Raw genomic sequence first — 72089 nt, 5'->3', positions numbered from 1 at the left:
ATTGGGATGCTTGGCCAATACCCAGTTACATTGTGATTGTGTGTTTTCAAGCTATGTCAGCAAACTGGATAACCCATACAGAACAAAAGGGAGAACGTAGAAAACTCCGCAAAGTGCCAGTCGGATAATTAACCAAGGCCCTTCTTGATGTTGTTCCAGACATACAGTACACGGGCGTTTACAAACTAAAGTGTCTCTGTGGTAGTAGCTACATTTGAGAAACCAAACGACAAATCTCGGACCTCATCCGCGAACATAAAGCAGACTTGAAACACGGTAGAACGAACTCCTCTGCCGTGGTAGATCACTGTTATAATTCAGTGGGCTCACATGACATTGACTTCTCCAAGACGGAGGTTCTTTGCAAACCAACCGGCTACCATGAGAGATTCGTTCATGAGGCCATTCACATATACAAGCACAGAGCCAATTTCAACCGAGAAGATGGATTCTGGCTTAGTAACCATTGGAAAGATGTTTTAAACCATTTCGGTTCTTAATTAATTGTATTTTACGATGAGCTTCAGACCACAGCTCTTTCGCTGGCATTGACTCTTAATACCTCTCACACCACGGTTAATGGTATGGTTTACATCATGGAGTATAACAGCGCGTCGCAGCTGTCTCTCTCCCCCTCCTCCGTTCCGACCAGGGATGAACTCGTCCGTCTGAACGGGGCTCGCAGCTATCCGTGGTGCTAAAGTTGAGGGTAAGAATCCACCCATTTTTTCGCCATATAGCATTGTGACATATAACGACTTATTGTTGGTAGCTTAGCTGATTGGAGAGTATATAGAGTTTATTGATAACATTGAGGTAGTTTATATTTTGGTTTTCATTGGTTTTACTATATGGTATTCATTATATAGTGTAGTGTATACCCAGTTGCTTTGTGATTAATAGCTCAGCTTATTGAAGAATATATCAAGTACAATTATTATACTGATGTAACATAGACTTAGTTTTTTCTCACATTGGTTTACTGTATGATAGTTGGGTAGTTGGAGGCCCTTTAGCGTCCATATACTAAATGCCTCTGTTGATATGTAAACTTTGACTTTAACACAGCTATTTTTTGTCACAAGCTAATCCCTAGCTATTTCAATGCTAAATTCTCCTGCTTTCTAGGTCATTCACACCTATCACCCAGCTTAAAAGACGCCACGAATCTCAGCAGCACTCATTGAAGCACTGTCGTCCCGACAGTTCTGTTCTTTCACCTGAAGAAGGCCGCTTGTGTTGCGGCCGAAACGTCGTGAGAATTTTATTGTCTAATTTTTATTTTATTATTTTATTCTCATTCTACGTGACTTTACCGAAAGAACCAAAGAAGATAAACAGACACTTTAAACACCTTCATTTGGAAGTGCACGCTGAAGTTTACTATTTGCAAAACATAAACCAGGATCAATCCACTGCTGGATGAAGCCCTCTCCATGCTGCGATTCCTTGCGTCCCTGTGATGTGGCAATCCATTCAGCTCCTGTAAGCGACCTATTTTTATTTGACCAGGTAAGGCCCACTGAGATATATAGCTCTTTTCCAGAAGCAGCCTGGCCACATATGATTGCTCAACGAAGTGGCTTATGTGAATATTTATAGCAGTAATTATCTTAACGCATGTTTTTAGATGTGGAGAAAGAAACCGGAGGACCTGGAGAAAAGGATACGTGACCATGGGGAGAACATGCAAACTCCAAATACGGGAGACCCTTGAATATCACGAGTTCATAGTTCGTGGCTTAGACCTATCGCCGGCAAGCTCTATGTATATCAATTTACCTATCATGGGGATTAGTTTTGGTCTTTAGCGGGTATACTGTACAAGGAAGTACTGTATCATTGTGTGATATCGTTGTGGGGAACGGGCGAGGGGATTATTTGTTTACTAGCCTTTTGCCCGTCCAAGGATGGGTGTATTACAGTAAATCTATTGCAGAAAATCAGACCGCGAAGTGATATTCATTGCATCCATTTGTGTTCAAATTGTAAGGCCGCGGTGACAGACCTATTTCGTGAACACAAAGCAGACCTTAAAGCAGATCATTGTTATAATTCAGTAGGCTCACATGACATTGACTTTTCCAAGACAGAGGTTCTTTGTAAGCCATCTGGCTACCATGAGAGATTCGTTCATGAGGCTATCCACATATACAAGCACAGAGACAATTTCAACCGAGAAGATGGATTCTGGCTTAGCAATCATTGGAAAGATTTGATAAACCATTTCAGGTCTTAATTGATTGTTCACGCTTACAGTGGCTTTCAGACAGCATACATTACATTTTTCGTCTCCCCCCTCCTCTTTTCAGAACATAGATGGACTCGTCCTTCTAAATAAACTGCCAAATCGCTGTGCGTGGCGCTAACGTTTTAAATAAATAAATACACCCTTTAAAAATAAATACATTTATGCAAACCGACACACCTGATGATGACCGTTTGTGTTATGGTCGAAACGTGGGAATTTTTATTGTTTTATATATTTTATTATTTTATTGTTTCCCTTCAACGTGACTTTACCGAAAGAACTAAGAATAAGACCTATTTCATTCAAAGGTTATAATCCCTTGTTCATCATGACTTCCTTTTTATTTCGATGTCTCAATAGCGTTAGGGAGATCGCGTGACGTGAGGGTTCTGCCTTTGTAGTGAGTTTCTAAGTTGACGCTGAGGAGGGGGGAGGAGGCACCTCGCCCCCCCATGTGGAGTGACGTCACCCGAAAGTTGCTGAGACAAGGTCTTATATAGGCCTGAGATGAGTGCATCAAGGTAGGTGGGTGGAGCTAGAGATGGTCCAACCACAGAGGCTGGGGCAGTGGCCTTTGTATTGTGAGATTAGCATGTCAATGGCTGTGGCAGTGGCCTTTGTATTGTGAGAGATTAGTCTATTCATGAGTATTAATGAGGGGGCCTGCTCGACGTGGAGTGACGTCACACGCGGGACACAGACATTCTTGGCTCATTATAGTAGTAAATTTGGCATTCAGTACAGCACATTTCTATTGTGATGTGTCTATTTTTGGTTGCCGTGTATGTAAGCTCATTATTTAGGTCAAGCTTAAGTATTGAATATCACGCTTTTGGCTTTTGCTACACTTTCCAAAAATGTAACCACCTCGATATCCAAGGTACTCCTTATAAAGGCATCAGGGTCGGGATCAAACCCTCGGCCTCCTCCATACCAGGTGAGGTAGTTAACATCTCCTAGCCACCGAGCTGATTCTGTCTCTGTGGCAATGATTGTCCATGCTTTGCACAAGCAAATACTGTAGAAGCATAACTCGCTTTTTGTGTCTCCACATAAATCAGAATACGATGTTTAAATACATCGGCCTAAGGGCTTTTTCCACCAACATTCCCCAGCAGCATTTGTTTTAAGCAATATAATTATACCGGCTTCAATTTGGGTTTCATCAGTTAGGCTTGTCAAACTAATGGTGGTTGTTATTCAAAAAAGAGCCGGCCATTTGCGTCAGTGCCACAGTCCAAATTTTCCAGACTTTAAATAATACTTTCCAATTATCCAATTGGTTAAAACCAGAGAGCAGCATTGCCCTTAATGTGAAACCATGGCACACTCTACCCGTCTGTAAAACATCACCTTCGTGAGAGCCTTGCATTGTAGGAATGGTGCAAATACATCTGGTAATGATTTCATCTAATTAGATCTGAGGAAGAGTCATTACTATAAATCTTGACTTAAAGCTTTCGTGACTGCAGGAATTCATATTATTTGGGTCTTTCGGTAAAGTCACGTAGATAGGTTCAAATTAATAAAAATAAAATAAACAAAAAACTCTGACGTTTTAATCACAACACAAGTGATCGTCATCAGGAAGAAGAAAGAGGGGGAAAGCTGCTGAGGCAGACTGTTTTAAAGGTTGAAAATGGGTGTAGCCCAAGGGTCATAAACGACGTGGCTAGTGATGTTAATGTGAGAAATTAGCACAATGTAAGATCGGAGAGCGGCCTCCATGACGAGGGCGCGGAGGTGGCTATGTTAATGTGAGAGATTGGCATGTTAATGTAAGATCGCAGAGCTGCCGCCACGTCTAGGTCAGCACGCGGAAGGGGCTATGTTGGTGTGAAATTTGTTTCACCTGTTAATGTACGATCGGAGAGCCGAACCTACGGGGAAAATAAAAACTAACATCGGAAGGTGGCAGGATGAGAACAACACCAGTTATGACTTAAACTGGTTGATGACGTTCTTCCAATGATTGCTGAGTTTGTACCCATCCTCGGTTGAAATTGTGACTGTGTCTGTATATGTGGATGGCTTCATGAACGAATTTTTTTGATAGCCAGTGGGCTTACAAAGTACCTTCGTCTTAGAGAAATCAATTGGCGTGTGAGCCAACCGCATTAAAACAATGATCAGCCAAGGCTACCATGTTGGTCCTACCGTGTTTCATATCTTCCTTATGCTCATGAATACAGTCCGAGACATGTCGGTTAGTTTCCCCAATGTAACTACTGCCACAGACGTGGCTTAGTTTGTAGACGCCAGGGTATTGTATATCAGGGACCCAGCGCGTCCGCAGGTGGTGGATAGTGGAACGACCTTCTGTGAACGTTAGCTGCAAAATAAGCAGCGGCAACCCTGGCGGATAAGCAGTTGTGGACCAAGCAGTGACAGCACCACCAGGGTGTGGTTAGGACTGAAAATGCCAATGGTTTTCCTCTTGAAAAGCGACATATACCCTTTAACGATGCTGCCACATGGCGAGTTATAGGCCGCCATTATAATAAGCATGTCTGCCACCAGCCATGGGTTAACAAGTCCTCAACGGCAGAGCAGGAGGAAGAAGATGTTAACATCTCAACAGCTGATTTAAAGCTTTCGTGACTGTAGTAATTCATATTCTTAGTTCTTTCGGTAAAGTCACGTTGAAGGGAAACAACAAAATAATGTTAAATATATTTTATTATTTTGTTGTTTCCCTTCAACGTGACTTTACCGAAAGAACTAAGATTATCTCAACAGCTGTGAAGGCGAACCAAGACTGCAGCAGAACGATATCTCCAATCGTATTGGTCTCCTTGCCATTGGATTCATGGTCCCATTCTCTCAAGAACTGTGTGGAAGCTACTGTACAACAGCTTTTTGGCGTCATCTGGTCCAACACCATGTGAGACTAGGCTCTAAGGAACGCTGTCTCGGGTGTGGACCAATCAATTTCAAGAACAGTGCATACATTATCAGAGTTCTCTTTTTTGTTTGCATTCCGACCGCAGGTATTGTGGTCAATGCAAACGTGACTCCTTGTAAAAAAAAAGGTGTCAGATTTGTTGCCAGATAGCAGGGTAAAAAAACAATTATTAGCTTCTCCACAATAAAATAAATCATGCACAGGCATGTTTCATTAAAGGAACAACATCTTCTGGCCCATTCAATACAGTGTTTTTGGTGACCAGCTAGTGACGACGGGAGCATGATTGTGAAGTCTGGAAGCTTCTAGTGGCAGCTACAAGAAGGTCGTCTAACACTCAGCAGAAACAAGAGTGTGTTTCTGCAGCTGTACCTGCGACTAAGAAGTCCTTTCAAATGATCCACTCTGCTCACCCCACGTGGGGATGGAGCTAGGAAAGTGGCCCTAAACATAGTCTGTCTCACTCCTTCCCGACTGGATAACCACGTTCAGAAGGATCCCCATTACTGTGGTGGAAACAAAACTAAAAGTCAGATAATTACCTTTGGGAACTGGAATGTCAGGACCCTTATGGACAACACTAAAAGTGAACGCCCAGAATGCTGCACCTTAATCGTGGTCCAGAAACTCAGACGACACAACACTGACGTAGCTGCCCTCAATGATACTCGACGAGAAGAGGAGGGGCAGCTCAAGTAACAAGGAGCTGGCTGTACCCTCTTCTGGAAAGGCAGACAGGAAGAACAGCGGCGGCTGCACAGAGTTGGTTTCTCCATCAAGAATAAACTTGATGAGTGAGCGCCTCATGACTCTATGTCTCAAACTGGTGGGGAGCCAATATTCTACTGTCATTAGCGTATATGCCCTGATTCTTCACTCCGATTATGAATGTTACATCAACCTTGATCAGGTCCTTTCTACTGTTCCTGTGGGAGACAAACTTATTCTGCTCGGTGATATGCATGCCAGAGTTGGAAGAAACATAAACCTCTGTAATGGAACCATCGGGAAAGAAGGAATGGGTAAAGTCAATTCCAACGGCATCCTTCCCTTTACTAAATGCACGGAAAATGGAGTCATCATCATCAACACCCTGTTACGCCAGAAAAACAAATACAAAACATCATAGTATTATCTGTGATCTAAGCACCGCCACTTGATCGATTACGTCATTGTCCATGCCCAGGATCCCAAAGATGTCTGCATCATCCAGGCTGTTCTAGTAGCTGCTGGTGGCTGGACTGATCATCGACTCATCTGCTCAACCATGCTCATAAAACTGGCGCCCAAGTGACGGCTTCATCGGAAGAGATGTCTACAGAAGATTCACATTGAAGCTTTATAGGACTCCATTAAGCAAGACCTCTTCCGCCAATGCCTCAATGAAAAACTGTCAAACTTGATTAACCAAAAGTGGGAGAATGTAGTTCGTCAGAGAAAGTGCTTCAAGGATGTCCTCAAGTCCAACATGAATAAGTGCTCCATCGACACTAACTCAAGGGAGTATCTTTCCCAGGATCACCTCAGATGGAGACAGAGTCTATTTCAAGAAGCCAAACATTTTTAAACTTAACAGCAGAAACAGAAAAAGTGGGAATGGCGGAAACAACAGCCTACAGCCCGACTTACTAATGCAGTTCCACCCACCACTATTTCTGGACACATGTGCCAGAGTTGCGGCAGAATCTGTCGATCCCAGATTGGTCTCTTCAACCATCTTTGGACCCACAGAAAATCCAAATTTTCTCTGGAAGACAATCCTCGATTGTGAGGGAAAGCCTATGATGACACTTGGGTTCATATTTTCACTACCACCGCACCGTTCCGGGCCCTATCCACTGCTATTTGTGACTCAGTCTATGGGCCTCTGAGTCTATGAGTTTGTATGTACAACGTTAGTTCATGGGCTTCTCTGGACAGGCAAGATATTGGTAATACGAAGCCGTAATTTTCACAGCCCCGATGTGTTATATGTAATTTTTGTTGTGACTGAAATGATGTACATTATTTAAGCGATATAGTTTGAAGAGTTGCGATGATTAGAAGGCTCGTGTAGGGGCTAATGTTGATCAAACTGTCGAATGTTTCCCTGCACTCAAGTATACAAACGGGAGAATGTGGAGCGCCATCTGCAGTTGGAAATGATGCGTCGATAGCTCAAGGAGCTGAAGAAAGCCACGGCCACGGTCTCCACCAACACCACCACTGCCTTCAACGCCATCCTGGCAGCCACATGCAGTTCCGCCGCCACCACCAGGGATGCTGTTGGGAGATGCATCGACACCCCCACCCCGACTGCTTCTGGCATATTATTCACCCCCACCGCCATGGCGCTTGATGTTGGCAGATTCAGCGCTGCCACCCCGGCTGCTGCTGGCATCTCCAACACCGCGACCACCACCCCAGCTGCTGCCGGGAGATCCAACGCTGTCATCCCAACCCAGCTCATGCTAGCAGATGCACCACTGCCTCCCCAGCTTTTGCTGGGAGATCCACCACCATCACCGCCTGTGCCAAAGTCACCAGGTTCGGCAAATTGCGTAAATTTATTCGAGAACTTCACTGGTCGGCTATTGCTGGAATATCCACCGCCGCTACCCCTACATCTGCAGGCCGATCCACCACCGACACTCCTCGGTCTGTAGGCCGATCCACCACCGACGACCCCTGCGTCTGCAGGCCAATCCACCACTGCCACCTGTGGGTCTGCAGGCTGATGCACCTTCACCACTCCTGGGACTTCATATTCAATACTCGTTGAGAAATACAACTGAGATTCTTGCATTACGTGTAGTCATTACACTTTCGGTGTTTTGCTTTCACTGGTGTTTGTCACGCCAAAACAAAGGTCACATGTTGCTTTCGGGAGGTTATAGCTGGGAGGGAGAGGACAAGTTTGGCAGAAAAGAACCAGAGCTTTGTATGAAGTGATAGGCCATGTAACTTTTATACAGCGCTATGCAGCTGAAAAAAGGATATGCCACTGAACTAATTCAGAGTAAGACCTCCGCTCTGAAATCGGAGCTGGTCATAAACAACTGCCCAGATATGGGAATACCTCCACTCTTTCCACAACTACCTATCATGCGGAGTTGAGGGGGTGGAGTCCTTGAAGACATACAAAATATCAAGGCAGGTACTGCTTTGATTTATTTGGTAGGGCGAATGGTAAGGCCCTACCTCTTATTGGCACGATCCAGGTTCACCATCAGACTCTCCCACTCCTCGAAGTGAACAGCCATTACGAGATCATCACCAACATCATCAGCACACAGATCATCCGTTGTTCTCTCCTTCCAGATTAGGAAAAACCGTGGGGCATGTTACACGTTAACATTATTGATACATTACGATTCGTAGATCAAAGTAGATTTTAATACAATCAGTCCTCGCTTAGAATGCCCCCGTAGAACACTGATTCGTTACAGTGATAGGTGTGGGGCCAAATGTTCTGGACTGACTTCTACCACCAAGCCAGCTTCACAACATCTGCGCGTTTCTCCGGTTTCCTCCTACGTGCCGAACCCTGATGCTTGAAATTGTCCAAACATCTTAATGCAGCACGGAGCTAATAATGAGTCTCGAGACTCAATGTGGCTCTCCTGGGTACATAAATGATTTTCTAGATTTGATTATATTTATTCATATGATTCAGCCGAGCAGCTGCACTGCGATGTGCCAGCCTTGCCACTGTGTCATGGTGGTAGTGGTGGTAAAACCGATTCGGAATAATATGTTCAGTACGCGTCGTGATTTTTTATTTTAAAAGTGTTAATCAAACGAGTTGCAGTGACGTCATGGCCGAGTAAGCAGCAATGACCGCTCCAACCCCTATATTAGAACATTACCTTTTTCGACCCAACATAACCACTCGCTTTCTTGTTTGATAGTTTTCTTATTTTTCTACCTGGCCTCAGGCACTTTATAGGGGGCCTTGGAAAGCTGGTTTTCTACTTTGGAGCTTCCTAGGGCGATCCACAGCCTCCTTAGGTGTAGGGTCCTCAGTAAGCAACTTTAGCCTGACCTCATGGCTAGGCCAAGGGGACCTTCCGCCTGTATCTTTGTGCTCCATGGAAGACAGATCCCCTGGGAAAAAAGCCATAGCTTTGTCTCCCCCCCCCCGTTCAAGTTGACACCAGAGATCCCGGTGGGAGGAACGAGAGCTCTTACAAGCCCTTTTGTAAAAAAAAAACAAAGAGAATACTGCCCTTCTTAGGGTCCTCAACGAGATGTCGAGTAAGGTTTGCAGGAGGGTGAAGATTCAGGAGGCAGCCACATATGACCCTTCAGACTATGCTAGACGAGCAGAGCGGTGCAATGAAGACCTACGAAGCCAGGCTGCTGGAACCTGAGGAGGCTTACATCAGACTGGACTCTAAGGGACGGGAGTGCCAAGTAAACCATACGGCCTCCCGGAGGGGGTCGAGGGCAACGCTCCTCAAGATGCTCTATCCTACATTCGGCTACATCTGCTCGAAGCTCTGGCATTCCTCTCTACAACTGGGCCATCACCACCTACACGAGTCAGCGCTGCGCTGTGACCACGGCGTGCCTCCACGCGTGCCTGTCGACGGTCGTCCTCAAGACTGCCCGCATCGAACGCGAGCTCATCTCATTCGTATGGCAATGCTTGCTTTCCGCAGAGCAGACTCTTGTCCACAACCTCTCTCGCATAGATGTAGCGTAATAAATGCACATCCTATACCATCGGTATACTTACCTGCAGTTGCGGGCACAAGCCCATAGGGGGTACCACCCTAAGCTGGGGAAGGACAGAGAGCCAGGCCCCAGGTGAGGGGTTGGGGGGTTCTTCCAGAGCCCCCTGGAAGGTTCTAGAGAGGGGGCGGTACGGGGGGCGGAGAGCCCCCGAGAGGTGTATTAAAGGGGCACCTCTGGGACAGCTCGGGGCAGTGCTCCGAAGACGAAGAACAGAAGACCAGCCTAGCTAGGACCCTGGGACCCGACATCCTTTAAGGGTCGGGGCCGAGCTCGGACCAGTGGTCAGGACCCGTACCTTGGCTGGGTCGGGTCAGTTAGCCTCCCCTAGGGCACAGATATCCAGAGGGCTGAGAGCCAGGTTTGATCAGTGTGAGGGCACGCTAGCCCGGAGGCTGTACCTCCCTAGATAGTGGGAGTTAAGGGGAGTTCTGTTCATAGTTACAAATAAACCGTGTTGCCTCTAAAGACGTCTCCAGTCTCCGTGGAACCCACTATATATGTATTTTTATATTTTGACCAGTGTGATAAACACGTTGCCTGCGTGCGGCGACGCTGGATGCTTTTCCCTCTTCCTTTTCCTCATACCTTCACCACAGAATGAACACGGTAACGCAGTCATGCACCTCGGGGGGGGGGGTCAGACATTTGTGACGATGTGTGACGAGGGGGAGGGGGGGTTTGAGAAATGTGACGTCACATCAAAATGCGCAACTTTTTAAAGTATAGAATTGTTATAACACTAACTGTTATAACACGCCTACATCAGTGCAGCGCCACGCACTACAATGACAATAGTTGAAGCATGTTTTATTTTCAAAATGGAAATATGGTTGGGGGGGGGGGTGGCAGAGCTTTGTGACGTCATATTTGAGGGGGGGGGGTCTGACTTTTTGTGACGCCAAGTGACGAGAGGTCAAAAATTGCGTGACGTCATTTATGGACGGCCCCTCAAGTGAATGGCAAAATTGGTTTCGATTTACGTTGTTTCACTTACCGTCGTGTTTTTCAATGTACTAAATCGAGAACTTCAGTGCTTGGGGGATTTTGGAGCTGGCTCACCGCCTGGGCTGCTGCTGCCTTCCCACTCGGCTGTGGTTGCTCGAACCTCCGAGTCGTTCATAGCTCGTGGCTTCTAATATCGGAAGGAAGCGGTGATCGTCTTTGTTCGATGGCCAAGAGCTGCTGCTGCGAGGATGACCGGAGTTTGCGTGATGATCGTTTATGCTCCTGGACACGAGATCAGCAAGGTGTGATGTTTCATTTGTGGGAGTTGCACCGCCTGTACGCGATCAACCGTCGACGCGCCCACCCGGGCCCCACGTTTGCCGTGAGGCACCATGAGGGCCTCCCCGACGGCCAGGGCCTCCGCACGGTCAGAGTGGGCAGAGGCCGGCGTTCGACTGGTGGTTTGAAAAGAACACGGACAAACATTCGAGCTCACGCTTTTGCTTTGGCAACAATTTTCGTTAATTGGGCTCCGATCGGCTCAACAAGCCTGGAAGCCGGCGCATTTAATCACCTCCGAGATCGAAATGCGGCAAATCGCATGCTAATTAGGAGCAAGTTGGCCCAGGGATTGAGAATCAAATTTGCATGTGAAACGGCGGTGCAGGACTCGATTCGAAGGCGAGTGAATACTGCGCGGTGGTGCATTGCAAGTGGACATTATTATCCTCCAACAGTGACCAGCATGGTGAAGTATGGTCAAACTAAACCTGACATCCAACATCACGTGGCGAGATGTTCATCCAGCAGTGGAAAACGTAACTTAAAGTAACCAAAATAACAAGATGCATGGAAAATAAATCGGTTTAATTTTGTATATAAACGCGTATAACTCATGTGTACATGCTTGTAAATATACGATTCAGCTAAAAAATGTTAAACACATTTACACAAAGTCGCAAAGACATCAACTCGCTTAAATCTTTACCACTACTCCAGGAGCTCAGAATTATTGCCCAAGGACTGTATATACGTGAGCAAAGTTACGACCATTTACGAAAAAATTTGAAAACGTGTCAATATTGTCAGAAATTATCTTTGCACGTCTAAAGGACAAGAGAAGCTGTAACGAAATGCGCATTTGTAAACGATTAAACCTTAAAATTTTCTGACACCGACATTTTTTCCAAAAACATTCCTTGTGTGATTGCACAGAGTCCGATGAGGGGTGGGGCAGCTGTGTAAAAAAACCTGAGGTGAAATTCTCCGTTAAACCGACGATTTAAACAGCAACAGCTCGGGGAATTTTATACTCTGTTCTATGCAGCTGACCGCTGCCCCTTCATACAGTAAATGGCATCCTCACAAGAATAAGTAACCTAACATCCCTTGCAGGGAATCCTCTCGCGATAAAAAATCTTCCATTTGCCATCCATAACGAGACCCCTGCGGGTGTCACCGTGCACAATCATACTTCGAAGCTCTTGCTCGGATTCCCCAGAGCTTTGCCCTCCGAGTGGCCACCCTAATGGCCCACTCCGACAGGCCAAACCTGGCACAATTGTAGGTTTTCAACTATAATACACGTTTTATGGGTTAGATCGTTTAAATATATAAATGTGTTGTTAAACCCACCACCACCCGACAGCCAATTAGTAAGGTTTGTCACGTAAACAGAACATGTCAATTCGTTACTAGTACAGTCCACCAGTGTGTTGGAGAGCAAAGCCACACCATTTACAATCTAAGTACAACATTTCGCCAGCACTAACTAGCTTCATCAGGCGACAGCCATCACTTGTGAGCACTTCTTTCGCGAATTGGGAGGGGAATCAATGAATGCATATGACTATGGGTATCCATTGCCGATTGGGTTATTTATATGTTAATCAACACACATTATGCATGCGCATTAAGGAACGAGGATTCTCCACGAATCTGGCTGTCGCCTGATGAAGCTGGTTGTAATTACTGGTGAAACATTGTACTCAGATTGTAAATGTTGTGGCTTTTGTCTCCAAGACACCGGTGTGATGTTACTAGTAACGAATTGGCACGTTCTGTTAATGTGACAAACCTTTCGAATTGGCTGTGTCGGGTGGTGGCGGGTTTACCGACACATTTAAATATTTATTACGCGATCTAACCCAAAAAACCTGTGTTATGGATATTGGATACTGGTTTTCAACTGTTAGATCAGTGGTAGCCGATATGTGAATCGCGATCCATGGGTGATCGCAAAAGATTTTGATTGTGGATCTCGGGACAAATAGGAATAAACACCTCTAATATAAAGCAATTCTTGTTATAGCAGATGGCAAAACAAAATCCCCGACTAAGAATTAATGGATTAATAATATATATTTTAAACCAATAGATTGCACTAGCACTTGGCATGTCTACAGTGTTCTATTAGTCGGTTAATTCCATCCGGGTAACTGTTGGTCATATATTGCTGGTAGATCACGGAACATGTTGAGATATACCAGAATGGATCACAGTGCTTTGTGGGTTGGACGCTGCTGCGTTAGTCAATAAACACCACCGATTCAGTAACCAATATTTTTGTGAAATCACCTTCATCACAAGGGGGTCAGTGTCTTGGCTGGCAAAGAAGTGGGGCATAAGATATCCTAAACCTTTCATACATCTTGATGCGTATACACCTTAATTGGCTGATTGTACTGGTTGGCAAGGTAAAAATTCTAAATTAAAAAAAAAATTGCGCTACCATTTGAACCACTGCGACAGCAGAACGAAGAACCGGTGACCTCTGGATTGCAAGTTCAGAGTGCAAACCGTCTGTTACTTCAGGGTAGCATTTCTCATAACCGCCACTGCTTTTTTTTCAATTGTTCACCTCTGCTTGCGAGCACAATGTACACTTAATTAACTCTGCAGATGTAAAACCCAGAGTGTGTGCCCACTCATGCACCTCCTCTGACATCTTGTTGACACCGCATCCACGATACACTAGTGCTGTCTGGGTTTCTTAGGCCGGGGAGAAGGCGAGCCCCATGGGGTGGACTCCGCAGGGTTGTAGCCTGGAATCTGTGACGGCGGACACACAAATGGCACAAACGTACAACGAAGATAGTCACCCAAATAAGCCTTTAACAGACTGTGCTGCTGTCAGGCGGCCTGGCCCACAAGGGGGTAAGTGGCCAACACCTCTCCCCAGTGCTGATGTTTACACACTCCACCTGGTACTCATTTAAGTAAGAGTTGACCTTGGGTAGGCCAAACAGCAGTTCAGATAATCCTCACTGGTGTTGGCGGTGAGTGGGAATTGGGTTGCCGGGTTCATAGCGCAGCGTGCTAACCACTACACCAATGCTCTCACACACACACATGCGAGTATTTGCAACACAAGTGATACGTTATTATTACACTTATTAACACTGAAAAACTTCGCCAAGTCTGAAGACTTTTGAGGAACAGGGGGAGAGAAGTTGACAACTCCACACAGTAACATTCTAGTTGGGAATCAAACCCAGTTTTCTTGCTGCAAGACGCAAGCGTTTACCAATGTGCCACCCTGCCGCCCATGGCGATACGTAAACTACCTTAATACCAGTTTCCACGCATGCTTATTTTTAGATATGGGAGGAAACCAGAGAACCCGGAGAAAACCCATGCAGAACAGACTCATGGAGTTTTGTTAAGACATCTGATATCTACCAAGGCTCCCACACCCTGACTTAGCTTGGTATCTTGAGAACTCGCATTCATCAACAACAGCCCCAAACGATCATTTAAATAGGTCACGTTTCAGATAATGGCCCTTCTTGTGCAATGAACTAGGGCCATAATAAAAATCTATTTTATACAGCACCTTGCATATCGAAATATCTCAAAAAAGCACTGGACATTAAAAAATTACTCAAGTATAGATACAAGCCAATAGAAATAAAGTAAAAGCCGATAATAACAATAATGACAGTGATACTGACACTTTACACAGCATGCAAAATGCAATAAAAGCTAATCATAATGATTCCCCTCACAGTAATAACCAATCAGAATCCAGGAAAAGCCAATTAATAACGACGTTTTCAAGCTGGATTTAAACACACGGACAGTCACAACTGATATAGGTAGGGATAGTGTCCCATAGTCTTTGGATATACAGTCTGTTCTATAATACGGTAGTTGCGTACCTCAAGAACACCGCGTTTTGGAAAAATCGTGTTATAATAAATAATATATATTATATGGGGTAAAGCGCAGTCCGCAATAACGCATGAGATGCGTAACACAGGCTGAACAAAGACTAAGGAACGTGGGTAGCATCTAGAAGCATCCAGCAGCATCCCGCCTTGTGTGATGCTACGCCGAGGCAGCCGTTACGACCGCTTATTCCTACTCGCGCGACGTAGTTCCATTCATTCAACCGAGTTATATCCAGTTTGGATCCGCGTTAAACAAAAAATGCGTTCCTTCATACATTCATCATCGCATTATATCCAATTTGCCAGTTACAGGAGGTATAGGACAACAGACTGCAGCTCAAAATGCTAGCTATACATATATTTTTTCCATCCAAGACCGGAGTTTATATTTTATTCCTATGTTATAAGGGTATTATGTTCAGGGGCTAAATGCCAATGGATGGGTCTGATAGCCACGGGAGAGCCTCAGGAGAGAGTTTGTGTCATCTTGCCACCCCCTCCATTGAAGGAGCGGTGGTGTAAAATGTGGTCCAAAGTTTGGGTTGCATGGCCACAATCGTACAGGAGCTTGTTTTTAATGCACTGCTATGTATCTGTATGAGTCTCTATGAATCTCTAGGAATCATAATGGGTCTCTCTGTATCTCCTATGTATCTCTGTGTCTCTATGGGTTTACTGTACAGTCCTACAGTTTGGGTTGCATGGCAACAAGCGCTATGCTGTGGCTTGTGTCATTAATTTTCGGCCCGCTGACGTTCCGATGCGGCGAGCGTTTGTTTTTTGTGCACTACTGCTGGCGCAGCAAGCAGCAACAGCAGCATGGTCACAATACAAATCGGTGGTATTCCGAGGTTTCGCGCCGCACGGTGAGTACCTCCGGGCGGACGAGGTGCATGCGGATCCGCTGGTGCTGCAGGTTGGACGAATCCAGCGACACGCGCACGCACACGCGGTCGAACATGTTCAGCGCGATGCCCTCCACGCACAGCGTGGGGCCCTACACAAAACACAAAGACATATCTCCAATGTAGCCTTAACAGACTGTTGGGGCAAGTGCTGTTGGCGAGGAGCACAGATGAAGGCCGACACGGCACACAAGGGGGTGGGTCGCCAGCGCCATGCCCGGCCGCCTTTGTCTCCCCAGTGGCGATGTTTACACACCGCACCAGGCATTCAATTGAGTTCTGAGTCAACCTAGGGGAGGCCCAGGACCGGTTCAGATAATCATCACTGGTGTTGACCGTGCGAAGGAATCGAACCCAAGTCGCCGGGATCGTAGCGCAGAGCGCTAACCGCTACACTACCGCTGACTGCTCTCTGCCAAGTGCCCTGCACACAAGCAGGGATTGACGTAAACCCAACGTTATTATTCATACTATTACATGGGTCACTCAGAAAAGCCTCACTGATTCTCAAAACGTTTGCATTCAAGGTCACTGCTACGTCTTTGTAAAAGGAGGCGAACGATTGATATGTGCTGCCCAAATAAGTAATTTGCATGTAATTTGCCAACCTTGGACCATGATGCTGGCACACGAATAACGTTACAGGATCTTTTAACGTCCACTGTTAAAGCGGATAGCCTGTAAATATTTTACACTTAATACACACCACAGTATTAACCGGAGTGGCCACCGAGTTTGAAACGCAAACCTCCACAACACACAGCGAATGCAATACCGCTTGGGCCACCTCACCGCGAGCTGAAAACCAGGCATGAGAAGCCGATAGCTGCAATGACCAAACCAACCGAGGGATCGTGATGTGCGGGCCAGCCAAGGAATTTTAAAGCCTTATTTGGCCATCATTAAGGAGTAGATGCAACCCCCCTTAGGTTATATGGAGTGTACAATTGCTGTTAAGAACATACCTAAAATAGCTTCTGGTCCAAATTAGGCTGTGTGCATTATCCACGCAGAGTGACAATGTAATGCGGCATGCAAGGCATGCTGGAAAGGACCGGATCCACTGGTCACAAATGTGCTTTTTGCCATCTAGAGATCACTTTTTGCATCAACTACTGTTTCCCTCATTTGTTTTTATTCTACAAGTACTTTTCTGCCCTTCGAGTTTCTCATTGTTTACAGAAAGCATTAGATTTTCTCTATAATTCTTCCGGATCTGAGGGATTTTACTGTATTTTTAATGTGATGTCCTCTCCGTGACAATACGGGCTCCATCATGGCAGTTATTTCCAAAGCATATTTAATTGTGACCGTTTTATATTTGAAACGCATTTACATAATTTAATTCAGTTTCAGTTTATTTTGGTATAGCCCTGTGAGCCATCCGGCTCTAATGTATCCACCGGTGTAACTTCCTCTGTAATAGTCCAGACTGCCAAATGGCAAAAAAAACGGAGCTTCGTATCTCACTGCATTCTTCCACCTTAAACCAAGTGTCTGTGTGTCTGATAGAAACCTAATCGTAGAGAGATGGTCAGGGGGCTTGGGTCTCAGTGCATTAAGCCAGTCCTGGGTTTAAATGCAGAATTCAGCCGTTCGGCAAATGCCAATGCCTCCCGGTCAAGTGAACACATGCCCTACCTCCTCGTCGAAGGTAACGTTGAGCTTGAGATCTTTGGAGTCAAAGAAAACCGTCCCCTCCAAGCCATACTTGGGAATGAGCACCACCACGGCGTTCTTGCGCACAAACAGCACGAAGCCCTCTTCGCTCACCACTCCCTTGCTCTTGAAGAACAACTGAGAGCACAACAACAACAGCCGTTAATCACCGCTACGTGGCCAAGAGCAGACACACGCGCATCACTTACCATGCCCATAATTATTTAACAAGATTTAAGGTAATTTTCCACATCCCCCCGCTAATTTATTCCAGTTGTGCTATTGGCATCATGTCATGGGGATTATTTTGAGTTCAATTGTGAAGGTACAATGTCAATTGTATTGACTATAATCCTCCATCACCTGACAGAGCCAATCAAATAAAGTTGTCACATCATGGGCAAATGTGCCAAGTGACTAGGTTTTTCAGCAAACACAGAAGAATGCTGAAAAGCAATGTCAAGTGTAGCCAACCAGTACAGCCACGGCACCACCACACGTAAGCGTGTGAATACAAAACAATTGATTCTTACTACACGCACAATACGATGCCTGCTTTCGTGACCTTAAAAATGGTTTTCAAGAGACGAATGGACGCATTATCAGGTGCCTAAGCACACGCCGTGCAACCTCCACGTGGCCCACACTTCCGCCTCCCACCTGCGTGTGGAAAGCTACAGACGAGCGTTGGGCGTACTGCGCCATCTTGTGGCGGTAGTTGAGGTTGTTGCAGAGCTGCTGCTGCTTCTGCTTGTCGGTGAGCGCCGGGTACGTGGGGTCGGCGCCCACGCACACGGCCAGCAGCCGGTGCACAATCACATCCGAGTATCTGTGACGGTACAGGGAGACAACAACAACAATATTCACATTTGTTGTAGCCTCTATTTAATATGAAGATTAAATTTACAGTAGATACAGGCTGCGGTATGGCCCCGAGATGCCAACGGAGCAGCGATATTAATCCACCAAGCACCTCGATTCATTCTGGTGGATCTCAGCGGGTTTCACGATCCACCAGAAAGCTACGCAAACAATGACTCAGATAGATTTAACGCTGTGATAGAATACTGTACTCTGGACATACCACGTTCTAGCACCATCTGCTGGTGGAAATTATCTTTGTTAATGTATGAATTTAATTCTTTGTTGAGGATTTTTTATTTGTCATCAGATGTAATGCAAATTGCTGCCTGCTCATATCTGTGTTCTTATTTAAGATCCACAACAAAATCGTTAGCGATCCATGGCAGAATTGCAATTCACTTTTGGCCGCCGCTGCACCACGGCAATGGATTCTTGATTCGGCACGTGGAACACTGTCACCCTCCTTGTAGGCGTTGGTGTTCTCCGGATCCTCTAGTTTTTCTCCAACACAAGCCAAACAACCATTTAAGGAATTGGCCAAACTTCCCGTTTATAGGACCTTTTAGAAAAATAAGTCAAATTCTGAATCTTTATCCTGGAGAAATCCGATCCGCGATAAAAGCTCTTTTTGACAGACGTCCAGTAGGTAGATGATAGGAGTGCTAAGAATAGGAAAGGTAAACAAATCACTAATAGTAAATAATAGAAAAAAGATATACAAGTTGTATGTTGAACTTCATTCGCACCGTACGTAGCCAATCGTGCTAATCGGAGGTGTGCCATAATGACAAGTTAACATTGCATAAGTACATCAATTAATAAATAAATTCCTAAACTTGGGAAAGGCAGCACAATCCCAGACCACACCAAGACAACAACAGTCTCCTCAATAATCGCGAAGGTCGATTTCACGCGTGTGCCTGACGCCAGAGCACGTCACCGTCGAATGGGCGACGTGAAGTGGGTGTAGATGGCGGTGGCGAGCCCGTAGTGGTGGGTGTCGGGCTCCATGCCGGAGCAGAAGTAGATGGCCTGCATCATGCAGCGCGTGGCCAGGATGCGCAGCAGAGTGTTGAGGTATGGTGGCGCTCCCGGCACCGCCGCCCGGTCCAGGGACTCGGCCAACGCCTTAGCCGAGTCCACCTGGATCTCGATGTTCTGCGCAAAAAAATCGGGCACACCGGCGTTTGTGAGGTGACTATCCCGCACGTGGCTTGTAGTTCAGTGCTGGGGAAGCAGCAAGGGTTGTGGTGTATTGGAAAGAAAACGTTATTCAGCACACTTCCTGTGGGCATTCAGGTTTCCATAACCTGGCTTGCCAGGAGAAGGCAGTACAGCAAGTGGATTAATCTACATCTGGCACAGTGCCTGGCTGCCTTCCAGCGTTGTCTGTGGTTCGTCACACCTTTTGAGTTGTTCTGCCTCTAAGGGCGAGTGGAAACTATATGGCTACATCTCAAGATAAAGGTAAAAGGTGCAGCCCTGCAATTGCTCACTCAGGCCAATACTGACATCGTTTCAAGACACCTCTGCTTCACAGTAGGGGGTAGCACATTCCCACCCATTTTGAGCATAATGTTCATTACAATAAGTCGACCTGATATTTCAACATTTCAGTGCTGGAATTTATCTACATTTATCGTGATGTTTTTTTGTTGCTTATTTCTGTGGAGTAGCTGGGAAACAAGCCGAGTCCTTCAACTCCCTACACTTGATAACACAGTATGTTCAATGCGGCTGCTGGATTTTGAAGCCAGGGTCCCAGCTGTAATCTCTGGGTCATAGGGTGACCCAGGTGACCCTTGCAAATGAGACTATTATGGTATCTTGAGTTCTCACCCGGTTAAACCAAAAGACCTCAAACAAAAATTTGAGCCACCCGGCGACCTCTGAATTCCTTGCGAGGAGGATGATATTGAAGGAAGGTTAACAGCAATCTAGAGACAGTAGAACCCCTCTTAAAGACGGTAATTGGTTCCACGAACACGAGCATTAAAGGATTTGGTCATTAAGCGAGTATAGGAAATACGTGTTAAAAGCTTAATTCGGTCCGATAGCATCGAAAGTTTTCCTTGTTCACCCAAAAAACGTATTTTATAATATTTAAACAATGGATATTAATACATAAAGATACTAACATTATAAACACATCATATTAAAATAAACACTGTTAATAAATGCATTAATTCATTTTGATTTAAAGCTTTCGTGACTGCAGGGATTCATATTCTTGGTTCTTTCGGTAAATTCACGTAGAAGGGAAACAATAAAATAATAAAAATATAATAATAAAAATATAATACAATTCTCACGACGTTTCGACTGCAACACAAGCAATCATCATCAGGTGTGAAAACCACAACAAGAAAATGTGAAAAAAGTGGCGGTTATTTTAACGTTAGCACCACGGAGAGAGATTTGATAAACCATTTCGGGTCTTAATTGATTGATCACGCTTAAGGTGGCTTTCAGAACGCATCCATTATTTTTTGTCTCCCCCCTCCTCTTTTCCGAACATAGATGGACTCGTCCATCTGAACAAACAGTCAAATCTCTCTCCGTGGTGCTAACGTTAAAAATAACTGCCACTTTTTTCAAATTTTCTTGTTGTGGTTTTCACACCTGATGATGATTGCTTTGTGTTGCAGTCGAGAATTGTATTGTTTTATATTTTTATTATTTTATTGTTTCCCTTCTATGTGGCATTAATTCATATTTACTGTACCTACAACAGCCCGTCGTTAACAGAGAAATGGTCGGTTAAGCCTACACATTGGAGGCCCGTTGTTAAGCGATTAGTTAACAAGGGTAGTCGTTAAAAGGGGTTCTAACTCTACCTTTGATTTCGCCGCCTTCACCAAGATGTCGTAGTTGGAAGGCGGAGGCGCCGGGTGGCGTCGGAGCAGCGCACACTCGGGGAATTCGTTTACGATGCGCTCCGCCACGGAGATGTTGGCGAGCAACATGAACTCCTCCACCATCGAGTTGGTCTCCCTGTGTACACGCACCAGTTTCCGCCACCACAACACATCAATCACAAGGGTCAAGAATCTTTATCTTAGATTATTTTGCTGATAATACATTTCCCATGTGATAAGCCACTTTGTTCAGCTATCATTTGTGGTCAGGGTTTTACTTGGTAAGATAAAAATAGTTTAGTTTTATTTGTATATTTGTTTAAGTTATTTGTTTACCTTTCCAATACTTTGCAATCCTAACGTGTGCTTGTATTGTTTGTTGTTGTAACGTTGTGACCTGCCCCAACTGGACATCTGTGAAAAAAGAGCTTTATAGCTCATCGGATTCTTCCAGTAGAAATATATATTTTGATTCTGATAGAGAGATCTGCACAACAGTCGGATTGCAGTCATGGGAGGTGTCTTGTTGACGAGACTCACTTGAGTTCCTTGGTCTGCAGGTCGATCGGGTCGTGGGTTTCGCTGTCCATGTGGAATCGGACCTCAGGGGATGCCAGAGTCAATGCCCTACGGGTGGAGAAGGGACATGAGCGATTATCATGTCCAGCCAAAACAACACAGAATCTTAATATAAGACACTTCACAAACTCAGATATTTGAGTTGAACATGCACAGCTCGTTAAGTCAATCCACTGCTGGATGAGGGCCGCCCCATGTCATGCGGGTCGTGGGGTGGTTTTACCGTACTTAACCGTGGTGGTCAGTACGCGTTGGCAAAGGTGGGGGAGCACAGACATGGGAGCATTAAGTAGAATAAATCAATTTATGTCACTGCATTGTCCTCTATTGCCCACAATGTAGCCCCGCAGCAGCCTGTAACACTCCAATCTAGAAGGATGTTATTAACCAGGTAAAACCTTAACTTCTTTATTGTTGCCTTCATTTCCGCATCTCCAGCTTCTTCAGCCTCCCAGCCCCGCTCACTTCCCCCCCCCGGCATTTTGCCGTGCTCGCCCCTTTAATCCCTCTAGCAACACCCCACTTCCCCAACCCCACACCCCCCCTCTCTATCTCTCCCCCCTTGCTCCCCCCCACTCTCTTACCTGTATAGCCGCTTGTTACAACAGCCCTTTTTTGCCCACTTCAGCAATGGTTTCTGGCTGTGGTTGTCCCACCTGAAGAAGGACGCTTGTGTTGCGCCCAAAACGTCGTGATTTAATTTAGTTGTTATTTTATTTTATAGTTTTACCTACGTGACTTTACTGTAAAAAAACAAAGAGTATGAATCCTGTAACACTTGTTTGTGCATGGTATTCACCCAAGCCTCATGCATCATGGGGTCAAAAAAAGCTACAGGTGCAGCCTTGCAATTGCTTGCTCAAGCCACTGCTGGAAGAAGGGGGCTCCCATAAGAGGGGGCCCCTCTAGAGATACACCCTTTTACAGTCCCTCTCAATGTATTTTAGCCTACTCTTCCACGCTGGCCGGATGTCTTAGAAGACACGGGAGTAACCACACTTTACCGCGCCACAGGCGACCTGCCGATCGACTAAATGTGGTGCACCCATTAATACTGCTCAGCGCTCCAGAGGCGGTGGAGGGGATGAGGATCTTGACAATGAGTTACCCGTTTTGAATGCGCCTCTGCTTGAGGATCTTGGCCAGGGAGTTGAGGCCACGCAAGCTGCTGGTGACCGGGTCCTTCCGCCCGGCGTCGTCCATCATTAGCTGAGCCTCTGCGTATGTCAGAGACGCCTGCGGGGATACGATGAACACACCACGGGTGAACCATGGGGTCCTCGCAATTACACAATGCCCACGCCTGATCCAAGCCCAAGCCAGAACTCAACAGATGTCTACGTGGCTCCCGATGACCACTGAGGGTTACGCTCACCCAAAGACAGCAAAATTGATATTTTTTTAATTCTCAAAGCTGGACTTTAACCAAATTTAGTGCAATGTAATTTGGTGGTCTGTTGTGCAGTGAGTTTAACACGTAGGCTTTCGTGACCAATATCATCCATAATACAGGTTTTTTGGGTTAGATTGTGTAAATACATGAATGTGTCGTTAAACCCGCCACCACCCGACAGCGGACTAGTAAGGGTTGTCACATAAACAGAACGTGGCCAATTCGTCACTGGTACAACACACCCGTGTGCTGTACTCGTGACGAATTGGCATGTTCTGTTTACGTGACAACCCTTATTAGTTGGCTGTGTCGGGTGTGGGTGGGTTTAATGACACATTTACATATTCACACGATCTAACCTAAAAAAAACCTGTGTTTTATTCAGTGATTGTTGACTGGACAGAGACCATCAACTCACTACTTTCATGTCCTACCTCGCACCTCCGATTAGCAGTTGGCTACATACGGTGGAAAAGAAGTTCAACATACATACTACCACTTGTGAACCCGGTTCATCTCGCTACACTTGTGAACCCAGAGGTGCAAGCTCAACGCTCTGACCTCTCAGCCATCCGGAAACCTCAACTGCACTAACATAGCAAGGCACCGATACAATACACGTGAAAGCAAACGAGAGTTTTACAAAAACTGAACGTCTGTGGGAGAGGGGGGGGGGAAATCACCTTGGAATTGATGATGCTCTTGGTAAAACGTGTGCTCACGATCTCAGCCTTTGGAGTCATCTCCCATATGCACGAGAACGCCAGCCTGCACGCGCACAGCACATGCACCGTCGCCATTCACCGTCGAGTGGCGGAGTCGTCGACATTGGAGTGGTGCAGGGTGTTCACTCAGGAAAGCCTCGCAAAGTCTCGAGACTCTTTTTCAGGAGGGTCTTGCCAAGTTTTTGGTAGTCGAGTCATTCTTTCAGCAGCGGGATGTTTGGCCAAATACCGGTTTGGGTTGTTACAAATTACTCAACTGGAATATATATGTAGCAACCATTGTTCGACTGCAAAAGCTTTGCAGTACCCTCCCGAAGTTATGAGATTCAGTGAGGCTTTCCTTGGTTAAGGATCATAGTAGTAGTAACATGTTTATGTTAGCGATGAGAGTAAACCTGATAACCTGGAGTCAACCCATGCTAAATAGGGGGAGAACATACAAAATCTACATGGAAAGGCAACCAAGTCGGGCATCAATCCTATGCCATTCTTGCTGTGAGACACGTGTTACCATTGTACCATCCTGGTTTGGCTGCTTATGTATGTACACATGCTTCTGTGGATCTGTACAATGACACTTTAACAGTGCCACGCATCATGGGATTACATGCGCACCTGGCAACAACGCACGTTAGCTGCTGAGTATAGGTTGCAATGTGCGCACTCGCGAGGTCACAGTTGTTGGTGCATCTCACCGGTCGACGTTGGATCTCAAGGAACACAGGTTTGAGCTCAATAACTCTGGCACCATATCAATCCTCTGCAGGCGCACAAACACATAAACGCAACCACTTCTCTGTCAATAAACACAATCTGGCAAATACATATGCACCAACTCAACGAGTGTTTTGCAAGCAAACCCACACATGATTAAGTCACCTGCAGGTAACTGTTCAGCAAGGGGATGTTTTCGTGATCGCCAGTTAAGATTGTATGGGTTTCATTTAGAGGAAATCTGATGAATCCAGAGGAAACCCATTCACTAACAGGGGGGAGAACAAACAAAACTGCAAGCAAAAAGGCACAAGAGTTGAGTAATCAAACCCAGCGTCTCCTTGCTGCAAGGCACGAGTGTTACCACTGCGCCGATAGCCTGCCGCTCATGATGTCACGGTACATCATATGATAAGAAATCCACAAAAATCACCTTGTTTAAAACATCATGAGAGATATTTAGCATTGTTGTTGCACATTTTTTTATTCTAATTCATTTTTAAGTTATCGTTATTCATACGGGAAGTACTGAAAAGCACGCAAAAAAATGTGGTGAAAATGTCAAATACAATTACAAAGTTGTGGGGAAACTGGTACCGCGATGATCGTTACATCATAATATTTTACATCATGTCGTAAAGTTAAGAATGAAAGGATGAAATCGGCGGGTCGTAAAACACTTGATATTGTGGCAAGAAGAAATCCACATCTCACCTTCTCACACAGGTAAACTGTGGTACCACGCAGAGATGCCTCCTCATCCAAGGCATTCCCCGGCCGGATAAAGTAGCTCACATCGGCGATGTGTACCCCAACCTAGAACACACATTAATACACCGTCACCACCCTCACATGCATGGATGTGTAATGACAGGGTGATACCTGCCGGCCTGTAAGGGTAATTAAGGTTATAGCTGCATTACATAATGCCTTATTATGAAGGGGCGTATCTGGGGTAAAGGTCAACGGCAAAGTCAGTCGAGAAGCTCTGGGAACCATCCCGAAGGGCCTAGAAGGTTCTAGAAAGGGGGCGTGGCCAGAGGTGGAGCTTGGCCACTCCAGGCAGATATAAAGAGCACCGAATCAGAACTTCGGGGCTGTTAGCGTGGGGTCTGGGTCCTGGTTGCGTCGCTACCGTCGTCATCTCTTCGTCTTCGACCACGTGGCTGGTTCTTCTGCAAGAGCAGCTCTGTCTCCGCCGCTACGCTCGTCAACCAGCCAGCGTAGCTACGCAGGACGCAGATTGGCTGCGTGTTTGTACAGCCTAGGTGTAGCCGCGTTACGAAGTGTATCGCCCTGTGTGCTTTTAATAAATAAGACGCCTTCTACTAGACGTCTGTCGGAAGTCGCTCACTCCACATGCATGCATAACCTCCACCATAGCCACTCCAACCAAAGCACAATAATGTGAAATGAAATGCACACCCATTACTACCTGGTGCATTCATTGTGAACCAGGCATTCGGCCAGTGACGTGGACACTTAGGCCAGTGGGGTCTTAGCCATGGCTTGGCTCAGGCTTGGCTCTCGCGCAACATGCATTGAGATTATTTCTATTATTTTGGCTGCTATAAATGTCCAAATGATGGGCCACTTTGTTGAGCTATTCAGTTGTGGTCAGGTCACTAATCAAAAATAAATCAATACCTCAGTGGGCTTTGCCTGGTAAGATGGGGATGGTTTAGTTGTATTTGTTTGCGTTTGGGTTATTTGTTTATCTTTCTTGTACTTTGCACTACTATTATGTTTTTGTACTGTTTGTTGTTGTAACGTTCTTACCCGCCTCTACTGGACATGTGAAAACTAGCTTTATAGCTCATCGGATTCCTCCAGTATAAATATTCTGATTCTAATTCTCAATAAGCCACATCAAAGCAACGCTTAAAACCCGAGCTGCCTCTAAGCATGGTTCCAGCCCTGAGCCTCTGTGTCCCTTGTGCCTCCTCGTATATCTCTGAATGCTCCCATCCACGCTCAGAATTTCCGTGAGCTGAGCCTGAGCCAAGGCACAGCTAAGCCACTCATACATCTTTGGAGGCAACGGAGCAGATCAAGCCAGAACCGAGCCATGTTGAAGTCAGTCCTGAGCCGAGCAGAGACCAAGAATACGGGCACTAAGGCAACAATGTTTGGAAACTTAATAACAGGAATATTGTCCACCCCTTTGTCAATCCACTGCAGGATGAGGGCTTCTCCATGCCGTAATGGGTCGTGATTGTCATTTGACCTTGCTTTATTACGATGGTCAATGCAGGTGGTGAAGGGGAGAACTTGGGCAGTTTTTTTAGATATCACTCTGTACCGGTGTTAGCCATGACTGGGAATCTAAGCCAGCTTGACAGGATGACTGTGCAGTGCACTTATCATTGTGCCACTAAACTCCCCTTGTCACCTCCGCTAGCATTGACAAAACCATGAAAGGAATAGGCACGAATTACCGCGACCGTGACCACGATTACCACCACCTAATGAATACCTCGGTGTTCCCATTGTCGAGCGGTTTGCAGTGTAGGGCATCGTCGATGTCTGTGCAGCCTGGAGGATCCACACTGCAGATGGACAACGCACGGAGGTCCTCCCTGCCAGCCTGGTCCTTGTACGGGACACACACAGCACCAGGTTCAACAAAACGCTGCCTTACAACAAACAAAACACAGGGTGAGCCATACATGGGTAAACCAACTTTATTCTAATGGCGTTCTATCTTCTCAATAGGCGACTGAATATTTTGAAAGTACATTCCGTTCTCCTATAACTCCGCGTGTTTTCATATCGTGAATTAGATATAATGCGATGAATGCATTAGGGAACACATTTTTTTCATAACATGGATGTGAAATGGATAAAAGGCGATCGAGTGAACAGAACTGTGTTGTGCGAGGCAGAATAAGCGGTTGTACGGTTGCCTCGGTGCAGCATCACACAAGGCGGGATGCTGCTGGATGCTCCTAGATGCTACTCACATACCCGAAGTCTTTGTTAAGCCTGCGTACGCATCTCACGTGTCCTTGCGGACTGTGCTTTACCCTATATTATAAATTACGCGATTTTTCCACAATTCGGTGTTCTTCAGGAACGCAAGTACAGCGTTATAAGAGAAAAGTCTGTAGTCCCCTTGCTCCATTCATTTCTGTACTGGACCATCTCCACGGCCACTGCAGAGTCCTCCACATCCTGGCTCACCACTTTGATCCGCATCTCTCGAGGCCTGCCTCTTGGGTCTCCGCCCTGGTGCTTCCATAAGTCCGTCGCCTTCCTTCCTCCGATGTGAATTTCCTCTCTTCTTACGATGATGTGTCCGAGCCATCGACTTTCTTTCAGGTCGACGGCTTTTCTACATACGGTCTGCGGTAAAGGTGTAGAGCCCCATGGCTTCTCGTTCATGCCAGTGCAGTGGAAGGACCTCGACTGGAAGGAGAGCTCCAGAGAGGCCCTCTAGAAGGTATTCTACGCAGGCCAAACATCTTGAAACTATTGAGGTTTGACAGCACGATGATGGGGGGTGTTTTCACATTTGTCTATTGTCGGGGGCCTATACGTCGGGGGCCACACGTCATGGGCCACATCAAAGGCAACCAGGGGCCACCAGTGGCCCGTGGGCCTTGTAATAAAGAAGTAAAGGATTCTCACATGCACGACCAAACACACCACCACACTGCAGGCGTAAGAATTGAACTCAATCGATGAATTGACATATCGTCACACGTCTCATGCGTACCTCTGCTGTGATGCTGAACGTGGGAGGGGGCAGGCATGCAAGTACGGCCTGGCTGAAGGGCTGGTGTGGCACGTCATGCTCCAGCAGCAGCACCTCTGTCTCTGTCTCCTTATCCCCACATTCGCCCAGAGAGCGCACAAAATGGCCCTGCACAAGCACACCGACGATAAGCACGGTTGTCTACGTTCAACATGCATATGCACATACGTGGCCAATCGTCACTGGTATCCCTTTTCCAATGGTACATTGGAACCCAGACAGCGCAAATCTCTCGAGGTGTCTGTGGTCACCCACTGGCTTTTTGCCGTGTCGAACCGGAACCAAACCGTAGTATGCAGGCCCCACAAGGCATCCAAATCTATCCGGGGGCCGAGCAGGGCCAGGGGCGGGGCTAGCGACATGTTGTGTGACGGCAGTCGGTACACCACGGGGACGTGGCACCACAGCGTCATCTGCACGTGCCTAGACTTGTTCAAAGCATTGACCGTCCATGGCATGGATCTGCTTTTTCAGTGGATAAACAACCTGCAGCCTACTAAACCGTGCCAGCCATGGTGCCGCTCGGTTGTGCAGTGGCAAATAGGTATGAAAAGCACAACCACAATGCCAACCTTGTACCTAACGTTCATGATGTAGAATATTAACCGGCATCTGTTTAAACAAAGATACAACCCAAATAATACATCTTAACAATATATTTAGCTATTCACCAATTTTTTTTCTCATTGTGTTAATGGTATCACACAAGACAAGCAATCTATACCACCCTTCGTGGTCAAGGACGACCCACAGGAGCAGACATAACAGAGCTACTTCTAAGATCCAATGAAGTGAAATGCGGTCCAAATTGTAGGGGGGCAGTGCATTTCCAACCACTCTGCCAATCAAAGTAATGTTCATCACATGGCAGTCAAAAGCAGTAGTTTTCTCAGAGATGGAAATTAAACAATCGAAGTGCACGACCAAATTTAATATCGTTTTTGGTGCAGTTATTGGTGACTGGGCTGAGACTATCAACTTACAACACCTTAATAACCTAGGTTGAATCACAGGTGAGTTTGCCATGCTTTCAAACAAAAAAATCAAAGTTGCCAGCTCATCCACCCTGACTTCCAATTCACCGTGTCACCGTTCGTGTTTTGGGTTCGACAGCTGTATTGCATACAGAGCCGCGTGGCCGTGCATCAAGTGACAGAAGGATGAGCCCGATGATGCCGACCACGGGACGGACGGGTGAGGTGTCACGGCGTGCGGGGCGTCACGGTGCAGTCGTACGTTCGGGTAGCGGGAGTGTCGCAGCCAGCCATCGATGGCCACCACGATGCGGTGGGCCTGCAGGGACGCTGCTTGTCTTGTCTCCACCCGCACTCGTGGCATGCGGCGGTCCGCGGGCGTGAACAGGTGGCGGGTGGCCTGCAACACGCACAAAGAGCCCCCAGTAAGGCATTCAACAAACTGTTTGGGCGAGTGCCGTCAGCACACACCTATTCAAGCTGGTACGGCAAACGACGGGGTGGGTACGGCCAGCACCATGCCCGACCGCCTTTGTCTCCACAGCGCTGATGTTTACATGCCACATCAGAGACTCATTTATGGCCGAGTCGACCTAGGGAAGGGCCCAAGACAGGTTCAGACATTTGCCGCTGTTTATTGGTTATAAGCGATAAATATAATCCAACTCCGGTCCCAGGATTCGTAGCGCAGCGCGCTAACCGCTACATCACCGCTCCCCACACGTACACACACACATGCAGATCAGCCCACCTCCTTGATTGGGCTGGGCATGAGCATGCCGCACAGCGGCCTCGAGTTCCGCTTGATGATGCCGACCACTTTGCCAGTGGGCCGACGCATCTTCCCACTTTCGGCTTTCAGCTGGAGACCAAAACAAAGGACAAACATCATGTTGCGTAATCTAAGCAAGAGCGACGACAGCAGCAGCAGCAGCTGGGATAGCACCGGGAGATGACAACGCAAACTCAAATGAGCACTCACCACAGTAGCGTCTCTCTCACACACTGAAATAATTAAATAACTATTTTTTTACCAACTCACTGCGTAACACAATACAATTTGGCTTGAAGGGGAAGGAGCAATCCAAAACAATAGCGCTTAACCTGCGGATGTGGTTTCATGCTGTGTCTCATCAATGTCAATAATGAGACTGACGCTTTGTTAAAATGACAAAAGATCACAGTGAGGAGTCCTCCGTAAATATTGATAAGTTAAAACAGTTCTGGCGATTGACAGAATCAACCGGAACACGCCCATCAGATACCACACGTTTAAAAAAACGCGTAGGCTTTTGCGACCAATATTATCTACAACAAAGGTTACCCTCCCATCTAATTCACAATTTGATGCTTAATCTCTCGATTCTTTATGATTTCTCTGATTGACATTTTCTCTTACCTGCTTAGCACATCAGTCACCCTAAAAGGTGTTAAATGTTTACGCAACGTTTTTATAAGTATAACCGCGCAATGATCAGTCTATAAATAATCTGACCAAGCCAACTTGCACTACATGCGATTTAATATCTAACACTTGTTTATGTTTGTGCAATATTGTCGACTTTTCATAAACCACGGTTGTTTTCGTGCCAATTTCAATTAACTTCATTGCTGTACTTTATTATGTTTTGCATTTTGTCACTGTGGTATGTATGTATGTAGAACTTATTTCGCACCGTACACAGCCAACCATGCTAATCGGAGGTGCGCGGAAAGGACAACAATCCAAATACAAAAGCAGTTCTAAAGAAATTAGTTTTCAATATAGAGGCCACCCTGTGACCCAGCTCAGACCGTGGAAGCGACGCCGTGTTGAGCCTGGATATGCATAACAGGTGGTATAGGCTCTGCGCCAAAATGGCTGGCAGCAGAGCGCAGTACAGCAAAATGAACTGTTGTCCTGTCCTTCTATGCTCCTGATCTATGCCCCCCCCCCCCCTTCACCAACCCGCACCGAAGTATGGTCAAATAACCCCTACGTACACACAAAAATAGTACGAAATGATTAGCACTCCTGACTTGATTTTGAAGTAATGTAATGTAAAGTCATTTAATAAACGCAAAATCAAGCTAACAGCATCTCTAATGTGGATTGTTGTCTGGTCACACAGTGTTCATTATGTTTAAGGTCTATCTTGAAGTGGATGAGTCTTTGTTGTTATTCTTTGTTTAAACTATATTAAAACTATTTAAAAACTATAAACTAAATAACTTTACCAGGTAAGGACCCTGAGAGCTATATAGCTCTTTTTAAGTGACCTGGCCACAAATGATCGTTCAATGAAGTATCTTATCACATTTGAAATTGATAGCAGCCAAATACTCTAAGTGCATGTCAGATTGTAACTGTGGAGGGAAAAGCCGGAGGACCTGGAGAAAAATCCATGCGACCACGGGGAGAGAGACACGCACACTGCAGGTGTCTGGGTTTGATTTTGGTTCGGCAGTGTTGACGCTCCACTCACCACATCCTCCTCATTCTCTTCTGCAACGTCCCCTGCGACGCCCTCATCGTGCAGGACCAGCGAGGAGGGGGCAACCCAGCGCTCCTCGGGGAACATCTCCACGCACACGATGTCGTCGTGCATCGCGCGGTTTAAATGCTGCAGCCCCTGGATCAACACCTGCACGCAGACAAAAAAGATCCCCCGTATAGTCTTAACAGACCGCTGGGCTAAGTGCTGTTAGAGAGCAGCATATACAGTAAAACCTTGGATTGCGAGTAACTTGGTCTGCGAGTGTTTTACAAGACGAGCAACATTTTTAATAAATATTAATTTTATAAACGAGCGAGGGTCTTGCAATACGAGCAGCTTTGTACTGCCGAGCGTCACGTGATCACAACTGATATACGAGTGCTTTGATATACGTGTGCTTTGAATTACAAACACGTTTCCGGAACGAATTATGCTCGCAATCCAAGGTTTTACTGTACAAGAGTTTTAATACTACGAATAAACAATTTAAAATGTAGGACTATTAGCCCATGAATCTTCTGAAACCGATGTTTTTCAGCAACATATGTTCAAGCAGGGCAATTTCTGGACTGGGTTTTTTTTCCAACAAAGGGCCAATGTACCTAATTGTTATTTAACGTTACATTTTGGAGGTGGAAATAGACCATTCATTTTGTTAACAAAGTAGTCACAACCATCATTAGACCTCCTTTGCCAGTACCAAAATATAATAGGATTTTTCCCCTTTTTTCTGGGAACCAAAACTGAAACCTTTACAAGGAATCATGTGTGCATTAACCACAATACTTGTGGTCAAAATGCAAAGAAAAACACACTGATAATATTTGCAATATATGCGTACGCCTTTTGGCGTCCTCTGGTCTCGCACCAATTGGGTCGAGGCTCAAAAGAAAGCCGTCCCTGGTGTGGACCAATCAGTCTCAAGGACAATGCATATATTATCATAGTGTGTTTTTGTTTGAATTTTGACCACAAATATTGTGGTTAATGCACACATGATTCCTTGTAAAAGGTTTCAGTTTTGTTGCCAGAAAAAAAGGGAAAAACCCTATTATTAAAGTAGTCACAATTAACGTATATACTGTGGTTGTGGTGGCGTAGCTATCGAGTGTGCAGGCAGTGCAACTGCACCAGGACCCACAGGGCGGGGGGGCAGGAGCCAGGCTACAACACCTACGTAGGGTGCAAAAGACGTTCTAAATACAAATATTTTAGCCCAGTAGCTCTTAACCTTTACTGCAGCCTTGCAGTAAAGGTTAAGAGCTACTGCTTATGCCAAGAATGCTATGCCACTGCTTCATTATAAATTTGTTTTTAAAACTCACACAGATACGATCGAACAGCATTGTTCCTTCCGGACGCAGGCTTGTGAAACGTGTACCTCTTTATCACTGTCACCATCCCCTCGCACCCTCAGAGTCCCCTCCAGGTAATTCTCACGACTCGCAAGGAAGGTTCCCTGGACAAACCGGCCGGAGCGCACACCTTGCTGCAGCTGGGACAGCGGGAGATGTTCGGGGAAGATTACCCGGGACTCCACCACATCCTGCACACGTACACAGCACACGCACGGCACATGCACGCGTCAACAACAATTTTGCAACCGCCATCACGTAACGAGACGAAGGATCCAGTCTGATTTATCTCAGAGCAGTACAGCCATCCGTGTTAGAGAACGTTCCACAAAAGCGGATATCATAGAGCTAACTCTAGAGTTTCACCCTTCCGTCTCTGCTTTTTGCTAAATATGCCACGTTATAAATCTAGGATTTATTTGATTGATTGACCATTGCTGGTGAGAATGAGACGTTCTAAAAGGGAGCTGTTTAACACGTATTCTTTTGCGACCAATATTATCCATAAAAAAGGTTTTTGGGTAAGAGCGCGTAAATGTGTGTAGTTAACCCGGTACAGCCAATTAGTAAGGTTTGTTACGTAAAACAAAACGTGTCAATTAGTTACTACTGCAGCACGCCAGTGTATTGGAGAGTAAACCCACAACACTTACAAATCGAGTATATTGTTTCCCTGGCGATTACAACCAGCGGAACGTCGTACTCAGCGCAAGGCAAGTGTCCCTTTCTTCAGTGAGGCAGCTGGATTGAAGGCGGAAGTGAGGGGTCGGACAAGGGTACAGGCCCGCACCATAAATATGAGGGGGGGGCAGAGCTGATGCACGCATACGGAGTCTCACCTGCTCCGAGGCCAGTGCCAGACGGTCAATCAACTCAGGGTTGTCCAGCAAGCTGCGCACGTATTCCTCCACTGGGGGTACACAGACACGCGCAGATAAACGCAGAAATTATAATTGGCGACACGATTTACCGGACGATTTAGAGTGCCACCCAAAATGTTAATTTGTTACTTTTCAAGTCATGCCTGCAGGATTTATTGATTTTCCTGTTTAACTGAAGCACTTCTACATTTGAAGCTTTTGTGACAACAAGGATCCATACTCTTTGGTCCTATTCGGTAAAGTCACATAGGTAAAAAATAAAACAACAAAAATCACGATGTTTCGGCCACAACACAAGTGGCCTTCTTCAGGTGAAGGAACAGAACTGTCGGGACGACAGCACTTCAATGACCGAAGCACTGTTTAACAAGAGGCACTACATTTACCACTGTGAAAGAGAGGGATCCTTAAATGGCATCACGGCCCCGAGCCCTTGTATTCATTTAATCGTGAAGCTGGGGGGCAAATCGTTCTTTCCGAGGCTCCCATCTACTCGGATATTATCATCGTATTGTTGTCATGCCATTGGAGTATTATAAAGCAGCCTTTGGTAAAGTAGACCGCAGCAGATTGTTATAGGCTGTGGTGGGCAGCATATGGCGGTGAAGCAATGTCCATTGTTTTGTTCCGCGCTATCGTCGTCACCAACCCGCACTGACCAAAGTTGTGAGATACAGCAAGTCCTCGCTTAACACGGGGGTTGCGTTCCTGACAATTGCTAAGTGAAACTGATCCGCGTTCAACGGGAGTAATTTTCCCGTAACAAATAACGATAAAGGTGGGGGTGCCGTTCCAGCCCGTAATTTAATTGTTTTTGATAGCACAGTACACTGTTTTACATGTTTATTTTAAAATGTGTTGTGTTTATATAGTATCTCTATCAATATGCTAAGTATGACACTCCCTTATTTAAATCTCAAGTGAGAGATATGGTGAGTGAAAAATATAAAGGAGCGAGATGACGCTCCGCGCACAAAGATCCTGCTGGAACAAAGACCGAGGAAGAGGAAGGTACGCTGGGTATCACAGCATACATCAGTACTACAGCTTCTAGCATCATCCAACAACACTGCTAACACCGACGCCGCTCAGAAAAGTAGTCCGTGACCACGCGCTATACTTGCAATGTAGCGAGCGCGGTTGAGCGTTAAAATCTAAAAACTATCCATAAAAAGGTAAAACCATATTAAAGCCAAAACGCGTAGTGTGAACGCGCATTCAACGGGGATCTACCATACGGTCAAACAACCTTGCACAACCTCGCACAGAACGAGGCCCACACCCAGCAGTGGATTGAAAAAGAGGGCTGTTACATGTGCAAAGCAGTGTGACAAGATTTGAAGCTTTCGTGACTGCAAGGATTCATACTCTTTGATTTTATTCGGTAAAGTCACATAGATAAAATAAAACAAAATAAAATAAAACAATTAAATCACGATGTTTCGGAGGCAACACAAGCTTCCGTCTTCAGGTGGAATAGTCAACGCAGAATATCTGTGTCAGATATTCTGCGTTGACTATCTGTGTCAGACTATCTGTGTCAGATATTCTGCGTTGACTATTCCACCTGAAGACGGAAGCTTGTGTTGCCTCCGAAACGTCGTGATTAAATTGTTTTCTTTTATTTTGTTTTATTTTATCTACGTGACTTTACCGAATAAAACCAATGAGTAGTGTGACAAGAGTTAACATTGGTGGCCAGTAAGATATGAATGGTGATACTGTAGTTTGGGTCTCTTCTAGGTAGACTTGGCCTGAAATGAGCCCTCTCATCTTTTGAGAAAACCACTGCATGTTCACGTCGTATAACGCTGCGGCGGCGCCGGAACTGCTCACATACCGGTGTACGCTTGCAACCCCTCAGCACGCGCCTTCTCCCGGTTCTCGCGGTCATTCGTCACGAGCAGCACTGTGGGTGGATCGCCATTTTCATTGCGCCCGGACTCCTCCGATGCCTTGGCCAAGTGCTGGTTGTACCAGCGGGCGGCCACGCGGATGGCTCGGTCGTTACGGTCATTGGAAGACTCCCCCTTCTCCTGCTCCACGTACGTGTCTCTGAGACACACGACAATCAAGTTACGGCGCTGTTAGACAATCACACTGGGCGTTGCTGTGTAATCACTTGCACGCGAGTCACAGTAACAAAGTTGACGAGAGTGGAAATGGCGCTTAAGAGGTCGACTAGGAAAATTGTACCTCTTCTGGGGCAGAAAAATGAGCAAAGCTCTGCAAGAAGTGTAAATCATGTAGTTCCGTGAGTTGTTTGGCATAATGTCCGAGGTTTCCCTCCGAGTGCTGGAAACGCCTTCAGGAATCCAGTTTTAATGACGAGAAATGTATTTAATAATCATAAATTACATTTATAAAACGCCTTTCCGCTCGGTAACTCAAGCCACGGGGGCGTTCAGTTCCACCAGCCAAATCAGATGCACAGTTTATTATCTCAACTGTACGTAGCACAGTTGGCTATGTACTGTGTGAAGGAAGTTCAACAAACATACAATTCAAACCCCACCCCACGGAGTGCCAAAATTCAATAAAAGGAGTGCAATTAATTTCAGCCCTGGCCAAAAAATCAGCTACCAATCCTTGGCCATCTGGACAGGGGCAGCCTTATGCACAACGCCACTATGCCACCAACTCTGCTGGCCCTCTGGCAGTGGGAAACAGTCCCACCGTGTGCCACAGTTCAGAAGTAAAGAGGCGTCAATTCGTGTGCCGTGCACACTGGATTGGCGAGATGGCTAGGACCGGTTGGAGAGCTGCGCCTACCGATGGTGCTCATTGGTGAAGGCGTAGAAGTGTTTCTGCGGAGTGGCGATGATGTCGCGAAGTCGCTTGTAGACGGGAGCGGAGCGATGGCGGATCTCCTGTAACACCGTCTGCAGAATCACCACGTTAAGCAGGCACGGGTCCTCCAGCAGGTCAATCTGAGAAGCAAGCACACACGCAAACGTACACACGAGGGGGCATTCATTAGCCGGGCAGCGGTGGTGCACGCCTGTAATCCAGCACCGTTGAGGCGAGGATTCGTGGATCACGCAAATGTTGTGAAACTTCTTTCCCGTGAGCATGCAGGAAGTGCCATACCCTGGATATGCCAAAAGGCAGCAGAGCAAACTGTGGACTAATATTATCTGTCCCTTCTGTATGGGATAAAGTGTTGCCCCCCAACATGAATAAACACGCATAAATTGGCTGGAATATATTGGTATATAGAGCTTGGGCAATTGTTGGTGCCGGCTCACTGCTTGGCTGCAGTGACATTGTTCATGCAATTTGCATGAACGGCGCTCCACTTAAAACTAAACATTATTATATCATATGATCGTAATGTGGGTGTGTGTCTCAAGAGGTCTGAGCGCTGAGCTGGTACAGCTTTGCCTGTCAGTCGACACAACTCCCCACATTCGGCTTGCAGCTGAAGAAAACACTCAGCACTGCCATCCCCTGGTCACCTGACAGTCACACGTCTGTAGCTCAGGGCAAGCCCAGGGTTAACTCTGCTTAGCATCGGAGATCAGATGAGAACTAAGGTGATAAAGTTGTAGCAGGGGTATAACGCATTGTGGTGGGTCCACATACTAATCATAATAATAATAGGTAACAGTAGAAATGAGTAACACTGGTCAGGTATAGTGGCTGCTGTTATAGATGTGACCTTGGTAAATAAATAAAAAATACATTTTGATTTTAAGCTTTCGTGAGTGCAGGGATTCATATTCTTGGTTCTTTCGGTAAAGTCACGTAGAAGGGATGATGATTGCTTGTGCTGCAGTCGAAACGTCGTGAGAATTGTACTGTTTTATATTTTTATTATTTCCCTTCTACGTGACTTTACCGAAAGAACCAAGAAAATAAAAAAGTTTAGTATTATTTTTTTTCATTGGTGTGGTCCCCTTATGCACCACAGGTCACACCTGATTGGGCTCTCACCTAGTTCAGGAGCAATGATTTTCCTACATTACCTGTTGAGGTGAGGAAGGTGAAGTGAGAAGTAAAATTGCCCGACCTCACCTGGTAGAGGAGGACAAATCTGTCTCTCACCTGATTCAGGAACCCCTCATCCAAATCATGAATTAAGTGGTGCTGGACATCTGTGAAAAAGAGCTTTATAGCTCATCGGATTGATCCAGGAAAAATATTCAGGTTATGATGCTGCCATAATGTGACGGTCATCACACTGGGCTTGGCAACCCTAATGCCGCCGGTTCGTCCTCCAAGCGCGGCAGGTGATTGAACCGTTTCCTAAATCCCCCCTCACTGGGCCTGCCGTTGTCCACTCAGCACTGTCAATGGGTAGTCCATCGGCAGTTCGTGTGTGGTGGGGTAAAATGTGGGTTACTCCCACCTCTTCCAAACGTCTGGCTCAACAACATATCCTCCAGAAGGGAGCTTCCCTCTAGTTGGGAGTCCCTTCCGCTTGCAGTGGCGCGAGCCAATATATTTTCAGGGCTGCCTGCACCTTAATCTTCAACCTTTTAGAGTGAGATGGTGGTCTGAATGAGATGGTCGTTTGAGTGAGTTGGTGGTTTGAGTGAGATGGTGGTAAATGTGAGATGGTGGTTTAAGTGAGTTGGTGGTTTGAGTGAGATGGTAGTTTGAGTGAGTTGGTGGTTTGAGTGAGATGGTGGTAAATGTGAGATGGTGGTTTGAGTGAGATGGTGGTTTGAATGAGATGGTGGTTTGAGTTGGTGGTTTGAGTGAGATGGTGGTTTGAGTGAGATGGTGGTTCGAGTGAGATTGAGTTGATGGTTGAGTGAGATGCTGGTTTGAGTGAGTTGGTGGTTTGAGTGAGTTGGTGGTTTGAGTGAGATGGTGGTTTGAGTGAGATGGTGGTTTGAGTGAGTTGGTGGTTTGAGTGAGATGGTGGGTTGAGTGAGTTGATGGTTGAGTGAGTTGGTGGTTTGAGTGAGATTGAGTTGGTGGTTGAGTGCGTGAACGGGTTAGTTTGTGAGTGAGCCAGTTGGGGAGCAAGTTTGTCAATGGATGAGTGAATTGGTTGGCGAGTCGCTCATTCGGGTGAGTGGGCGAGTTTGGTGGTTGAGCGAATACGTCGGTGAGCGAGCGAGTTGGTGGTGAGCTTGTGAGTCAGTAAGTGCAGCGAGTTGGAATGAAGTGAATGAGTTGGACGAGCGAGTGAATCAACTCTTCCCGATGCGTTGGGCGGATGAGTGAACGGGTGAGTGAACGGGCGAGCGTTTAGCGCCCGCCGCCGCCGCCTCGCCCTCACCTGGTGCAGCACCACGTTGCTGTCCGGCATCACGACGTGTGGTGCCCCACCGTCACAGAGGCCGCTGCGAGCCCCGGGCCGGGCCTGCAACAGCCCGGCGGGGCCTGCTCCCTCCTCCGGCTCCTGGGCCCGCGGCGCGGCCTTGGCGGCGAAGGCCGCGCACTCGACGCAAAGGGCCCAGCCACAGCCGATGTCGTCCCTCAGGTAGTGCTCCCTCACCACCTTCATGACCCCGCCGGAGCGGCTCTTCTTCACGAACGTCTTGGACTTGAGCATCGCCGTTTTTTGCGGGGCCACACAAAACGACCACGTGTGTGTGTGGTGTAGTGGGTGGAGGAATCGATTCAGCGAACGAATCGCGACGTTATCGATTCTGCTTCAGAGCCATACGGGAATCGAAGCGCAGATATAATTGCACTGGCGGACGGGGAATCGATTTGATAACTTAAAATAATTATTTTTTATGAGTTATAAAAAAAAATGTAGACATTTGTCTGCTTTATCAATCCATAATAACATACATGTCAAGCCCCTATCAGCGCTCTACCTTATTACAGACCAACTCAGACATTATTGGTCACGCGGTGCCCTTATAAATCTCAACGTTCACCCTACAAAGTTCCATCACAAGTGAGAAACACAAACAAATAGACAAAAATAATCAAATGTTGCATGTATTTAAACGGCTGTACGCCCCGTACAATAATACGGGTAAACCCTATGGGTTGACAGGTATGTAATAATAATAACAACAACATATTAACTAGCAGATATCCAATCACACAAATTATTCTCTCCTGAAGCACTCCCGTCGTGGCCACAGCTGAGGGGCCGTCCATAAATGACGTCACGCACCTAGGGGGGGTCAGGGGGTCAGGGGGTCAGACATTTGTGACGATGTGTGGCGAGGTGGGGGTTCATATTCTTGGTTCTTTCGGTAAAGTCACGTAGAAGGGAAACAATAAAATTATACAAATTATTAAAATATAAAACAATAAAATTCCCACGACGTTTCGACTGCAACACAAGCAATCGTAGAAGGGAAAGAATACAATAATAAAAATATAAAACAATAAAATTCCCACGACGTTTCGACTGCAACACAAGCAATCGTAGAAGGGAAACAATAAAATAATAAAAATATAAAACAATAAAATTCCCATGACGTTTCGACTGCAACACAAGCAATCGTAGAAGGGAAACAATAAAATAATAAAAATATAAAACAATTAAATTCCCACGACGTTTCGACTGCAACACAAGCAATCGTAGAAGGGAAAGAATAAAATAATAAAAATATAAAACAATAAAATTCCCACGACGTTTCAACTGCAACACAAGCAATCATCATCAGGTGTGAAAACCACAGCAATATATTTTTTTTAAAGTGGCGGTTATTTTATCTTTATTATTTTATTGCTTCCCTTCTACGATTGCTTGTGTTGCAGTCGAAACGTCGTGATAATTTTATTGTTTTATATTTTTATTATTTTATTGTTTCCCTTCTACGTGACTTTACCGAAAGAACCAAGAATATGAGGTGGGGGGGGGTGAGAAATGTGACGTCACATCAAAATGCGCAACTTTAAATAAATATAGACAACAGGTTCTACGTAATTAAATAGACTTTTTAATAAATGTTGTCTCCTACAACATCAGAATGCAGTGCCACATTAAATACGCACTACAATGACAATAGTTTAAAGCAATTTGAAGCATGTGTGTGTTTTTTTTGGGGGGGGGGCAGAGCTTTGTGACGTCATATTTGAGGGGGGTCTGACTTTTTGTGACGCCGTGTGACGATGGGGGGGGGGGGTCAAAAATCGTCCAAAATCGCGTGACGTCATTTATGGACGGCCCCTTACCTCACTCACTGCTTGTCATTTTAGCGTCTGAACATATTGCTGCCAACATACGAAAAAATAACAAAACGGAACATAACCTCCACAGAAAGAAATATAAGTTAATAATTTTTTGCCTGACACGACTCATCGGGACCCACGGCCTTCCGTAATTGAACATTATCAGCAGCTTTTTTATATTCAGGACTGTGCAGATTGGTCCAGATGTCTTGTGACCCACACTTAATTTTCCTTTAGAATTGTTTTCCCTTTGCATATTCATTTTTGTTTTAAATAAACCTTCCTTTAAAAAAACCCATTACGTTTTAGAGAATCATATTAGGATGGGGGGGGATCACAAGACATCTGGACCACCTTATGCAAACAAAACTCCGGACGGTTTCGAAATTTCGATTTCAAGCTTTCGTGACTGCAGGGATTCATATTCTAGATTTGAAGCTTTCGTGACTGCAAGGATCCATACTCTTTGGTTCTATTCGGTAAAGTCATGTAGGTAAAAAATAAAACAACAAAAATCACGACGTTTCGGCCACAACACAAGCGGCCTTCATCAGGTGAAGGGACCAGACTGTCTCGAAGACTGCGCTGGAGTGAAACAGAGCCAAGCTCAGACTATGACCTTTAAGCTGTGTGAGAGGGATTAAGGTGCCTTGACAAAGGAATTAGCATAAAAATGTAGCATTTGATTGGCGGACTTAGCATGATGAAAGGTCTAGCACAGTGATCGGCCACGGCAGTGCACCCGCCTGTGCTGCGAAAGTTTGGGGTACCACTACTAGAAAAAATATACTGTACCAATGAAAATTAGTTTAATGTTTGGTTCGATTTAGAACATCTTTCCAACGGTTGCTTAATTTGAAACCATCTTCTCGGTTGAAATTGTGTCTGTGTTTGTAGATCTGAATTGCCTCGTGAACAAATCTCTGATAAAAACCTGTGGGTTTGCAAAGAACCTTGGTATCGGAGAAAATTATATCGTGATCACCCACAGCGTTGTAACAGTGATCAGCCACGGCAGAAGAATTCGTTCTGCCGTGTTTCAAATCTGATTTGTGCTCGCGAATTCGGTCAGAGACACGTCGCTTTGTCTCCCCGATATAGCAATCACCGCAGGTACAACTCAATTTGTAAACCCTGGGGTACTGTAAGTCAGGAATGACATCCTTCACGGATGGGATCAGATCACGAATTTTATGTACTGTATTGAACCGGACCTGGATCTTGTGTTTGTTTAGAATTTTGGAAATCTTTTTAGTAACGCCTGCTATATATGGTAGTGTGATGGTTTTGACCGGAGTATCAAGTGGTTGTTTCTGTATGGAGGGAGAAACAGCTTGGCGGATGGTACGGTCAGAGTATCCATTCCTTTAGAGGGCCAGGTGTACATGTTTTAATTCACTGGTCAGGTGGTGTTGGTCTGAAATGCAATGAGCCCTATGGTATAAAGTTTTGATGAGAGAATTCTTTTGGGCTGGGTGGTGATGGGAATCAGGCTTCAAGTAGGAATCTGTGTGGGTGGGTTTCCTGTAGACAGAATGCCCCAATGTGCCATCAGGTCTCCTCTCAAACAGAACATCCAAGAATGAAAGCTTGCCATTTTTCTCCACTTCCATGGTGAATTTGATGGCAGGATGTCTGGAATTGATGTGGTGTAGGAAAAGGTTCAGAGCTGGGAGGTCATGTGGCCAAATGACGAAAGTGTCATCTACATATCTCTTCCACAGGGAAGGTCTGAGGGTGGAAGTCTGGATGGCGTCCGATTCAAATTTCTCCATGAAAACATTGGCTATCACTGGTGACAAGGGGGAACCCATGGGAGTACCCTCATTTTTGCTTGTAGAAGGAACCATTCCAGGTGAAGTAGGTGTTGGTGAGGCAGTGCCTGACCAGCGTAGGTACCTCAGGGTTTAGTCCATGTTGTACCAAATGTTCAATTATATCAATGGTATCAGGTACCGGGACCTTGGTGAACAAGGAGACTACATCGAAGCTGACAAAGATATCGTCAGGGGACAGTACAACGTCTTTGACCATAGAAACCAATTGGGCTGAGTTAAGTACTGCTGAGGAGGTCTTGCCAGTGAAAGGTAGCAAGGTATCCGACAGAAAACGTGCTAGCTTATAGGTAGGGGAGTTGATCGTGGATACGATGGGTCGTAGTGGGGTGCCTTCTTTATGAATCTTTGGAAGACCATAGAATCTATGGGGTCTTGCAGCAGAAGGTTTTAGGGAGGGACGTTTAGTTGGTTCAATTAGGGAGGTCGAACTTGTGATGATCTTGTTGGTTTTTATAGTTAGGCTATTAGTAGGGTCATTTTTATTTTTTGAATAACTACCATCATTGAGTAGGTCCTGAATTTTATTGTTGTATGAGTTTTTATCAATAATTTCAGTGGCATTGCCCTTGTCGGCTGAGAGGATGACTATATCATGTCTCTCTTTTAATTTCGCGAGTTCAGAGCGTTCATCTTTGCTGATGTTGCTAACGGGTTTCTTAGCATTATTAAGAATAGTAGCTATTTCAGCTCTCGCGACGTCTGCTTGGATGTGTCCTATACCTTTGAGGGCTACATCGACCTGAGAAATGATATCATCTATCGGTATATGTTTTGGGGTGACAGCGAAATTTAGTCCTTTAGCCAATACTGTTTTCAGATTGTCCAAAATCGGGGTGCTACTCTGATTGATAACAATTTTGTTAGCGTCTAGTTTTGTGATCTGTGGAACCGGGTTTTTCTTTGATAGGTGGTTGAATTTAGCAATTAGGTTAACTTTGCATTTGATTGAAAGTGAATCGGCAGAAGAAGCAGTCATGTTGTATACGTGGTTCCAATCAGAAGGTGACATTTTTTGTGTTAACGTTAAATGAGCTTGTAGGAGAGTCCTGTCTAAAGTATCGAGTACAAAACGGAGTAGTCTTATCCTCTCTGAGATTAAAGAGAGGCTGGCCTTAAACAGAATCTGTTTAGAGTTCGGTGAGGACACAGCAGCAGAAGTGAGTGTGAAGGCGATGGGTATTACCTTGTGGTCGCGGCATCTTTTGAGGAAGGTCAGCGTCTCGATGAGCTGTGACTTCTTGTCCCGTTGTCTGTTAAAAGCTCTAACAGATAGGTGAAAACCCTCCCCGTAGAGGCTATCAATTCTAGATTTGAAGCTTTCGTGACTGCAAGGATCCATACTCTTTGGTTCTATTCGGTAAAGTCACGTAGGTAAAAAATAAAACAACAAAAATCACGACGTTTCAGCCACAACACAAGTGGCCTTCATCAGGTGAAGGGACCAGACTGTCTCGAAGACTGTGCTGGAGTGAAACAGCGCCAAGCTCAGACTACAACCTTTAAGCTGTGTGAGAGGGATTAAGGTGCCTTGACAAAGAAATTAGCATAAAAAATTAGCATTTGATTGGCGGACTTAGCATGATGAAAGGTGTAGTACACGGCAGTGCACCTTTAAGCTGTGTGAGAGAGATTAAGGTGCCTTGACAAAGGAATTAGCGTAAAAATTAGCATTTGATTGGCGGACTTAGCATGATGAAAGGTGTAGCACAGTGATCGGCCACGGCAGTGCACCCGCCTGTGCTGCGAAAGTTTGGGGTACCATATGCTTAGTTCTTTCGGTAAAGTCACGTTGAAGGGAAACAATAAAATAATAAAATATATAAAACAATAAAAATTCTCACGACGTTTCGACCATAACACAAACGGTCGTCATCAGGTGTGTCGGTTTACATAAATTTACTTATTTTTAAATGGTGTATTTATTTATTTAAATAACGTTAGCGCCACGCGCAGCGATTTGGCAGTTTATTTAGAAGGACTAGTCCATCTATGTTCTGAAAAGAGGAGGGCGGAGACGAAAAAATGTAATGTATGCTGTCTGAAAGCCACTGTAAGCGTGAACAATCAATTAAGACCTGAAATGGTTTATCAAATCTTACCAATGATTGCTAAGCCAGAATCCATCTTCTCGGTTGAAATTGTCTCTGTGCTTGTATATGTGGATAGCCTCATGAACGAATCTCTCATGGTAGCCAGATGGCTTACAAAGAACCTCTGTCTTGGAAAAGTCAATGTCATGTGAGCCTACTGAATTATAACAATGATCTGCCATGGCCGCGGTGTTGGTCCTACCGTGTTTAAGGTCTGCTTTGTGTTCACGAATGCGGTCCGAGACATGGCGTTTGGTTTCTCCAATGTAACTACTACCACAGAGGCAACTTAGTTTGTAGACACCAGGGTATTGTATGTCCGGAATCACATCCTGTCCCCCTCAATATATAGTATAATTACGGCCTTGACATACACACGTAGTTTAGCCCATGGGCCAAGTCGATGTGTGTGTGTGTAAGTCCATGTGTTTGTGTGTCAGTCCATATGTGTGTGTGTGTAAGTCGATGTGTGTGTGTGTAAGTCGATGTGTGTGTGTGTGAGTCCATGTGTGTGTGTGTGTTAGTCCATATGTGTGTCCGGCAAAACAACCCCCTACCTCTTCGCGGTGCCGGACGAGCAACTCTGTCGTGGACAGTGCTGTGGGGGGAGAGCCAATTCTGATTGGCTCCTCCCCTCATGGCATCTGTGTCCACCACAGTGGCTAAACGGGGGCTCTGGATGGGTGCGAGGGGCTGGTAACCCCTCCACCTTCAATTAATTACCACTAAACCACGAGTTAAACTGAAATATGTAACTAATAAGCTTGTGCCGGAGGCCCCGGGGGGACAGGCGTCTATGACGTCTCCTGGCTAAACCCCAATTGGCGGAGCCAGGAGATTGAATCTCTACCCTCGGGGCTCCTCCAGAAACAACGGAAAGCCACTACGGATGGCCACGTGGAATGTTCGAACACTCACTGCGGAGGAGAGGCTGCCACTCCTCTGTCGGGAGCTGGACCGGTACTGCCTGGATCTCTGTGGCATTCAAGAGGTTCGGTGGACCGGTTCTGGCTCCTGCCACCATGAGGGGTGGACAGTCCTCTACTCGGGGCAGCAGACTGCCAAACAACAGGGTGTGGCTCTTCTTTTGAACAAAAGAATGAAGGGGGTGTGAGAGCATGGCGGTGAGGTGTGGGAAGCTGTAAGCCCCAGGCTACTTTGGGCTTGCCTTCCCATCAACCGGAGGCGAGAAGTGGTGTTCGTGGTTACTTATGCTCCCACCGAAGATGAACATCCGTGGAGGGATGCAGGAAAAGCCGATGAGTCAGATGCCTTCTATGACCTCCTGTCACAGGTGCTGGCTAAAGTGGCCCCTCAGGATAGAGTCATCATGTTGGGTGACTTCAATGCCCGAGTTGGTCATGATGCTGGCACCTGGTCTGGAGTGATTGGAGGGCATGGGCCAGATCAGCTCAATAACAACGGTAGGAGGCTGCTAGATTTTTGTGCAGCCCATGGGCTTGTAATTACCAACACGCTGTTCTGGCATCGGCGCATCCACACATCATTGATTCATGCCGGGTCCAAGCAAGAACATCTGCTGAACTACATAGTGACAGACCAGCGGATGCGAGCCCATGTCCTTGACACCAGAACCTACCGTGGAGCTGATCTGTCCTCTGACCATCGACTAGTCATCTGTAAGATACGCCTGCCATTCTTCCACTCCGGTGGTGGGTGTACACCCAGGACTCCATTCCAACCTAAAGTGGCCTGGTCTCAGTTATCTGATGAAAGTTGCAAGCGAGAATTTCATCATCGCTTGCGGCTGGGATTGGCATCGTCCCCGACTCCTCCTAACGTGGAGGGTAAATGGGCGAGGTTTAGCACTGTGACTCATGCAGCTGCAATGGCTGCTTTGGGTACGCGATCCAGACCTCCCCAGAGACCCTGGCTGACAGAGGAGGTGTTCAGGATGGTTGAGAAAAAGCGACAGGTCCACTGTCATTGGCTACAGAATCCCACGTCAGAGAATGAGGAGGCTTACCGCAGTATTCGCTCGGAGGTTCGGAGAGCCGTGAGGCGCTGCAAGGATGGGTAGTGGTCCCGGGTTGCTGATGAGATGGAGTCTGCCTCAGTGGCCCGTGATCACAAATCTCTATTTAACTCCATAAAAAAGTAACCTGCAGCGCCACACCTATTACCATCATTAGGGGGAAAAACGGTGATCCAATCTCCGACCCCCAGGAACAGGTTTGCAGATTTGCTGAGCATTTCTGTGAGGTCCTGGGGGAGGGAAAATCCCTCAGCCAGAAAAACATCGTGGCACAAAGTGAGGATGACCCTGCTGAGGCTGCGGTGCCTCAAATATTGGAAGAAGTCACCCCCTGTGAGTGGCTGGCTGAGGTGCCATCTGGAGTCTGAGACCAGGAGTCTGAGACCAGGAAAGGCAGCGGGCAGAGATGATCTCCCAAGCGAAATGCTGAGGGAGGGTGGTATTTGTGCACAGACTGCCCTATATGACATCATAACAACAGTCTGGACCACTGGACGGGTTCCACAGGATTGGAAGGATGCCCTGGTGGTTCCCCTTTTTAAGAAGGGGGACCGCACAGACTGTAACAACTACAGGGGCATTTCACTCCTCAGTGTGCCGGGAAAGGTCCTGGCAAGGATTATTCAGCATCGCCTTGCCAGGCACGCTGAGGAGAGGCTTGCGGTGCCCCAATGCGGTTTCAGGATAGGGCGGTCCTGGACAGATGCCATATTTTCTGTCCGTCTGCTACAGTAGAGGTGTAGGGAATTCTAAAAATACCTACATCTCTGCTTTATTGACCTGGTCAAGGCCTATGATCCCATCAGTAGGCCTGGGCTCTGGGTTGTTCTTCGTGCTTTTGGAGTACCTGACCCTCTGCTCACGATCATTAAGGACCTTCATGATGGTGAGCGGGCCTGGGTAAAACTACGTGGCCGGGAGTCAGAGCCATTCCCTGTACACCTTGGGGTGCGACAGGGATGTCCTCTGGCTCCCACATTATTTAACATATATTTTGACCACGTAGTTCGTGAAGCCTTCAATAGCTGTACCGGGGGAATCTCCATATGGTACAGATATAATGGGAGGCTGATCGATGCCCGGGTGCGGTCAAGGGATGGCTCCCTATTGCTCAACCAGGTTATGTGTGTCGATGATTTGGTAATAGCTGCTCATTCAGAGGAGGAGTTGGAGACGCTGCTGCTGAGACTGGAGCGTGCCACTAAGAGGTGGGGCCTTACCACACGCTATAAACCATACCATTGACCGACGTGTGAAAGGTATTAAGAGGCAGTGCCAGCGAATGGACTGCGGTCTGAAGGTCACCGTAAAATACAATCAATTAAGAACCGAAATGGTTTATAACATCTTTCCAATGGTTACTAAGCCAGAATCCATCTTCTCGGTTGAAATTGTCTCTGTGTTTGTATATGTGGATGGCCTCATGAACAAATCTCCCATGATAGCCAGATGGCTTGCAGATAACCTCCGTCTTGGAGCAGTCAATGTCATGTGAGCCCACTGAATTATAACAGTGATCTGCCACGGCTGAGGAGTTTGTCCGACCGTGTTTCAAGTCTGCTTCATGTTCACGGATGCGGTCCGAGATATGTCGTTTGATTCTCCAATGTAGCTGCTACCACAGAGGCAACTTAGTTTGTAAACGCCCGGGTACTGTATGTCTTGAACCACATATTTTACAGACGGAACCAGATCACGGATTTTATGTACTGTGTTGAATCGGACCTGGATCTTGTGTTTATTCAGGATTTTTAAGATCTTCTTTGTGACCCCCGCAATGTAGGGTAAGGTGATGGTTTTGAATGGCTCCTCAAGAGGATCCTTCTTCATGACTGGGGTGATGGCTTTGTGGATTGTGTAGTCGGAGTAACCATGAGCCTTGAGAGCTTGCTTGAGTTCACTGGCAATGTGTTCCTGGTCGGAAATGCATTGGGCTCTATGGTATAGAGCAGGGGTGTCCAAACTACGGCCCGCGGGCCAACTGCGGCCCGCCATCCATTTTTAATTGGCCCGTATCAAAGTCTAAAAATATAATGGACTATGGCCCACTGCATTGCACTTCTTAGTTTATACACTAGATGGCGCTATTGTCTTGAACAAGGCAGCGTCTCCACAAAGCAAGCAATCGAAGAAAAAAAATGCTCAGGGTCACCAGAAATGCCGGAACTGAAGAGACGCAAGATTGCAAGCGAGTGCAAACATTTCAGACTCGGTGGAAAAATGATTTTTTTTCCATAGAAACCAAGGGGAAGTGTGTTTGTTTGATTTGTAATGAGAGTGTTGCCGTGATGAAAGAGTACAATGTATGACGGCATTATTAAACGAAACATCAGACCTGTTGCCGAGCGGAAAGAGAAGGCAAGGCAAAGCAAATGGCAGCTAGCCTGCTAACGCAGCAGCAGGTGTTTTTCCGTGCTAACAAAGCTCAAGAAAATGCAATAATGGCCAGTTATGAAGTAGCTCAACTCATTGCCCTACAACGGAAACCTTTCTCAGACGGTGACTTCAAACAGTGCCTCACTAAAGTCGTGGGAATAATGTGCCCAGAGAAAATGCAGGATTTCAACGATGTTAGTATGTCCAGAAATATGGTTGTGCGGCGAATTGAAGACTTGTCGGCTAACTTAAAACAGCAAGTGTCAGATAAAGCTTGTGCTTTCGATTTTTACTCGATTGCATGTGATAAGAGCACAGATGCCACGGACACTGCACAGCTGTTATTTTTTTTGCGGGGAGTTGATGATAATTTTTGCATTACGGAGGAACTGCTCGATCTTCGGAGTCTAAAGCGGACAACAACTGGGAAGGACATGTTTGGAGCTGTGTCAGATGCAATTGACCAGGCTGGACTTAAATGGGACAAGCTGTGTGGAATTACAACGGATGGGGCTCCAGCAATGACAGGCAAGTGCAAAGGAATGGCCTCTATGGTGAGTGCCAAGGTGCGGGAGAGCGGAGGTGAGGCTGTCAAAATGCACTGTATCATCCACCAAGAAGCCCTCTGTGCCAAGATAATCCAGCTTGGCGATGTGATGAACACAGTTGTGAAAACTATCAACATAATTCGGGCACAAGGGCTTTACCACAGATAATTTCAAGCATTCCTCTCTGATGTCGATGCTGAATACGGGGACCTGCTACTACCATTCTGAAATGCGCTGGCTCAGTCGCGGCTCCGTGCTGCAGCGTTTTTATTCCCTGAGATCAAATATCGACAAGTTTTTGAAAGAAAAGGGCAGACCTCTCCATGAGATCAGTGACCCTTTATGGTTGGCAGACCTGGCTTTTTTAGTTGATCTCCGTGATCATCTAAACACCCTGAACAAGAGACTACAAGGCAAAGAGCAGCTGGTACCACAGCTGCATGCGCACATGAAAGCATTCCGTGCGAAGCTCTGTCTCTTCGAGTCACAAACTGCGCAACTTCAATGTAGTGCACTTCTCCACGCAGACCGAAATCAAATGCGCATTTCCAAATGCCAAGCTCTCTGCAAAAATGGGAGAATATGTGTCTGTGATCACATCTCTCATGACAGAATTCAGTCAGCGCTTCCAAGATTTTTCTGTCATTGAGAAGGAAATCACACTGTTTGCGGCTCCGTTTTCAATGGATGCAAAAGAAGTGGAGGAGAGTCTGCAATTAGAACTGATCGAAATTCAGTGTGATGATTCTCTGAAGAATCAGCATTAGCTTCTCTCCCTACCTGAATTCTACCGGAGCTTGGAAAAGGCTAAGTTTCCTCTGATGAGACGACTAGCAAAACGAATGATGAGACTGTTTGGCTCAATATACATCTGTGAGCAGACATTCTCTCTGTTAACGCTGAACAAAAGCAGGCTGAGAACCAGAACGACCGACAGCCATCTCCATGACGTCCTTCGCATCTCAACCACCAAACTTACTCCTGACCTGCCAGCTATCCTTCAGACCAAAGCGGAGCATCACTGCTCCCACTGAGCGCAACATTCTTCCCATTACTTGTAAGTTAAAAATATACGCAGTTTTCACTTGTTAATAAGCCCAATTACTTAATAAATTCAGTCAATTAAAGTTGATGACAATTTTTTTACAAACGTTAGTTGATGTGTTAACAAGCCCAATAATTTATTTGTGTAATAAGCTTGAAATATCCACATCCCCTATTTCTCTTCTTGTCTCTCCCTTCATACAGGACAATGAAGGGGGATCAGCACCCTAAGAACCAATCTGAGGCTGTCACTGAGAGAATGACCTGCCAACCTTTTTGTAAAAAATAAAATGAAAATCTAATGGAGAGCTATGATCCAGGCTTTTTTTCTTCAAATATGTTCAATTATCAAACGTAATTTACCTGCATTTGATTGATTTTGCCAATATTAGTGCATGAGAAGTGAGGCAGTATACCTCACGTCTAGTGAGTGGCCCAGTCCTTCGTATATTCTTCTGTATGTGACCCTCGGGAAAAAAAGTTTGGACACCCCTGGTATAGAGTCTTGATGAGGGAGTTCTTCTTCTACCAAAAGTCACGAAACCAACACTCCGTGACTTTACCGAAAGAACCAATAAGATAAAAATAGGTCGCTTACAGGAGCTGAGTGGATTGCCACATCACAGGGATGTGAGGAATCGCAGCATGGAGAGGGCTTCATCCAGCAGTGGATTGATCCTGGTTTATGTTTTGCAAATAGTAAACTTCAGCGTGCACTTCCAAATGAAGGTGTTTAAAGTGTCTGTTTAGTCAAGTAGATTTTTTTACATACGAGAGAAAAAAATGTGTACTCGTGTGTCACGAAGCACCTCTCTTACTCCCCAAATGCATTAAAATGTTCTAAAAAGCCTATTTGAGCAATTTTCAATCCACAGCTGGACGAAGACCTCTCCACATCATGTCGTCCATAGGTGTTTTGTAGCCATGTATCACCACGCTGCTCAGTGCAGATTAGTGGAGGGAAGGGAGGACACGATATCACTCTCCACTGATGTTAGCCATTGCTTGGAACAGCCACCCCTGGTAATGGCGAATCGGGGCAACTTCCCTGGGCCTCAGGCTGTGGGTGGACCCTGTGCTTTGACGTTGCGGTATCAGATGTAATACTTCCGGTTAAAATCTTGACTTAAAGCTTTTGTGACTGCAGGAATTCATATTATTTGGGTCTTTCGGTAAAGTCACGTAGATAGGTTCAAAGAAAATAACCAAAAACTGTGACATTTCGATCACAACACAAGCGATCGTCATCAGGAGGAAAGAGGAAAGCTGCTGAATGCAGACTGTTTTATAGGGTGTCGTCCTAGGGTCATAAACGAAGTGGGCGGGGCTAGTGATGTTAATGTGAGACATTAGCATGTTGATGTAAGATCGGAGAGCGGCGTCCACGACGAGTGCATGGGTGGCGATGATAATGTGAGAGATTAGCGTGTTAATGTAAGATCGCAGAGCCAGCTCGACGTAGAGGTCGGCATCCGTAATTGGCTACGTTGGCGTGATAAATTCAACCTGTTAATGTGAAATCGGAGAGCCGAAGCCACGGGAATTTTTTTAAATTTACATCGAAAGGTGGCATGAAGCATCACAGCCAGTTATGCCTTAAACTGGTTGATAACATCCTTCCAATGATTGCTAAGTTTGTACCCATCTTCTCGGTTGAAATTGTGTCCGTCTGTATATATGGATGGCTTCATGAAAGAATATTTGTTGATAGCCAGTGGGTTTGCAAGTACCTTCATCTTAGAGAAATCAATTTTGTGAGCCCACCGCATTAGAACAATGATCAGCCATGACCGAGGTATTGGTCCTTCCGTGTTTCAGATCTGCCTCATGTTCACGAACATGGTTCGAGACATGTCGCTTAGTTTCCCCAATGTAACTACTGCCACAGACACAGATTAGTTCCTTCACAGATTGGATCAGATCACGAATTTTACGTACTGTGTTAAATCGAACCTGGATCTATTGCTTGTTCATGATTTTGGAAATCTTTTTGGTGACCCTTGCTATGTATGAACCTATCTACGTGACTTCCAGTTTAGTTTGAAGGCTTCAGGAATCCCACACGGTGAGATTTGCATCAGGCCCCACACTCCCAATGGATGGCTGACTGGTTTATAGTGCAGTGCACCAAATCAATATTCCACCACCGTGGACGACATTGTTTTGTGTGTAGAGCTGCCGTGACGTCACCTGTATAGCTGAACACGAATGGGAACTGAGCTGTGACTTCACGTACGACTTGATGCATGGAAGGAGACTGAGAGAAGCGATCAATGATTTTCTGAATGAGTAAATGGATTAAGTGCCTAATTAATAAATTAATTGACAAATACATCATTTAATGAACCTATGAATTGAAGAATGAACAAATGAAAGACGAAATGAACGAACCATTGAGTTACTCAATTAATGCTGGTGACGCGCTCCCTTTTGCGCTGTCACTATCTGCTGGGAGTGCACAGACTGCATGAGTCTCGGGTTCAATATGAGACTGGGGACCATGGTGCATCATCATCAATACATCGATTACAAGCATTTCTTGAGGCGACCCCATACCTGAGCGATAAGTGTAACTTGGTTGCATGCAACTGAATAGGGTTAGATCGCATAAATGTCATTAAAACCCGGCACCACTTGACACAGCCAACTAGTAAGGGTTGTCACGTAAACAGAACATGCCAATTCGTCACTAGTACACACCGGTGTGTTGGAGAGCCAAGCCACAAGATTTACAATCTGAGTACGACGTTTTGCCAGTAATTACAACCAGCTTCATCAGGCGACGGCCAGATTTGTGGAGAAGTCCACGTGTTTCGTTCCTTATATAGAGGCATAGATGTGGTGACCACACTTCTGCGAGCCCTTTGATCTTGTCCTTCCTGTCCATTGTGTGCGTTAAAATAGCCGTACCAACAGTAATCCCTCTTGTAGTATGGTACTCTGTATAGGCATGCATTAAAAACAATGTATTATTTGATGATTTGCTTCCACTCAGCACTAAGTTCGTAACTATCGAAACGGTTAAAATTATTTTTAGTTATTTCAATTTCGATAGATTCTCTAATTAGTCTTGGGCAGTCGTAGCTAGTTTTGCACATAACTTCAACATTATCAAAATCAATTGAGTGTTCTTGTTGACACGTGTGTATTTAATATTTCTCTGATGTTCTTTTATTCTCGTGCTGATAATTCGTCCTGTTTGCCCAACATAACATTTGCCACAAGTGCAGTTAATCCTGTACAAACCTTCTGTTGATAGCTTCAGTAATACATATTTTGTACCAGAAGTCGAGTTCAAGAAACATAAGTACGTTTTTATTACAATTGAAATATATATATATAAATATCCATGTCCATCCAACCACGTCTCAATGTCTATGTCTGGGAGAACACGCTAGTTTCTCCCTCTGCGGAGTCTCCACCACTTTTTTTTCTTCTTGTTTCCCGGCTCCTGGTCTTGGTGCTCCTTCCCTCTGTCTCCTCCTCGTTTATTCTCCTCTTCCTCATCTTTCTCCAGCTGCCGTGTGCAGCACATGAAGCTCCAAATTGCCCAACGCCAGAAACTGTTCTTTCTCTCTCCCTTAGAAGATGGGATGTGCTTAATCTCGTTCTTCTCTTCCTGAACACTCTCTGCCCTCCAAGGTTGCTCACATCTTCCTTCCTCATTCACCACTTCCTGCTTTGTATCGTCTTCAATCGTGTCGACCTCCTTCAGCTCTACCTCATTTGCCTCTAACTCAATAGCTCCTACTTCTTTTGCGTCTACCTCTATTGCCTCTACATCATTCGCCTCTACCAAAATCGCCTCACTCTCCTCCACCTCAATAGCCCCTACCTCCACTTCTACCTCAATCACCTCTACATCATTCGCCTCTAACTCATTCGGCTCTACCTCCATAACCACTTCCTGCTTGGCCTCTCCCTCAATCTCCTCTACCTCTTTTGCCACTTCCTGGATGGCATCTACTTCATATGCCTCAACCTCATTTGCCCCTTCCTGCTTTATCTCCTCCACCACTTCAACTTTTTTTGCCATTTCCTGTTTGGACTTTACCTCATTCGTATCTACCTCATTGATCAAGACCTGCATGGCCTTTTCTTCGATCGTGTCGATCTGAATTGCCTCGACCTGTTTCACCAATTCCTGCTTTGTATCTCTCTCAATCCCTTCTACGACATTGACCACTACCTCTTTCACCACTTCCTGCTTGGCCACTGCATCAACCTCAATCACCACTACCTCTATTTCACTCGCCACTTCCTTCTTGGGCTCTCCATCATTCCTCTCTCCCTCAATCTCGTTTTCCTTCATCTCTTCTACTTCCCGAACTTTCATCTCAGTCCTTCGTAGCTTCCTATTCCTACGTTTCCTCTGAACACCATCCTCTCCCTCTTTCTTTGTCTCCACAACATTATCAACTTTCTTAGCCACTTCCTGTTTGGCTATTCCCTTATTCCCATCTACCTCACTTGCCTCTACCTCTTTCCCTAAGTCCTCCTTGGCATCTCTCTCAATCCCTTCTACGACATTGGCCACTACCTCTTTCACAAATTCCTGTGTGGCCACTGCATCTACCTCAATCACCGCTACCTCTACCTCACTCGCCACTTCCTTCTTGGGCTCTCCATCATTCCCCTCTCCCTCAATTTCGTTTTCCTTCATATCTTCTACTTCCCGAACTTTCATCTCAGTCCTTCGTAGCTTCCTATTCCTACGTTTCCTCTGAACACCATCCTCTCCCTCTTTCTTTGTCTCCACAACATTCTCAACTTTCTTAGCCACTTCCTGTTTGGCTATTCCCTCATTCTCATCTACCTCATTTGGCTCTATCTCTTCTGCTAATACCTGTTTTGCATCTCTCTCAATCCCCTCTATGACATTGGCCGCTATATCTTTCACCACTTCCTGCTTGGCCACTGCTTCTACCTTAATCACCGCTACCTCTGCCTCATTTGCTAATTCCCGCTTGCCATCTCCTTCTAACACCTCTACCTTATTCAACTCTACCTCATTCATCACATCCTCCAAAGCCACTGCCTCAATCAATCGTCCCAACCTCCACCACTTCCTGCATGGGCTCTCCCTCACTCCCCTCTCTCTCAGCCACCTCTTCTTTCACTGTCTCCTCCAGAACTTTCTTCTTGTTCTTATGTTTCTTCCTACTCCCACGTTTTCTCTTCATACCATTTCTCTCCCCCACTTTCTCCATCTCTTCAATCTCGTTCTCAACCTTGCTGCTATTCTGACGTGTCTGCTGCACATCCTCATTATTAGTGTTGACTTCTGCCTCCTGCTGCTCTTCTGCCTTTTGCTGCTGCTGCTGCTGCTGGTGGTGGATGATGAAGTTCTTCAGCTCGGTGCTGTTCTGGAATTCCAGCAGCTCCCGCTGATACTTGGCCTGCTGCTGTGCACAATGATCCAGCAGGATCATCTCAAGCTCCCGAATCTGGTGCTCAGCTTCTAGTTTTGTAGCACAGAGCATCCTCTTGTGCTGCCTCTTCGAGCGACGGTCTGGGGAGTCACATGGGGAGGAGAGAGCAGCACCACAATTGATTCGTTAATGGGTGTTTGAGTATTTCCTGTATGATAATAGGTTTTCCCATTTTTTCTGGCAACAAAACAGGTATTAAGATGTTAAAACACCAAACTGAAACCTTTTACAAGGAATCATGTCTGCATCAACCACGATGCTTGTGGTCAGAATGCAAACAAAAAACATACTCTGATAATATATGCATTGTCCTTGAAACTGATTGTTCCACACCAGGGACAGCTTTCTTTTGAGCCTCGTCTCAAACGGTGTTAGACCAGAGGACGCCAAAAGGCGTATTTCCTGTATGTTATTTTGGTAAAGAAACTTGGCACTATTGCCAGGAATCTAACTTAACTTGAGACCGATGTAACAATGATAACACTGTAGGGAGGTCTGGAGGTTGACTCATGTGCCGGAGACACCTCCTCCTCCAAATAACTTAATTAGGATTATGGGCTGGTTGGGGAGGCCATATTAAGTTTGCGAGGTCTGGAAACTGCAGACCAAACATAGATAAACTTCCGTTATCTCAGAAAAAGTAAGATGCATTGATGGGCAAGCTGTGGAGGTCTGGCTAAATTTATAAGATGTCCATTGTTTCACAAGAGAGAACATGAATTGGATAAGAAATACACTATTAATTCTTATACACTGGTCCATTCATACAATTAGTATATTAGTGGGCTACGTTAGAGAAGATAAAGGGAGGAGAGGAGAAGAGGAGGGTGCTCAAAGGGGCCAGAGAGCCAGGGGCAACCCTGATGTTTATGTTGGCTGGATAGCATGTGCTCCCGTGCATGTGAGGTTGCTCTCATCAGAAGTCATTCCTTGCACGAGATTGGCTGAAACGCTGAGTAACCACTCAGAGGTATAGTGGTTAAGCAGTGGAGACGGTATAGTGGTAAAAAAGTGGAGATTTTAAAAGCAAAGTTTAAGATTTGCATTTGTCAATTTATATTGAGCCGATACATATGGCAAGTGAAATTAAGAAGACTTAAAGTGAGTTTTGCAGAAAGAGAGGATACATGTGTGTCTCTTGGAGAAGGAAAGGCATTGCTCAAAACTGTGCTGCAAGGTCACGTGCCATGAATCACATGAGTTTAGAAAAAACGTGACTGTAAACCAACAAGCCTGTGAATAATTATCATGGTGAAGACACCTCTATACGTTGGATACTGAATTTGGGCATTCATCTCGTCACCCATACAAATGGTCTCGACACAATCAATGGCAGTCCCCCTTGCCCTGCCTGGCACGCACATCGGGCCAGTCACCCCACGCACAGCGCACACAACGTGCGCGTCGCGTATGCCAAATCAAGAGTCGTCCCCGAGTGTCCGGCAAATTGGACCGACTATCCCGGGCCCCGCGCTTCGGGGGAGGCCCCACGTGTAGACATCAGTGTCACATGTAATGCTTCCGGTTTAGTTTGAAGGCATCGGCGGGGGGGCCCACGCACCCCCTATGGACGGCCCTGGTCAAAGCACACGGCAGCGCGGAGCACGCGCGTCACGCGCACGGGCCACGTGCGTCACGGGTACGTGACATCTACAAGGCAAGCACCTGCATCGCGTGGTCATCACTTGTAAGGCATGCCCTTTGTGCATGGGACGTGCGTAGTGTGTGCAACACGTGGCACATGTATGTCACACATGCGCATCGCAATGTGATGTCATGTGTACGTGGACATTTGAATCGCATGTAGCTGTCTGGTGGGCAGGACGGATCTACGCGTGGGCAAGTAAGGGGGTGGCTGAGTAAGACTGATACGGATACACGTCAAGCCACACACTCACCACACACTCACCGGCACACTCACACACTTACCACATTCACCGCACACTCACTTACCGGCACACTCGCACACTGGCACTCACTGCACACTGACACACACCGCACACTCACCACGCACTCACTTACCGGCACACTGACTGCACATCCACACACACTCACCGCTCTCACCACGCACTCACTTACCAGCACACTGACTGCACATTCACACACTGACTGGACCCTCACTGCACACTCACCACGCACTCACCGGCACACTGACTGCACATTCACACACACTCACCGCACCCTCACTTACCAACACTCTGACTGCACACTCACACACACCGCACTCACACCGCATTCACACACACTCACACACAATCATACCGCACTCATTCACTCACACACACTCACTCACACACACACAAATTTACACACACTCACCGCACACACACTCACACTCACCGGCACACTCGTGTGCAAGCACACTAGTGAGCTTCCACAAAATGTGCTGCACATTAGTGAGGCCACACACCAGCAGGTTTACACATCAGTGAGCTTACACACTAGTGTGCACACACACAGTCGTAAGCTTACAGATTAGATCGCGTACACACCAGCTCACCGGTGAGGTGAGCTACACACTGGTGAGTTAATACACCCACCTGTTTACGTGCGCAAAGCTCTTAACCCTAAACCTAACATATCCCAAATGTCATGGCTAAATTTCGATTTAAAGCTTTCGTGACTGCAAGGATTCATCTTCTTTGGTTCTTTCGGTAAAGTCATGTAGAATGAGAATAAAATAATAAATTGATAAAATAAAATAACACAATAATATTCTCACAACGTTTCGGCCACAACAGGACAGCGCTGTCCTCCAGACAGTCTCGTCCCCTTCACCTGATGAAGGCCGTTTGTGTTGTGGCCGACACGTCGTGAGAATATTATTGTGTTATTTTATTTGATCAATTTATTCTTTTATTCTCATTCGTCATGGCTAAAGTTATTTTACACACGCACGTGCATACACACGCACGTGCATACACGCATGCGCATATGAAGGCACGCATGCACACATACGTGCACACAAACACACATGCACGCACATGTTTAAACATATACAATTCCATGGCGTTGGACTTGAGACTCCCAGAAGTGGAATCAGGACTCCTGAGTGTGCGATATAGCTCAGTGGGCCTTACTTGGTAAAATTGAAATAATTAATTTAGTTTCAGGATGTAGGGTTCTGAAGATATTTCATCTTTCAGTCCTTTCTGACCGTTTGAGTGTGGGTGAGTGAGTGACAACTACTTATGCATTTTTTGTTATTACAAATACAAGCATTTCCAGCTATTGACATGAAATGTATTAACTCTGGAAGATGATGGTGATACAGGTGGTGGATAGCGGTAGTGTAGCGTTTGGCACGCTGCGCTACGAACCCGGCGACCCGAGTCAAATTCTCGCTCATACCCAACGCTGGTAACGACTCTCTGAACCGGTCATGGGCCTCCCCTAGGTCGAATCAGCCTCAAATGAGTACTTAGTGTGGTGTAAACATCACTACTGGGGAGACAAAGGCGGCCGGGCGTGGTGTTGGCCACCCACCCCTCGTGTGCCATGCTGGCCTTCACAGGTACTCGCTAACAGCACTTGCCCCAACAGTCTATTCGGGCTATACGGGGAGTCTTTGCTTTGGTGGTGATGATACAAATGGTGATTGATTATACAGATGGTTAGGATGATGATAATGATACATTTGGTGATGATGGTGGTGATGATGGGACTGTAAGAGTGGTCCTTGAGGATAATTACTGTGTAATATTAAGACACTAATATAAAATGTGATCATTAAAGCACAATATATAACATTTGTAATTTCTGTTGAAAGCATGTGCTTATAATTGTCACGTGTATTTGTACGTGGTTGTGCATGAATGCACGTGTTTTTTTTATTTTCTGTATTAGGTGCTTGACGACAGCATTTGGCCCAACAGTCTGTATTGGTTGTACAGAAAATCTTTGTGTTTTGATTTACGAATGTTCCATTCACGAAATTTAGTGAAAACGAAATTGACAAATTAAGGATACTTTTCGACTTACGAAATAGCATTTCAGCGGAAACAATATATCACATGGCACGCACCATGAGATCATCAAGCAAAAAGCTGTCATCCATCCACGACAGTGTCACGGTATCCCCATAGTGCAAAAGTAACGCCTCGTCACCTCTCCAGTCATTCCAACATGCAGATCTTTTGGTGAGTTCCTTGAAGATGTTAATTATTTTTGTTTTAAATTGATTATTATTCAACCGTTGTAATATTTGTTCTTTATTATTTTTTGCATTGTGAAATGTTGGTGTTTATTTTGGGTTTATAGTAGAAATGACTGTCTGAAACACATCGCAAGTTTTTCGTATTCAATTAATGGGAAAAGCCATTCCGATTTACGACATTTTGTTTTACGTGCGTTTTTCGAAGAACGCATCCCTTTCGTAAGTAGAGGCATACATTTACAGGAATCCATGGCCAACCGCTAATTTACCAACCACGAGATTTTAGTAAACACGGATTGACTACTGGACACCTGTTTACTAACCACGAGCATCTCGCTTTGAGTATTCGTGAGTCACGCCGAGTCGTGAAATCAAAACAACACGATGTACCTTATGGGGGGGGGGGTTCTTGTATTTGTTCTTGTATTTGTACGAGCTGTTGTTTGTTTATGTTACCGATGTTTACGGGGAGCATTAGTGCAGCGGGTTAGCGAGCTGTACTATGAAGCCATAAATCCTGGTATAATTCCTGCTCATGGCCAACACCAGTGGCAATTATCTGAACCATTCCTGGACCTACCCTCGGCCTCAAATGAGTACTTGGTGCATTGTGAAAACATCAGCACTGGCAGAGACAAACCCCATATGCTGTGCTGGCGTGCATAAGTGCTCATAACGGCACTTACTCCAACAGTCTGTTACATGGGGGGATCTTAGTCTTGGCGTGTAAGTGAGAGTTTGTGGACTTTGCATGTTCTTCCCCTGTTGTGCACGCGTTTTCTCAGGGTTCTCAGCTTTCAAAAAGAACAACCAATTCTAACAGTGAGATTTTACTTGCAAATTACTTAAACAGGGATTACACACCGTGGCAACATCGCCCCCTTCTGTGAAAGCTGTACAGGACCCTCCTGCAAAAGAGTGAGACTTCCCTGAGTAAACAAATGTAGCACGGTAATCTCTGAAATAATAAAATAAACTATTCACCCCTAGAGTGGACAGGGTAACGAGGGCGATCCTAGCAAGTGAGGGAGCTGTACTCGGACGGAACGGACGACGGCTCCCAGCCGACCTCTTCGCCTTTGTCGATCTTGTCATCGTTGGAGGCCGGTCTCAGCTCTGCGAGGATCGCCTCAAACGTGGGGCGCTCTAACGGTGCGTGGCTCCAGCAGTGGTGCATCACCTTGCGACTGTGGGGCGAGGGGAGGGTGCGGTGAGGGTGCGAGGAAGGCGAATCGCGCACAAGCTCGGACTGCTCTTTCACCTCTTCCAGTGCGTGTTCGTTCTCAGAATGGTTGAATGAGTGCCGATGATGTTAATGACGTCACGGAGGGGGATGAAGGGGGTCAGGTGGCGAGGGGGGTGAGGGGGGGGTGAGTAGGGAGAGGGTCATGAAGGTTTAAAATACCTACAGTATGGATTCACACAGCGGCGTCTAAATGCCACCACATCTCCATACGTAGCGCAGAAACACTGGTCATGTTTATCTCGTAGAGAGAGAAGCAGTCTGTGGGTCTCTATGTGAGGAGTCTGTGGGTCGCAACATCACGTACAGCTGGAAATAGGACATTCCAGACTAAGAGGGTTCATAATGGCCGTGTCAACGACACTGAACCAGCCAGCACAACTTACTGCCAATAACACATCACATAATTCACCCTTAAGCAATTGTTCAATCAATTAATTGAATCACTACAATTGAAACCAAAGAATCTCCCAGAACAAACACTTCGGTCTCTCCTCCGTCAGCCACCTGCATCGACAATAGAAACGCATCAGTCCAGCAGTGGATAAAACCTGGTGTGGGAGGTATGGGGGGGGGCGGCTTACACTTTCGGTGGACAGCCGGGTGGTGGCTGCATGCAGTAGTCATCGCAGATCAAGCCGTAGAACTTGTCATCGACTGCCATGCGCCAGGATAAGGGGCCTTTCCTACACCCACACACATCACACACCGAGCGGCACACACGTCACACCGAGGAGCACGCACGTCACACACCGAGCAGGTTGCACAGGGCTCCTTTATCAAGACAAACGTGGAGCAGATTACAACTACAACTCTTCTACGCCTGTCACAATGCTCCCCTCTCCCCCCCCCAGTTTATGGGGTGGCGCGGGCCTCACTCCCCCCTTCGCGTCAGCCCCCCCTAATAAATGGTCCGGTTGCATTGTGAATGCACCACTCGAATGACGTGCATTCCCGTGGCGCACTGTAACAGGCTCGTGATTTACTCAATACAATTCAACGTTAAAAAGTAAAAACGATCCCAAGACATTATTTAAAATAATGTATGGCCATCGTGTGTCAGCATCACATGCGAAAATTGGCATGTAAAAAAAAACTTCACTGCGAAACACTCAATTGGGATTGCTCGCAGCAAACAGCACCTGACCTGCTTGCAGGTTAGGTGCTGAATAACCGTGTGTCACACAGAGAACAGTTGCCACTGAAGGTGCCCTTTTCAAATGCTTGAGATGAGATGTGATTATCACGTGTAAATGTGCACACTAAAATAAATGAAAAATTATAAAGCGAACTATTATCGTTTCAGGTGGCAGGATGGTGCAGCGGTGATCTTTGACCCTCGCAACAAGAAGGGCCTTGGTTAATTATCCGACTGGCACTTTGCGGAGTTTTCTACGTTCTCCCCTTTGTTCTGTATGGGTTATCCAGTTTGCTGACATAGCTTGAAAACACACAATCACAATGTAACTGGGTATTGGCCAAGCATCCCAATGCTAAAGTTACCTGCAAATTACTTCATTGGGATGACACTCGGCAGCAGAGCCAGATGATGGCATTGCTGGGGCCCTATGCCATTGTAAAGTTTAAGAGGCCCCTTCTATGAATTCCTGTATATTTTTGTCAGCAGAATGAAAATAACTGCTTTGGAGAGTCTTTTTTCTTACCGATCTTTATATTTTAAACAATTATGTTAAAACTTTAAACCTCGTGTCCATTTCTTCTTTCGTATTTAGAGACCCCCCCCCTCTCTTAATGCGAGACCCTAAGCTGTAAGTGTAGCCGGTGTGAGCTCGCCTGTGATGAATCACACGTATAATTGTGCACTCTTATTTTCTATGGGTAGCCAGGATAATTGTTTATTTAAGTGAATGCAATGGTGATCAGGGGATTGGACCCAGAGCCCCACGTACACAGTAGAGTACAAGGGAACGCCCACAATACAGATTTGAGCTGACCTCCGGATTGAGAAATTGAATTGTGTTGTGATGTGGAGGGTGTTTCCGATCGCTATTGCGACCGTCCTGTCCCGACGGGAGGAGAGAGGACAGGGTGGACCGGCTACATGAGCTTACTCTCCGGCACTGCACAGCACAACATCGCCTCCCTACTGCAAAAAACTCGGCAGGACCCTCCTGAAAAAAAAGTCTTCGGAATCAGTGAGGCCTGTCCTTGCGAGGACAGGCGAAGTCTTGGTCGTCATAAGCGAACATTTGTTTCTCCACATTAATTTGTATCCCCGGGTTGCCATCAGGGCTGGGCGCTGCAAGCTTAGCTTCTGAGATCTGATGAGACTGGTAGCCGTTTTTTAAAAGGTAATTTCGGCATCTGGAGCCCAAGCACGCAACAACTTTATGCAATTAAAAATAATAGTGTAAGCTAAGACTATAATTGTTGTCTGCTGTGAGTATGTTCTGTACTCAGGGCCCCGAATGTTTGCGGCAAGTGAAAGTTTGTCTCAGCAAAATGTAAGATTTCTCACAGTAGCACGCCGTATGACCACACGTCGCTCTGCACCTTGTAGAGCCCATGGAAGATGCTTTCTGGAGACATCCGCTTTACAGGCAGAGGCACCTAACAGACATGACCGCATGGCCACAAGCACAACAACAATACGTTCAGTAAATTCAGTTCAGGGCGATGCTTCGCGATTCGTCATACGTTTTTTGCGTGAGGCCACATATTCATCTGGCCAAATTAGCGTCATCTAGCCCTCCACTACCCTGAAGGGTTACATGTGTAATGACATCACGGGATGTCACTGTGTAGTGCCGGGCCTAGAGAGGCACGGCGTGCGGTGTATTGACATCGCGGATACCACTATGGTGCGGGTGTAGTACCGGCCCTAGAGGGGCTCGGTCAGCGCTGATTGATCAGCTGGATGGCATCACGCTTGGCATGCAGTGCCAGCCCGACAGGATAGGGTGTGGGAATGCCGGCCGTAAGAAAGGGGTTACTAAAGGCCATGGCACTCTGGTTGACCCGAGAGGACACGTGACCGGTTAAGTCTACAAAGGGGCCCCAAGTGGGGGCTAGGGGTGGTCACGTGGTCAGGGTCCAGATCCTGCTGCTCGAGGATTCTAGAAGGTGGTCGTGGCCAAGGGCGGAGCCAGCCACGCCACAGAGAATATAAGCCGGGTCCCCCAGAGGGACTGGCGTTGTTGTTCATCTTGAAGAAACCTTTGTCTGCGTCTACGTTCTACCGAGTCTCCAACACATGAACCTGGACCCGAGCTGTGGTCCCGGTCTGTCGTAGCTAGTCATGTTGTAATTAGTGTAGTTAGCCTGGTGGTCACCACCACAGATTATTCTGGGCCAGAGTTACCCCGTGTACCACATGGTGTGGGGGGGGGGGTGGGAGGAGGAAGGCGATTTGTGAAATTGCCCCATATTTTAAACTGTCGGCAGAGCAGAGAGATTGAATCCAATTACTGACCTCTAGATTGCAAGTCTAGGGTGGGGGGGCCATTGCACCACCGTGTGTGGCAGCACCCCCACTCTTTTTTTTCTTAGGGGCTGTGCAAAATCAAATAAAAACATTGAGTACAATTAAAGTGATGGGCCTTCTATCCCGATGATGGTGATGACATTGGCGATACTGATAATGATGCTGATGATGCTAAGTAAGGTTAGGACTCACATTGCCCTTCACGTATTTGGGGTCAGTGTGGACGTCCCGTTCCAGCCCAAAGTCGCAAATTTTGGTGATGTGTCGATGCGTTACCAGCAATTTCCTCGCAGCCAGGTCTCCTGTTGTATCTGTGTTAGTTCCCCCCTACTTGGGTGTCTTTATATACATCTGGGGTTATGTGTTTCCTCTCTCTCGTAAATTTAGCTCTTCTGTACCTGATGATGGCTGCTTGTGTTGCAACCGAAACGTCGTACGCTATTTTGTTATTTTATTATTTCTTATTTATACGTGACTTTACCGAAAAAAACAAAGAGTAATTCCTGCAGTCACGAAAGCTTCGAATCAAGTCTGAACTACCTCTACGGGGAGGTATGAGGTTTGTGTCTTTGTGTTGTCTCTGCTTGTGTATCTGCCTTTGTCTTGGCTTGGATTTGTGTCTCTGTGCTGTCTCTGCCTGTGTGTGGGCCTTGGTGTTTCCGAGTGTGTGCTGCTGCACCCCCTTTGCTCCATGCATACCTCATGCTAAATTGTCCCATTGTCTCTCAGCCTTACCTTCTCTGCCTATTTAAGGCGACTTCACTGTGTGCGTGTCTGTGCTGGTTCACTCTACTTGGATGTCTATGTGTGTGTGCGCGGTCTGTATTTTAAATTTCATACTTAACTTGCAATTTAGCAATCTTTGAAATAGCGTAATCAACCAGACTATGCGTTAATTGTGTTTTGACCGACCGTCTGTGTTTCCTCTCTCTCGTAAATTTAGCTCTTCTGTACCTGATGATGGCTGCTTGTGTTGCAACCGAAACGTCGTACGCTATTATGTTATTTTATTATTTCTTATTTATACGTGACTTTACCGAAAAAAAACAAAGAGTAATTCCTGCAGTCACGAAAGCTTTGAATCAAGTCTGTAGTGCCTCTTGTTAAACAGTGTTTCAGTTAAACAGGAAAATTAATAAATCCAGCAGACATGACTTGAAAAGTAACAAATTTACATTTTGGGTGGCACTCTAAATCGTCCGGTAAATCGTGTCGCCAATTATAATTTCTGCGTTTATCTGCGCGTGTCTGTGTACCCCCAGTGGAGGAATACGTGCGCAGCTTGCTGGACAACCCTGAGTTGATTGACCGTCTGGCACTGGCCTCGGAACAGGTGAGACTCCGTATGCGTGCATCAGCTCTGCCCCCCCCTCATATTTTTGGTGCGGGCCTGTACCCTTGTCCGACCCCTCACTTCCGCGTTGCATCCAGCTGCCTCACTGAAGAATGGGACACTTGCCTTGCGCTGAGTACGACGTTTCGCTGGTTGTAATCGCCAGGGAAACGATATACTCGATTTGTAAGTGTTGTGGGTTTACTCTCCAATACACTGGCGTGCTGCAGTAGTAACTAATTGACACGTTTTGTTTTACGTAACAAACCTTACTAATTGGCTGTACCGGGTTAACTACACACATTTACGCGCTCTTACCCAAAAAACCTTTATTATGGATAATATTGGTCGCAAAAGAATACGTGTTAAACAGCTCCCTTTTAGAGCGTCTGATCCTCACCAGCAATGGTCAATCAATCAAATAAATCCTAGATTTATAACGTGGCATATTTAGCAAAATGCAGAGACGGAAGGGTGAAACTCTAGAGGTAGCTCTATGATATCTGCTTTTGTGGAACGTTCTCTAACACGGATGGCCGTACTGCTCTGAGATAAATCAGACTGGATCCTTCGTCTCGTTACGTGATGGCGGTTGCAAAATTGTTGTTGACGCGTGCATGTGCCGTGCGTGTGCTGTGTACGTGTGCAGGATGTGGTGGAGTCCCGGGTAATCTTCCCCGAACATCTCCCGCTGTCCCAGCTGCAGCAACGTGTGCGGTCCGGCCGGTTTGTCCAGGGAACCTTCCTTGCGAGTCGTGAGAATTACCTGGAGGGGACTCTGAGGGTGCGAGGGGACGGTGACAGTGATAAAGAGGTACACGTTTCACAAGCCTGCGTCTGGAAGGAACAATGCTGTTCGATCGTATCTGTGTGAGTTTTAAAAACAAATTTATAATGAAGCAGTGGCATAGCGTTCTTGGCATGAGCAGTAGCTCTTAACCTTTACTGCAAGGCTGCAGTAAAGGTTAAGAGCTACTGGGCTAAAATATTTGTATTTTGAACGTCTTTTGCACCCTACGTAGGTGTCATAGCCTGGCTCCTGCCCCCCCGGCCTGTGAGTCCTGGTGCAATTGCACTGCCTGCACTCTCGATAGCTACGCCACCACAACCATAGTATATACGTTAATTGTGACTACTTTAATAGGGTTTTTCCCTTTTTTTCTGGCAACAAAACTGAAACCTTTTAGAAGGAATCATGTGTGCATTAACCACAATACTTGTGGTCAAAATGCAAACAAAAAACACACTATGATAATATATGCATTGTCCTTGAGACTGATTGGTCCACACCAGGGACGGCTTTCTTTTGAGCCTCGACCCAATTGGTGCGAGACCAGAGGACGCCAAAAGGCGTACGCATATATTGCAAATATTATCAGTGTGTTTTTGTTTGCATTTTCACCACAAGTATTGTGGTTAATGCACACATGATTCCTTGTAAAAGGTTTCAGTTTTGTTGCCAGAAAAAAGGGGAAAACCCTATTATATTTTGGTACTGGCAAAGGAGGTCTAATGATGGTTGTGACTACTTTGTTAACAAAATGAATGGTCTATTTCCACCTCCAAAATGTAACGTTAAATAACAATTAGGTACATTAGCCCTTTGTTGAAAAAAAAACCCAGTCCAGAAATTGCCCTGCTTGAACATATGTTACTGAAAAACATTGGTTTCAGAAGATTCATGGGCTCATAGTCCTACATTTTAAATTGTTTATTCGTGGTATTAAAACTCTCGTACAGTAAAACCTTGGATTGCGAGCATAATTCGTTCCGGAAACGTGTTTGTAATCCAAAGCACTCGTTTATCAAAGCACTCGTATATCAAAGCACTCGTATATCAGTTGTGATCACGTGACGCTCGGCAGTACAAAGCTGCTCGTATTGCAAGACCCTCGCTCGCTTATAAAATTAATATTTATTAAAAATTTTGCCCGTCTTGTAAAACACTCGCAGACCAAGCTACTCGCAATCCAAGGTTTTACTGTATATGCTGCTCTCTAACAGCACTTGGCCCAGCGGTCTGTTAAGGCTATACGGGGGATCTTTTTTGTCTCCGTGCAGGTGTTGATCCAGGGGCTGCAGCATTTAAACCGCGCGATGCACGACGACATCGTGTGCGTGGAGATGTTCCCCGAGGAGCGCTGGGTTGCCCCCTCCTCGCTGGTCCTGCACGATGAGGGCGTCGCAGGGGACGTTGCAGAAGAGAATGAGGAGGATGTGGTGAGTGGAGCGTCAACACTGCCGAACCAAAATCAAACCCAGACACCTGCAGTGTGCGTGTCTCCCTCCCCGTGGTCGCATGGATTTTTCTCCAGGTCCTCCGGCTTTTCCCTCCACAGTTACAATCTGACATGCACTTAGAGTATTTGGCTGCTATCCATTTCAAATGTGATAAGATACTTCATTGAACTATCATTTGTGGCCAGGTCACTTAAAAAGAGCTATATAGCTCTCAGGGTCCTTACCTGGTGAAGTTATTTAGTTTATTGTTTTTAAATAGTTTTAATATAGTTTAAACAAAGAATAACAACAAAGACTCAACCACTTCAAGAGAAACCTTAAACATAATGAACACCGTGTGACCAGACAACAGTCCACATTAGAGATGCTGTTAGCTTGATTTTGCGTTTATTAAATGACTTTACATTACATTACTTCAAAATCAAGTCAGGAGTGCTAATCATTTCGTACTATTTTTGTATGTACGTAGGGGTTATTTGACCATACTTCGGTGCGGGTTGGTGAAGGGGGGGGGCATAGATCAGGAGCATAGAAGGACAGGACAACAGTTCATTTTGCTGTACTGCGCTCTGCTGCCAGCCATTTTGGCGCAGAGCCTATACCACCTGTTATGCATATCCAGGCTCAACACGGCGTCGCTTCCACGGTCTGAGCTGGGTCACAGGGTGGCCTCTATATTGAATACTAATTTCTTTAGAACTGCTTTTTGTATTTAGGTTGTTGTCCTTTCCGCGCACCTCCGATTAGCATGGTTGGCTGTGTATGGTGCGAAATAAGTTCTACATGCATACATACCACAGTGACAAAATGCAAAACATAATAAAGTACAGCAATGAAGTTAATTGAAATTGGCACGAAAACAACCGTGGTTTATGAAAAGTCGACAATATTGCACAAACATAAACAAGTGTTAGATATTAAATCGCATGTAGTGCAAGTTGGCTTGGGAAGATTATTTATAGACTGATCATTGCACAGTTATACTTATAAAAACGTTACGTAAACATTAAACACATATAGGGTGACTGATGTGCTAAGCAGGTAAGAGAAAATGTCAATCAGTGAAATCATAAAGAATCGAGAGATTAAGCATCAAATTGTGAATTAGATGGGAGGGTAACCTTTGCTGTAGATAATATTGGTCGCAAAAGCCTACGCGTTTTTTTTTTAAACGTGTGGTATCTGATTGGCGTGTTCCGGTTGATTCTATCAATCGCCAGAACTGTTTTAACTTATCAATATTTACGGAGGACTCCTCACTGTGATCTTTTGTCATTTTAACAAAGCGTCAGTCTCATTATTGACATTGATGAGACACAGCATGAAAGCACATCCGCAGGTTAAGCGCTATTGTTTTGGATTGCTCCTTCCCCTTCAAGCCAAATTGTATTGTGTTACCCAGTGAGCTGGTAAAAAAAATAGTTATTTCATTATTTTAGTGTGTGAGAGAGATGCTACTGTGGTGAGTGCTCATTTGAGTTTGTGTTGTCACCTCCTGGTGCTATCCCAGCTGCTGCTGCTGCTGTCGTCGCTCTTGCTTAGATTACGCAACACGATGTTTGTCCTTTGTTTTGGTCTCCAGCTGAAAGCCGAAAGTGGGAAGATGCATCGGCCCACTGGCAAAGTGGTCGGCATCATCAAGCAGAACTGGAGGCCGCTGTGCAGCATGCTCATGCCCAGCCCAATCAAGGAGGTGGGCTGATCTGCATGTGTGTGTGTACGTGTGGGGAGCGGTGATGTAGCGGTTAGCGCGCTGCGCTACGAATCCTGGGACCCGAGTTGGATTATATGTATCGCTCATAACCAATAAACAGCGGCAAATGTCTGAACCTGTCTTGGGCTCTTCCCTAGGTCGACTCGGCCATAAATGAGTATCTGATGTGGCATGTAAACATCAGCGCTGTGGAGACAAAGGCGGTCGGGCATGGTGCTGGCCGTACCCACCCCGTCGTTTGCCGTACCAGCTTGAATAGGTGTGTGCTGACGGCACTCGCCCAAACAGTTTGTTGAATGCCTTACTGGGGGCTCTTTGTGCGTGTTGCAGGCCACCCGCCACCTGTTCACGCCCGCGGACCGCCGCATGCCACGAGTGCGGGTGGAGACAAGACAAGCAGCGTTCCTGCAGGCCCACTGCATCGTGGTGGCCATCGATGGCTGGCTGCGACACTCCCGCTACCCGAACGTACGACTGCACCGTGACGCCCCTGGACTGCATTTCACTTCAATGGATCTTAGAAGTAGCCCCTGTTATGTCTGCTCCTGTGGTTCATCCTTGACCACGAAGGATTTGTATAGATTGCTTGTCTTGTGTGATACCATTAACACAATGAGAAACAAAATTGGTGAAAAGTTAAATATATTGTTAAGATGTATTCTTTGGGTTGTATCTTTGTTTAAACAGATGCCGGTTAATATTCTACATAATGTACGTTAGGTATAAGGTTGGCATTGTGGTTGTGCTTTTCATACCTATTTGCTACTGCACAACCGAGCGGTACCATGGCTGGCACGGTTTTGTAGGCTGCAGGTTGTTTATCCACTGCAAAAGCAGATCCATGCCATGGACGGTCAATGCTTTGAACAAGTCTAGGCACGTGCAGATGACGCTGTGGTGCCACGTCCCTGTGGTGTACCGACTGCCGTCAGACAACGTGTCGCTAGCCCCGCCCCTGGCCCTGCTCGGCCCCCGGATAGATTTGGATGTGCCTTGTGGGGCCAGCATATCACGGTTTGGTTCGGGTTCGACACGGCAAAAAGCCAGTGGGTGACCACAGACACCTCGAGAGCTCTGCGGTGTCTGGGTTCCAATGTACTAGTGGAAAAGGCATACCGGTGACGATTGGCCACGTATGTGCATATGCATGTTGAACTTCTTCCGTACCATACGTAGACAACCGTGCTAATCGTCGGTGTGCTTGTGCAGGGCCATTTTGTGCGCTCTCTGGGCGAATGTGGGGATAAGGAGACGGAGACAGAGGTGCTGCTGCTGGAGCACGACGTGCCACACCAGCCCTTCAGCCAGGCCGTACTTGCATGCCTGCCAACTCCCACGTTCAGCATCACAGCAGAGGTACGCATGAGACGTATGACGATATGTCAATTCATCGATTGAGTTCAAT

The 72089-nt window shown here is 46.1% G+C and overlaps 1 protein-coding gene and 1 long non-coding RNA gene across 2 annotated transcripts; one reads left to right on the top strand and one right to left on the bottom strand.

The window, feature by feature from the left end:
* Positions 1-11666: 11666 nt before the first annotated feature.
* Positions 11667-40219, bottom strand: LOC142906081 (exosome complex exonuclease RRP44-like). The gene is made up of 21 exons (XM_076053519.1): positions 39367-40219; positions 36906-37063; positions 35974-36188; positions 34092-34162; positions 33279-33443; positions 31886-32044; positions 30172-30282; positions 29683-29820; positions 28408-28554; positions 27166-27282; positions 25404-25505; positions 24671-24735; positions 23934-24018; positions 22966-23093; positions 21819-21905; positions 21258-21414; positions 19361-19578; positions 18217-18385; positions 17539-17694; positions 15867-15989; positions 11667-13871 (listed from the first exon to the last, which is right to left on the bottom strand). Exons 1-21 carry the CDS (start codon positions 39640-39642, stop codon positions 13794-13796), a joined length of 2925 nt encoding a protein of 974 aa, XP_075909634.1. The 5' UTR covers positions 39643-40219; the 3' UTR covers positions 11667-13793.
* Positions 40220-68437: 28218 nt separating this feature from the next.
* Positions 68438-71446, top strand: LOC142906009 (uncharacterized). The gene is made up of 3 exons (XR_012930027.1): positions 68438-68949; positions 70553-70663; positions 71015-71446. It is a non-coding gene; the product is annotated as an uncharacterized LOC142906009 (long non-coding RNA).
* Positions 71447-72089: the final 643 nt, after the last annotated feature.

The sequence above is a fragment of the Petromyzon marinus genome, chromosome 61 (genome assembly GCF_048934315.1).
Source record: "Petromyzon marinus isolate PM22_M1 ecotype Great Lakes invasive population chromosome 61, UKy_Petmar_22M1.pri1.0, whole genome shotgun sequence".
NCBI classification, from domain to species: domain Eukaryota; kingdom Metazoa; phylum Chordata; class Hyperoartia; order Petromyzontiformes; family Petromyzontidae; genus Petromyzon; species Petromyzon marinus.
The sequence above is the reverse complement of the archived record's forward strand: the minus strand, read 5'-3'. Positions and strand labels throughout refer to the sequence as shown.

What these genes read in the sequence shown, in the direction of transcription:
- LOC142906081 (XM_076053519.1), bottom strand. Translation starts at nt 39,642, where the DNA reads ATGCTCAAGTCCAAGACGTTCGTGAAGAAGAGCCGCTCCGGCGGGGTC. An exon ending in TTCACCAATGAGCACCATCG is followed by an intron (nt 36,189 to 36,905) that starts GTAGGCGCAGCT and finishes CGTGTGTCTCAG; the next exon opens with AGACACGTACGTGGAGCAGG. An exon ending in AAGAGAATGAGGAGGATGTG is followed by an intron (nt 30,283 to 31,885) that starts GTGAGTGGAGCG and finishes TTTGGTCTCCAG; the next exon opens with CTGAAAGCCGAAAGTGGGAA.